The sequence below is a fragment of the Lolium perenne genome, chromosome 2, assembly GCF_019359855.2.
Source record: "Lolium perenne isolate Kyuss_39 chromosome 2, Kyuss_2.0, whole genome shotgun sequence".
Classification (NCBI taxonomy): Eukaryota; Viridiplantae; Streptophyta; class Magnoliopsida; order Poales; family Poaceae; genus Lolium; species Lolium perenne.
This window is the reverse complement of record NC_067245.2, coordinates 207,645,964-207,717,437: the sequence shown is the minus strand read 5'-3', so window position 1 is coordinate 207,717,437 and position 71,474 is coordinate 207,645,964. Positions and strand designations below refer to the sequence as shown.

The 71,474-nt window shown below is 44.1% G+C and overlaps 6 protein-coding genes across 6 annotated transcripts; 3 read left to right on the top strand and 3 right to left on the bottom strand.

Moving 5' to 3' along the window:
- Positions 1-12,872: 12,872 nt before the first annotated feature.
- LOC127334683 (arogenate dehydratase 3-like) lies at positions 12,873-14,386 on the top strand. The gene has a single exon (XM_051361206.2). The coding sequence runs from the start codon at positions 13,034-13,036 to the stop codon at positions 14,297-14,299; it is 1,266 nt and encodes a 421-aa protein (XP_051217166.1). The 5' UTR covers positions 12,873-13,033; the 3' UTR covers positions 14,300-14,386.
- A 33,551-nt stretch (positions 14,387-47,937) lies between these two features.
- LOC127334680 (uncharacterized) lies at positions 47,938-49,599 on the top strand. Its single transcript, XM_051361204.2, has 2 exons — positions 47,938-48,724; positions 49,164-49,599. The coding sequence occupies exons 1-2, from the start codon at positions 48,268-48,270 to the stop codon at positions 49,370-49,372; spliced, it is 666 nt and encodes a 221-aa protein (XP_051217164.1). The 5' UTR covers positions 47,938-48,267; the 3' UTR covers positions 49,373-49,599.
- An 811-nt stretch (positions 49,600-50,410) lies between these two features.
- Positions 50,411-50,974, bottom strand: LOC127330413 (uncharacterized). The gene is made up of 2 exons (XM_051356634.2): positions 50,889-50,974; positions 50,411-50,809 (listed from the first exon to the last, which is right to left on the bottom strand). The coding sequence occupies exons 1-2, from the start codon at positions 50,961-50,963 to the stop codon at positions 50,462-50,464; spliced, it is 423 nt and encodes a 140-aa protein (XP_051212594.1). The 5' UTR covers positions 50,964-50,974; the 3' UTR covers positions 50,411-50,461.
- A 2,736-nt stretch (positions 50,975-53,710) lies between these two features.
- LOC127334679 (uncharacterized) lies at positions 53,711-60,436 on the bottom strand. The gene is made up of 7 exons (XM_051361203.2): positions 59,638-60,436; positions 59,376-59,520; positions 59,242-59,295; positions 59,060-59,151; positions 54,677-54,912; positions 54,312-54,485; positions 53,711-54,221 (listed from the first exon to the last, which is right to left on the bottom strand). The coding sequence occupies exons 1-7, from the start codon at positions 60,300-60,302 to the stop codon at positions 54,124-54,126; spliced, it is 1,464 nt and encodes a 487-aa protein (XP_051217163.1). The 5' UTR covers positions 60,303-60,436; the 3' UTR covers positions 53,711-54,123.
- Positions 60,437-63,857: 3,421 nt separating this feature from the next.
- Positions 63,858-65,368, bottom strand: LOC127334678 (UPF0496 protein At3g19330-like). Its single transcript, XM_051361202.2, has one exon. It carries the CDS (start codon positions 65,218-65,220, stop codon positions 63,970-63,972), a length of 1,251 nt encoding a protein of 416 aa, XP_051217162.1. The 5' UTR covers positions 65,221-65,368; the 3' UTR covers positions 63,858-63,969.
- A 127-nt stretch (positions 65,369-65,495) lies between these two features.
- LOC127334677 (uncharacterized) lies at positions 65,496-69,343 on the top strand. The gene is made up of 10 exons (XM_051361201.2): positions 65,496-65,861; positions 65,959-66,028; positions 66,120-66,244; positions 66,612-66,720; positions 66,786-66,849; positions 66,987-67,042; positions 67,509-67,616; positions 68,093-68,242; positions 68,714-68,884; positions 69,010-69,343. Exons 1-10 carry the CDS (start codon positions 65,593-65,595, stop codon positions 69,238-69,240), a joined length of 1,353 nt encoding a protein of 450 aa, XP_051217161.1. The 5' UTR covers positions 65,496-65,592; the 3' UTR covers positions 69,241-69,343.
- The last annotated feature ends 2,131 nt before the right edge of the window (positions 69,344-71,474 follow it).

Genomic DNA, 71,474 nt, shown 5'->3' with positions numbered 1-71,474 from the left:
TATAAAACTTCCTATAAGTTGCAAGCCTCATGCATCGAATACTAATAGTGCCAGCACCTTGTCCTAATTAGCTCGGATTTCCATGGATTATCATCGCATTACATATGTTTCAACCAAGTTTCACAAAGGGGTACCTCCATGCCACATGTACAAAGGTCTAAGGAGAAAGTTCGCATTGGATTTCTCGCTTTTGATTATTCTCAATTTAGACATCCATACCGGGACAACAGACAAATGGACTACTCTTTAAGCTTAAAGCTTTTGGCAACATAAATTCCTCATAAGAGATTTTTGAGGTTTTAATGTCCATGCTGAAACTTCCACCATGTAAGCATGGCTTTGGTTAGCGGCCTAATGTTCTTCTCTAACAATATGCATACTCTAACCTTTTATCATGGTTATCTCCTTTACTTCAGACAAGACGGACATGCATAGTAACTCACATGATATTTATCAAAAATATGATGATGGTGTCCCCATGTCAGCATGGTTGCCACACAACAAGCAACTTATAAGAACTAAGATACATAAGTGACATATTTCTCACCACAATATTTTTTTAGGATACTTTCCCATGAGCTATGTATTGCAAAAACAAGGAATTATTTTGAAGGTTTTAAAGGTAGCACATGTAAATTTACTTGGAGTGGTGGTGAAATACCACATATAGGTATGTATGGTGGACACTTTTGGCATATTTTGGTTTTTGGTGGTTGGATGCACGAGTAGAGATCATACTCAGTACAGAATGAAGGCTAGCAAAAAGAAAGATAGCGACCAACTAAGAGAGCAATAATGGTCATAATCATGCATAGCGACAAAACTTATTAATTAAAGCATATGGTGATATTAAAAGTCTAAACTAAATGATCAATTCAACCCAATTGAAACATCAGAGGAGATCTTCCATTTGCATCACTATTAATATGAAACCTTTTTACTAGTATCCAACACCAATCAACTTATTTGAAACAACTCTCATTTATAATATTCATTAAATATCAGAGAGCTAATCATATATAACTGAAGCATACTAACAAGCTCTGAACAAAATACGAGTGAAAAACCAGAGCTAAACGCAGTACTAGCAAAAATAAAACGCTCGTTGAACAATAAGAGTGAAAACTAGAGCGTTCATACAATTATAACGGAGCGTGTCTCTCTCCCAAACAAACATGGTATGATGGTGCCCACTTTATTGAAAATAAAATACACAACAGAAAATAAAGACGCTCCAAGAATAACACATAGTATATGAAGCAATAAAAATATAGTGAACAGAAACAGGACCTGATATTTTTATTGATGAAGAAGGGGATGCCTTGGGCATCCCCAAGTTTTGACGCTTGTACTTCTTGAATATATCTTGGGGTGACATGGGCATCCCCAAGCTTGAGCTTTTGTCCATTCTTCATCTCATCTCATCATTCTTCTTTCCTACACTTGAAAACTTCCTTCATACAAAACTCATCACAAATCTCATTAGCAGCGTTAGTGTAATGATAATATTAATCAAATCTACAAAGTTCAGTATGACATATGAAAAGCATTTTAATAAGCATTAGCTACTGTAGCACAATTTCAATAAGGTTCTTTGATCAAGAGAACTCAAAAAGGTGGGCAAAAAGATGCAAATGCAAAACAGTGCAAGAATCTATCAAAACAGAACAGTTCGTAAAAATTGATTTTTGAAAAATAGTTACGCTGCGTAACTCGAAAAACTCTGAACTAATGAAAGTTAGATAAATACCGGGGAAGATGCTCGTAAATTGGCAGCTTAAATTTACGTTCTGGTGATTTTTGGCGATTTTTCTCGTGACGAACCAGAAACAGTAAACAAGATTGCAAATCTCCCAAATACCACTTTCTTACCATTAGAGGCAATTCTTGGCACAAAAACAAAACAAACATGATAAGGAGAGGTCATTACATTAGTAATGACTTCCAAGACTCAACAAAGCAGTAAATAACAGAAATATAAACATATTGGGTTGTCTCCCATAAAGCTCTTTCTTTATAGCCATTTAAGATGGGCATGATTATTTGATGGAGCTCTCAAACCCCCTTTTTTTGTTGTTGTTTTCCAATTATAGGTGAAACTGACAAAGAAACAAGAACCAAATAAAGAACCTAATAAAACTAAATAGGATAAAACCAAAGATAATAAAAGCAACTATATACAATGCTTACATGTGGATGGATAATATTGAGTTTGAAGGAGACAACCTCATGTGGGTTGATGAATAGGGGGATGCCTTGGGCATCCCCAAGCTTAGATATTTGCATCTTCTTGAATATTCTCTTGGGATCCATCTACACATCCCCAAGGTTGAGCTCTTGCATCCTCTTGCTCATCTCATATCACCATATTGATTGGAACTTAAAAACTGCATCCACATAAAGCTTCACAGAACTCATTAGTAGGTTAGTACTCATTAAATAAAATCCACAAGTGTTCAAGTATCCCTAATTTCTATAAAATCTATCAAATATTTAGCCACTGTAATACTGAGGTTTCTTATTATTTCAATCGTACGTCGAAAAAGAAGGAAACTTTTGAATCCTAAGTACAATATTTAAACAAAGAGAATAGAAATATGTCAAAACTGAACACTCTGTAAAGATGTCACTCAATGAGATAGTTACGTAGCTCAAATCGAAAAACTCATGATCAAAAAAAAATTCAGATCAAGATGCCATACTGAGATTTTTCACGAATTTTTGCAGCACAGCACAGGAAATCTGTCTCAACAGAATCAGTCCGTAAAGATTGAATTATTAGATCTGTCTACGTACCTCAAATCAGAAAAGTCAGAACTAACGAAAGTTAGATAGCAAGCACTACTATGCACTCAAGAAATTTCAGATCAAGATCACATTCTGGTGATTTTTAAAATTTTCTACAGTGGAGCACAGAAAATCTGTTTTCTAGGCAGCATAGTGACAAACTTGCATAACAAACTAGGGGTTATCTATACATTCTATTTACAACGGGATATGTACACTATATACACTATTTACAAGTTTTTAATGAAAGGCTTCCATGGAAAGAATTGTTTTGGTTTCGCAGGCATGAACACAAGTGTTCAAGGTCGACCCCCACTTCACCATTACTCATCTTTCCAATCACTTTTCTTTTCTGAAAACATTTTTTATTTTTTTATATAAGAAGTACAACTAATTTTTTTTGTAATTCGCATTCCCTATCCATACAAGAGATAGAGAACAACTAGGTACAGGAAGTAAAACTACTTAGAGATAAAGCAAACAAGTGCACACGAAAATATTCACCTACGCTATGGCTCCCCGGCAACGGCGCCAGAAAAGGTTTTGATAACCCACAAGTATAGGGGATCGCGTGTAGCCTTTTCGATAAGTAAGAGTGTCGAACCCAACGAGGAGCTAATGGTAGGATAAACATTCTCTCAAGTTCTATCACCCACTGATACAACTCTACGCACACTAAGCGTTTGCAATATCTAGGAAATAAAACTAGAGCGATAACGGGTATGAGAGGTGACTTTGCAGAATAATAAAATACACGGAATAAATGTTAGTGCTGCAGCAATAATTCATACGGTGTCGTTTCAACGGATTTAGATGGTGTCCTATTTAAAGTGAATGCAGCTGTCTCTAATGCATAACTCCAAAATGATAATGGTAAATCAGTAAGAGACATCATAGAACGAACCATATCTAAGAGAGTTCGATTACGACGTTCGGACACACCGTTTCGTTGTGGTGTTCCCGGCGGTGTCAATTGTGAAAGTATTCCGCATTTCTTTAAATGCATGCCAAACTCATAACTCAGATATTCACCTCCGCGATCAGATCGTAGAAATTTAATCTTCTTGTTACGTTGATTTTCTACTTCACTTTGGAATTCCTTAAACTTCTCGAAAGTTTCGGATTTATGTTTCATGAAATAGATATACCCATATCTACTCAGATCATCTGTGAAGGTTAGAACATAACGATAACCACCGCGCGAGGCGACACTCATTGGTCCGCATACATCGGTATGTATGATTTCCAATAATTCTGTAGCTCGCTCCATAATACCAGAGAATGGAGTCTTAGTCATTTTTCCCATTAGACATGCTTCGCATCTATCAAGTGACCCAAAGTCAAGTGATTCAAGTAATCCATCGGTATGGAGTTTCTTCATGCGTTTCACTCCAATATGACCAAGACGACAGTGCCACATATAAGTAGAATTATCATTCAATTTAATTCGTTTAGCATCAATGTTATGAACATGTGTATTACTACTATCGAGATCCAATAGAAATAAACCATTCTTTTTAGGTGCTCGACCATAAAAGATACTATTCATAAAAATAGAACAACCATTATTCTCAGACTTGAATGAATAACCGTCTTGCATTAAACAAGATCCAGATATAATGTTCATGCTCAACGCGGGTACAAAATAACAATTATTGAGGTTTAAAACTAATCCCGAAGGTAGATGTAGAGGAAGTGTGCCGACAGCGATCACATCGACTTTGGATCCATTTCCAACGTGCATCGTCACTTCATCCTTTAATAGTCTTCGTTTATTCTTTAGTTCCTGTTTCGAGTGACAAATATGAGCAACCGAACCAGTATCAAATACCCAGGTACTAGTACGAGAACCAGTAAGATAAACATCTATAACATGTATATCAGATATACCTTCTTTCTTCTTCTTGACAAGGCCGCTCTTCAGATCAGCCAAATACTTGGAGCAATTACGGTTCCAGTGTCCCTTCTCCTTGCAGTAATAGCACTCAGCATCAGGCTTAGGGCCAGTCTTAGGTTTCACAGGAGGCGTGGCAGCTTTCTTGCCACCCTTCTTGAATTTGCCTTTAGACTTGCCCTGTTTCTTGAAACTGGTGGTCTTGTTGACCATCAACACTTGGTGCTCTTTCTTGATCTCAATCTCAGCAGCTTTAAGCATGGAGAAGAGTTCAGGTAACTCTTTGTTCATGTTCTGCATATTGTAGTTCATCACAAAGTTCTTTTAACTAGGTGGCAGTGATTGAAGGATACGATTAATCCCCAGTCTGTTAGGAATAACTATTTCCAAGTCACTGAGTTTCTTTGCATGCCCGGTCATAACGAGCATGTGCTCACTAACGGAGCTACCCTCTTCCATCATGCAACTGAAGAAGTGTTTCGATGCTTCATAGCATTCCACGGCCGCATGAGTTTCAAAGATAGTTTTCAACTCATTGATCAACTCATGTGGATCGTGGTGCTCAAAACGTTTTTGAAGATCGGCTTCCAGACTGCATATGATGGCACACTGAACTTGAGAGTACCGAGTTTTCCGAGTCGCGTAAACATTCTTTACTTCATCGGTTTCAGTTTCTGCAGGAGGGTCACCTAGCGGTGCATCAAGCACATATTGCAGGTTTCCACCAGCGAGGAAAATCCTCACATGACGGAACCAGTCGGTGAAGTTGCTACCGTTGCTTTTAAGCTTTTCTTTCTCTAGGAACTGGTTAAAATTGATTGGGGACGCCATATCTACAACATATATTTGCAATAGTTTAGACTAATGTTTATGACAAATTGAGTTCAAATTTTAATTCAACAAAATTAAAAACTAGGTGAACTCCCACTCAAAACAATATCCCTCGAATTGTCTTAGTGATCACATGAACCAAAGCCACCACACTAAGTCCGATCATCACGAGACAAGATGTAACTTCAATGGCGAACACTCAAAGTGTTCATCATATCAATCATATGATTCATGCTCTACCTTTCGGTATCACGTGTTCCGAGACCATGTCTGTACATGCTAGGCTCGTCAAGGCATCCTTAGTATCCGCATGTGCAAAACTGGCTTGCACCCGTTGTATGCACTTGTTGATTCTATCACACCCGATCATCACGAGATGCTTCGAAACGACAAGTCTTGGCAATGGTGCTACTAAGGATGAACACTTTATTATCTTGATATTTTAGTGAGAGGGATCATCTTATAATGCTACCGTCGCGATCTAAGCAAAACAAGATGCATAAAAGGATTAACATCACATGCAGTTCATATGTGATATGATATGGCCCCTTTGTCTTTGCGCCTTTGATCTTCATCTCCAAAGCACGGACATGATATCCATCATCAACGGGCATGATCTCCATCATTGTCGGCGTAGCATCAAGGTCAATGGCGCCGTCTTCATGATTGTTCTCCCATGTAGCAACTATTACAACTTCTTTGAAATACTACTCAACATGAAATTTTAAAGACAACCATAAGGCTCCTGCCGGTTGCCACAATACAATAATGATCATCTCATACATATTCATCATCACATTATGGCCATATCACATCACCAAACCCTGCAAAAACAAGTTAGACGTCTCTAATTTGGTTTGCATATTTTACGTGGTTTAGGGTTTTCGAGTGAGATCTAATCTACCTACGAACATGAACCACAACGGTGATACTAGTGTTGTCAATAGAAGAGTAAATTGAATCTTCACTATAGTAGGAGAGACAGACACCCGCAAAGCCACTTATGCAATACAAGTTGCATGTCGAGCGTGGAGCAAATCTTATGAACGCGGTCATGTAAAGTTAGCCCGAGCCGCTTCATCCCACTATGCCACAAAGATGCAAAGTACTCAAACTAAAGAAAACATAAGCATCAACGCCCACAAAACAATTGTGTTCTACTCGTACAACCATCTATGCATAGACATGGTTCTGATACCACTGTAGGGATTCGTAGCATAGAAAACAAAAATTTTCCTACCGCGAGAACGCAATCCAAGCCAAGATGCAATCTAGAAGACGGTAGCAACGAGGGGATGAATGAGACCAACCCTTGAAGAGTTCCAAAGCCTATGATAGGAGGCTCTCGTTGTTGTAGAAGATGATCACTTGCCGCTTTCAAAAGCGCGCAGAAGATCTTGACGGTGCCACAATCGGGCAGCACCTCCGTACTCGGTCACACGTTCGGTGTTGATGAAGACGACGTCCTTCTCCCCGTTCCAGCGGGCAGCGGAAGTAGTAGCTCCTCCTTGAATCCAGCAGCACGATGGCGTGGTGGCGGTGGCGATGGAGATCTCCGGCGGAGCTTCGCTAAGCGTTGCGGGAGAGGGGGAGGAGTGGGGCGGCTAGGGTTTGGGGAGAGGGGGTGGCCGGCCTCCTTGGGGTGCGGCCAAGGTGGTGGTGTTGTGGTGGCCGGCCCCCTCCCCTTGGCCCCTCATTATATAGGTGGAACCCCCAAGTGTTGGACTACAAGTCTTCGAATAAGACCCCAACCCAAAACCTTCCATGTGTAGGGAAACCTACCCAAGGTGGGACTCCCACCTCAAGTGGGATTCCCACCCTTCCATGAGGGGGGGTGGCCGCCCCCCTTGGTGGAGTCCACTTGGAACTCCACCCCTCTAGGGTTGGCCGGCCATGGGTGGTGGAGTCCATCCGGGACTCCGCCTTCCAAAGTGATTTCTTCCGAACTTTTCTAGAACCTTCTAGAACCTTCCATAAATGCACCGGATCATTTTCGACTTCCTATATATGAATCTTATTCTCCGGACCATTCCGGAACTCCTCGTGATGTTTGGGATCCCATCCGAGACTTCGAACAATACTTCGAACTCCATTCCATATTCAAGTTCTACTAATACGACATCAAACCTTAAGTGTGTCACCCTACGGTTCGCGAACTATGTAGACATGGTTGAGAACTCTCTCCGACCAATAACCAATAGCGGGATCTGGAGATCCATAATGGCTCTCACATATTCAACGATGACTTAGTGATCGAATGAACCATTCACATACGATACCGATTCCCTTTGTCACGCAATATTTTACTTGTCCGAGGTTTGATCATCGGTATCTCTATACCTCGTTCAACCTCGTCTCCTGACAAGTACTCTTTACTCGTACCGTGGTATGTGGTCTCTTATGAACCATTCATATGCTTGCAAGCTATTAGACGACATTCCACCGAGAGGGCCCAGAGTATATCTATCCGTCATCGGGATGGACAAATCCCACTGTTGATCCATATGCCTCAACTCATACTTTCCGGATACTTAATCCCACATTTATAACCACCCATTTACGCAGTGGCGTTTGATGTAATCAAAGTACCTTTCCGGTATAAGTGATTTACATGATCTCATGGTCGAAAGGACTAGGTAACTATGTATCGAAAGCTTATAGCAAATAACTCAATAACGTGATCTTATGCTACGCTTAATTGGGTGTGTCCATTACATCATTCATATAATGACATAACATTGTTATTAATAACATCCAATGTTCATGATCATGAAACTATGATCATCTATTAATCAACAAGCTAGTTAAGAGGCTTACTAGGGACTCATTGTTGTTTACATAACACACATGTATCAATGTTTCGGTTAATACAATTATAGCATGGTATATAAACATTTATCATAAACATAAAGATATATAATAACCACTTTTATTATTGCCTCTTGGGCATATCTCCAACAACTACTACCAGCGAGCTCCAGACCCTCCTACCCAGTTACCCTGGAAGATCCGAAGAAGACATGTTACTTCGACACTTAGACTGTTGATACATGGAAAATGTATTCATAAACTTTGATGATATTGGTATAATATTATGTGACAATTGCATGATATATGATGTTTCGAACATGTTTTACATTGATTTCCAATATTTCTAGAAAGTTCCCATTTATTTGTTATTTACCTTTGAGAGGAAGGAAAAAACTTTTTTATAGTGTTTTTGACTTCTCAAAAGCTATGGAACTTGAAAAGGGCAAGATCAAAGAGCACACTTTGTATTTTTTAGACGGATCCAACAAGACAAAGTAGAGCATGAGGAAGCCAACATACTACAAATGGGGGCCCATGGCATGGCCCTACCCCGGTCGGATCGTTTCATTGATCTCAGACGTCTGATGGTCTTTTCACTTGATTCTTTCGCACACGGATGTGTTTTAACCTAAAACCACGCATGTATACCCCCTTGTATTTTATTTCACGATACAAGGAGGCGGATATCGAAAACAAGGAAACATAGAGTCTGCAGTCCATCGCTGGAGGAAGATTGAAGGGGGGACCTTTGCCGGAATCGCCCTCGGTGCCCTCTCCTCCACCAACGCCTCCACGCCACTCCCCAACATGAGAGGGGAGTAGTTCACTTCCTGGAATTTGGTTTGTGGCAGTATCTTGATCCAATCTCTCAGGGTGCTATCATGTATTAGATCCATATGAGTTGTCCAACAAGATTATGGACATCTTTTAAAACCTGTGGTGGATATTGTGTTATGAGATAGACCGTGAAGTGGATATGCTTATAGATATGTGTTATGTTCTCGTTCTCGTTCTACACTATAATTTATTGTTGCAAGTTGTATGGGATTTAGAGTGACATTGAAACTTTAGGCGGTGGTTGCACTTTATATCTTAATACTCCCTAGCTTGCTTTCTCATGAACGTGGCCCTGGGAACAATCACCGGGTTGCATCTATTTATGGCTCTACCCTTTTATGTAATTCATCTACATTAAGTGTATTGGAATGTTAAGCAGTGAATGTATTAGGTTGTAACGATAATGAGGGATGTAACCTAGTGTCAACAAATGAATAGTGTAAGTGCCATAGCGCCGCATCTCTTGGTACACACACACCTATTGAGAATGGAGAACATACTTGGGGCCAAGTGACAATAATGGCATGCTCATGACAAGAACCCTTTTGGTACTTCCCTTCTCAACTTCATGTTTATGATGGGTTGCCCATATAAATGTTTACCCTTAATTAAAGCATGACAATTGTGTGTGCATGCTCATCTATGATTAACATGGACCACTGCTGAAATAGAGGGAGGGAGAGAGAGAGATAATGATTAAGTGAACCCGGGTCCATTGTAAGCTATTAGAAATACCTTTTAAATTGCTTGCTTGTTGTTTTACTTTCAGTTTTAAAAAACTCATTGCTTGCTTAAAACTTTAAAATAAACCTTCACCCATTGCATGCTTCAATTGTTTACTGCATACATAACTACATATTGAGATGTGCTACATCGTTCGCTTACACTTCAGGGTTATCAACCATCCACAAAGTGTGAATCCCCTAGTTTCCAAACATGTCGTGATATAACTATTGAGCCCACATATTTTCTCCTCAATTAGTTTTTCCATGTCCAATTCTCAATAAGAAGTTTGGACAACCATTAATAATAACTATGTTTTTAGCCCCAGGTCCTGAAACTTGGCCCCCCTCGTCCTTCGGACGACACACAAGGTTCCATTTAGGTAGTCTATATTTTGTTTTCACTATCACCTTCAAGAAGAACCTAGAAAATAAAGACTCAAATCTTCATATTGCTCCTATAAGAACTTATAAGAAATATAGCATATATCAAAACTGCATTGTTGAATACTTAATTGATGATGACATCACGCCCGCCTACACGTAGGAGTTTTCCTATCCAACTGTTAAGCCATTCCTGTAGGCGTTCCTCAAAAAAATTCCACTTGGAACTTGATAGTCTTAATTAGGATTCCAAATAACTAATGTGGAAGTGGTCCTACTCACATAGAAATATTTTGGCATACTAAGAGGCCTCAAGCTTCTCCGAAGCAAGAAAATCGCTCTTGTGGAAATTAATTTCTAGATCCAAATGTTGCTTGAATGCTGAGAGTTTTCAATTTATTTTCTTATCTTCCTCATGGTCATGTTTTATAAAGAGGATCTTGTCATTTGCGACTTTACATATATAGTGAAGAATAGAGAGCCCACCATCCACTATATGTGGAACTGGTCACTCAAATTGGCCCTAGTTTTTTGTGCGCTGAATTATAATGGCAAATACATCAACCACAATATTAAATACCATTGTCATTAGAGGATCTCCTTAATAAAGTTCTTTTTTTATCTGGAAGTAATGAGCCACGTCATCATTGACTTGTATGATTATACTACCTCCATATGCAAAATCATGAATCCAAGCGTGCCACTTTGTAAAGAAGCCCTTCATTTTAATAACTTCTTTAGGAAAATGCCATTTGACTTTGTTATATGCCTTTTCAAAATATATTTCAAAACATCACAGGATTTATTTTTTGGTATAATTTATTGATTGCTTCATGTATGATCAACACACCAACAAGGATGTTTCTTGATTGCATGAAGGTTGTTTATGTTGGTCAAACCACATGGTCAACCACCAAGCTAAGCTTAATAGTCATGACCTTCAAAAATATTTTGAAGATGACATTGGAAAGGTAGATTAGTCGGTATTATGATACCCTTTATTCCTCCTTGGTCTTAGGCAACAACTCCCCAAAGTGTTCAATGTTTAATGAACAAAATAGTTCCAAAAGTCACGAAAAGTCACTTTGGCTCTCGAGCACCAGTACTCTCAACATATTAAAAAAACGAAAATTTATATTTCTAGGCCTGGCTAGTGATATATCCCACTAACGTGCAAAATCTCAATTTCAAATGTTTTGTATTCTGAGCTACACAAAAATAACAAAGCCGGTCTTTTATAGAGAATTAGAATCACTATGCTAAGATCTCACTTTTGTCATTTTTGTATAGCCCAAACTACAAAATAATCAACTGAAAATTCACACGTTTCTGAGATACATTAACTGGCCACATCATGATTTTTCAGAATATTTTTATATTCAAAACTATGATTCCATTTTTTTAAAATAAAAATGTCACTGGTGTCCATGTGCACCAAATCTATGTCCCAATAATCGTCCTTAATCGATTCCCACAATTTTTGGTAGAACTCTTCTAGAAAGCTATTAGGATCGAGGCATTGTTATGCTCCATCCGGAAAACTACCATTCTCAGCCCCCCTCCCGTGAAATCGAAGGGATGGCCTCCTTGAGGGACTCGTCAAGAGTAAAGTTTCTTCTTGCGGCATCCCAAGTAAGTTCTTATAATTGTTTGTTATATAAGCTTTCAGCTAATCATGTCCCTCCATTATCGCCTCATTCCGGTAGAAATTGTAAATGTGAGTATTCCAATCGCGGTTGTTTTTCACTAGCATATTGTATTATTGGCTCCCTAAACCAAGCTTTGGATTTTGATACCACTTGAGCCCATCCTCACATAAAGGTCGTGCAATCTGTTCATTTGACTGGATGTTAAGTTTAAACCCCTGATCATATAGCAGACGTGTTTCCGCAAATTGCTCAAGATCATCAATAATCGCTGAAAATCTTTTTTTTTTGTTTTTCTATAAGACACGGGTGCGAGGCACCCATCCTCTAAGGTGTTGCTGCCATGCCCAATTTTTTATATTCTACCTTTGAACAACACTTCGCCCAACCACCATCCTGCCTCAAACTTCTTTAACCATGTCCTCAAAGCCATCACGGCTTAACCAACCTAATTTTAGTTTGAATTGTGGTTTGTGACAGTGGAGCTTTATGACTCGGTAGTATGTTTGTGTCTTACAAGTATACTCTCTTCTATTTGATGCAATGATGACAAGGATCCTTGTTTTGCACGTTTCGAAAATGTGATGAATTGGACTCATATGCTATCAAACGATGGCTAAAATATAAGTATTAACATAAGTGGTCAAATATAAACTCACCCAGTAATTTAAAGCAGAAACCCTACGTCCCCTAAATTAGAATATCCGACACATAAAGGACAAGTTACTTTGAAGCTCAGTGTGACTTAAGGGGGTATACAGTCCAAAGAACTAATATACCGGAGAAATGTATGCACAAACGTGGGAATTACAACTTGTTCTTCGAACAAAAACGTGGGTCAGGGCTCAATTGTAAATGTTTTGTCCTTCTTCGTGGAAGCCGGTAGCAGGGCACATGCATTGTTCCACGGGGCTAATGGCCCATGAGTCGATTGAATAAGTCGAATAAACAGAGGACGGGAGACCCAATCCAAAAACAGTGCTCCATAAATCCCCTTCCACATCCCACTTCCCCTCTCAGCTTCTCGCTTTGAAGCTGCTTCAGATACCAGTTTAGCAGTTTCAGTTTTCTCGTTACCTGAAAAAGCAACAGAGAAGAAGAGGTAATTGGTGTGGTCAGTCATGGCTGCCATAAGTTTGGTCAAGGCACCCATTGGTCAGGGTCTTAGGCCGGCGAGCCACAATCCGAGGAGGGGCGGTGGCGTGGTCAGGTCCTCTCTGCAGGGCGCCGTCGTTGCAAGCCGGGCGGAGTGGCTCACCAGCTGTGCCGTGCTCTCCAGCAAGGTGGCCGCGCTCGTCTCCCACTCCACCAACAGCCACGTCGCGGTGGCAGCGGCTGCAAACGGGGCGCTGTTGGACTTGCTCCCTGTGAGCAGTACTAATGGCGGCGCAAGGAACCTGCCGGCACCGCTCCGGATCGCGGACCTGTGCCCGGCGCCGATGCACGGTTCAGAGCTGCGTGTGGCGTACCAGGGTGTGCCGGGGGCGTACAGCGAGAAGGCGGCCGGCAAGGCGTACCAGGGCTGCGACGCCGTCCCCTGCGACCAGTTCGACGTGGCGTTCCAGGCCGTGGAGAACTGGATCGCGGACCGCGCCGTGCTCCCCGTGGAGAACTCGCTCGGCGGCAGCATCCACCGGAACTACGACCTCTTGCTCCGTCACCGCCTCCACATCGTCGGCGAGGTGCAGCTCCCCGTGCACCACTGCCTCCTCGCGCTACCGGGCTTGCGCAAGGAGGACATCACCCGCGTCATCAGCCACCCGCAGGCGCTGGCGCAGTGCGAGCACACGCTCACCCGCATGGGCCTCAACGCTGCTCGCGAAGCTTTCGACGACACCGCCGGCGCCGCCGAGTACATCGCCGCCAACGGCCTCCGTGACACGGCCGCCATCGCGTCCTCCCGCGCTGCCGAGCTGTACGGCATGGAGGTGCTCGCCGACGGCATCCAGGACGACTGCGGCAACGTGACGCGGTTCGTGATGCTGGCGAGGGAGCCAATCGTCCCGCGCATGGACCGGCCCTTCAAAACCAGCATCGTGTTCGCCCACGATAAGGAGGGCACCTCCATGCTCTTCAAGGTGCTCTCCGCCTTCGCCTTCCGCGACATCAGCCTCACCAAGATCGAGAGCCGCCCGTACCGGCCGGCCCGCCTTGTCGACGATGCCAGCAGCGGCACGGCCACCAAGACGTTCGACTACATGTTCTACGTGGACTTCCAGGCATCCCTTGCCGACCCGCGCGTGCAAAACGCGCTTGCAGAGGTCCAGGAGTTCACCTCATTCTTAAGGGTGCTGGGGAGCTACCCCATGGACATGACTCCCATGACTGCCGGCTCCTCCACCATTATATCATCTAATTCCTCGCCAGCCCCTTCTTCTTCTTGCTAAGAATTATTGGAGCTAGTGAGGAGTACAATCAGCCTAGTAGCGACGTCGATCGGTTAATATATGGTACTGCCGTCCTGCTCGACGTGCTCGTCGTGCATTGCTGGGAGTGATTCTTCTTTTACGTATCATCACAATACGCTGTAATTAGGAGAGTTGCTTTTCCACGTGGATGCACACCCTCTCTTTCCTCTTTAGTTTGTGGCTTTTCTCGACAATTTATCAGATATGCCTATTTCATAATTTATCAAACCTGCACAGATTTTAAACTAGATGTCCGATTTACAAAACCATTTGAATATCTGAGTTTTTAGTGAAGAGAGCTTCAAAACGAGACTTATATCGAATATATTATGACAATATTTAAAAATCAACTTTGAATCCTAGTGAAACTTGGTACTCCCTCTGGCACTAAATACTTGTTGCGGATTTAAGCAAATTATAGGATAAATATCTATAGGTTCACTGAACCTGCGACAACTATTTAGGGCTAGAGGGAGTGGAACTTTTATGACACCTAGTGAAAATTTATCCTGAAAACAGCTTGTTTCACTATGTTTCAAACTTTATGAATTTTGTGTTTTACCATAATCTTAGCTTATGTTGGACGCGTTTGCTAAATATCAGATATCAAACACTTAAATGTTGCTTCACTAGGTTTCATTATTGTGACATTTCATTAAGTTTTGGAATTCGGGTTTTCAATTTTCAGTGTCGGGTTTTCAATGTTGCCAGCCGTGGCACCACCGCCAACACCTTCGAGGTCATGTTCTACCGGAACTTCCAGGCCTCCCTTGCCGACCCGCGCATGCAAAATCTGCTAGCCGAGGTCCAGGAGTTCACCTGATTCTTAACGGTGCTCGGAAGCTATCCCATGGACATGACACCCATGATAGCCGGCTCCTCCTCCGCAATTACATCTTTTGATTCCTCGCATGCAACACATTCTTCTTGATAAGAATCCCTAGCGCTAGATAGGAACGTAGCAAGGACAATCCGTCGAGTAGGGACGTTGGTTTATTTGTGGTACTATAGTCCTACTCCTCGCAATTTGACAGGATGAGTGCAAGACGTGTAATAGTCGTGACATCTTACGTAGAGTTGTGGCTCATAGCTATGAACTTGTTTCCTTTAATGTATTTTTGTTAAGACTGACGGGTGAGGTGGTTAACTTGAGCTAGAGGCTACCCGCAACCTAGGTTCGAGTCCCATCTTATGCGGAGTTGTGGCTCATAGCTTTTTATATATATAAGAATACGCTTAGATATTATAAACTTGATTTATAGGAAAAACTTGATTAAACTTAATGACATTAGACTTGACATTATAAATTGAAAGAGAGTAGACGGAGCAATAGTGCTAGACTTACGGAAACCTTGTTACGGAATATTTTTACAGGATGAGGTGGAGCAATTGGGTTGGTGCAAATCTTTTCCCTCCAGTGATTGTAGGAGCTGTAATCCCCCCACGTCTGCTTGTAACTAGGATATCGTAGAAACATCCCAACCCATAAGTGTAGCAATGCTCACACACGGAGTCGATGCGATGTCCTTTGTGGAGTACTGCACAACTAAAATGGCTAGGGTTGATGTACTTAGTGTCAGACCGTGACACAAAACATAGGAGGAGCCAATGGCTTACACCGCCAGATAATTCTATCAATGAAATATGGCAGCTCTCATGCCTTATTCGAAGAAAAAAAAGTCATCCTAAAATGAATATATATTGTCATCTCAAGATAAGAGTCTGAGTATGATATATTGATATAGTACTAGTACATATCATTGTTCACAAAAATACCATGGCAGAGATGAAATGCTGGTTGCCCCCTATAGTCACAAATATGAAGCGGCAACCTGAGTGATTGCTTGAAGTTGAAGTACTCCTAGGAATCTTTTTTTACGAGGGAAATGATCCTTTTTTTTTAGAAAGCGAGGGAAATAATCTAGGGAGCTAGAGATGTGGGTGCAACGCAGTGCATGTATGGGCCGCTCGACATTGCCCAGAGCGCTAGCATCACAACACACAACGCATTCAAACAAACAGGGTCTTAACAACAACGGGGCCAAATAGAACAACAGGGTAATTGGACAAACAAGTGTTGAATGATAGTGGGCCTAAAGTGCTAATAATTATATTCGCATTGTCGAAAGACCGGCCCATTGGATAACATAGTCCGGTTCCGCATATGGGCCAAACTTATTTGATGCGTCGGGTAGCAGCATAAAGGAAGATGCTCAATCCCCTCAAAAAAAAAAGGAAGATGCTAAAAAAAACATGAACTCCGCCAGGTGGGCTGGCCAAACTAGGTGTTTTTTTTCTGTTTTCGCTATTTATTTCTATTCAGTTTTAATTTATTTCTATTTTCGTATTTTACATTTCCTGTTTTAGTTTTAATTTTAATTTTAGTTTTCTCTTTCTTTTATTTCTAATTTCATATTTTCCTTATTATTCTTATTTTTCCTATTTTAATAACATAACTTGTCATTTTTGTAGTAGTGATCAGTTTTTTAACCTTGTGAGAAATTATTTTCAACTACGTGAAAATTTTCTCTCATATAAACATTGTTAACTATCCCGAACAATTTTTTCGTGAATTGAACGCACATTTTTGCCTTGTATAATCATTTTTTAAAAACCTTGTCAACACTGTTGTAATAGTATGAAATATTTTTTCTCAACTTTCCAAATATACTTTGTTAGATAACATTTTTAATACTTGCTCTGATTTATATTACTTGACACTAGTATAGATATACCTAAAACTCAAATATATCTAGATACTCTATATTAGAGGCAACTAATATGGATCGAAGGGAGTATATGATTTTTAAAATTCACATATAAAATAAGAATCATGTTATTGGGCCACACTATGCGGCAATGCGGGAAATGCTTCAGGTGTTTTGGTGTCGTTCAGTGCAACAAGAGTCCAATTGGAGCATCCGCTCATGCATATACTTGCAGTGCACGTTGATCACATCTGGCCAGTTTTTTTTCCACGGTGCCGACTTTCCCTAGAGGCACCAGCCAACCCGCATGCCTTATTAATTTTGGGACGTTTCCTTATATTGTTTTTTTACAATATAGCCATAAATCAAAGTTTTAGTCACCAAAATGTCACCGGCCGGCCACCAAGGGCAGCCACGAAAATGCCACCAAGTCCGGCCATCACAATACATCTCACATGCAATGAAATCGATCTTCGAGCCCTATTTCATGCAAGATGTGCTTACGATTTTAATCAAATCATGCATATTGCTGGATCCATGTTTGACATGTCGGTTTGTAATGATATTCATATTTTCGGCCATTTTGTGTAATCCCCATTTGTGTTGCCTCCTCTTCCGTCTTGATTGTTGTGATGTCCGTATTTATCTCACATGTTTCGGCCTCTGGTTCAGCGTTGATTCTTGTTGCTTCCGTGTTGATCGTGTTGGCTTAAACCTTTGCCTCTTTGATCTTAAGCTTCTTGTCTTATACCTCAAAGTAGGTCGACAATCTGTGATCGTTCTTTTTCTACCTTAGCTCATTGCAAGTCGAGGTCAATGGTGAAAGTGCATGGAGCTCCTATATGTGTGGTTTTGGTAATTGATGATAATCACTATGGACTAATATTTGCATTAAGTTATATTTGTAAGAGTTGTCCATAGGCAGTGCTTGAACCATATGTTGGGTTCAAGGTTGCAATAAGAAGAAATTGATGAAGAATATCAAGTGTCAAGTATGTCTTGAAGATGAAGATGAAGTGAGCCCTCAAGTTTAACTTCAAGACATCAACATGATGAAGAATGAAGAAATGAAGTGCAAGTTCAAGATGACCCAACTCAAAGAGATCATATGCTTGAAGCTTGCCATCCATATGGTGATCATGGATATGTGAAGATGCGCCGAAAAAGAAGCTCTCCCATGGTGGATTATGGGGGAGAAATCCATAAGACTTCGTCGAGCAAGCACAATCAAGAAAGGCATTCCATCTTGTTGCGGTCAAAATCATCATCATCGAGCTCAAGTGAAATGCGCAAGGTGAAAGTTTGCTCTTGATAGAGTTTATTTCTTACCGATCTCATGTCTTAGTTAGAGACCGGTTTATAGTTTAGTTGTCATACTATCAAGAGGACTCTCGAGTGTGTAACTCGAATGTATCCTTCGGAGAGCTCAAACCTTTTGCATCCTTGCATCATGTTTCTTGGTTGTTATTGATGGGTTCGATGCATGGAAAACAAAAAAATTCTACCGTGAACATGAAAAAAAAGCAAGATCCAATCTAGGAACAAGCAAGATCTAATCTATGAAGATCAACGCAACGAGATGTATGAGAGACTAACCCTCGAAGATCCAAAGCCTTACGAGATCAGATATCGTTGTTGATGAAGTCGATCGTCCAGTGCTGCAATCCGACAGCACTTCCGTACTCAGTCGTGCGTACGGTGTCGATGAAGTCCGTCCTCTCCCCGTTCCAGCGGGAAGCGGAGGTGTGGTAGATCCCCTCGGAATCCCAGCAGCACGACGGCGTGGTGGTGGTGGTGGAGGAGAAAAGCTGCAGGGCTTCGCCAAGCAGGAGCAGACTAGCGGTGGAGGAGAGAGGGGGCGGCAGACTTTGGTGTGAAGGGGTGGATTCGCCCCTGCCCCTCCCCTATTTATATAGGGGGGATGTCGGTTGGGGTGGCCCCCCTGCGCCCCCATACCATCTAAGGCCGGCGGCCAAGAGGGGGGAGGGGAATTCTTCCCCCCAAGTTGATCCCCCCCTAGGGTTTTGGGGAAACCCTAAGGGTGGCCGGCCTGGGCCTTGAGAGCTTGGTGCGCCTGGCCCATTAGGGCAAGGCAGCACCCCCTCGGTCCATGTTGGCCCTCCTAGGGTCCCCATGGTGGACCCCTAGAACCTTCTAGAACCTTCCCGGTCTTCCACCGGAAAAATCCCGAACTTTTCCAAAACCTAGAAATCAACTTCCCTTATATGAATCTTATTCTCCGGACCATTCCGAACGTCCTCGTGATGTCCTGGATCCCATCCGAGACTCCGAACAAACTTCGGTCTCCATCTCATATTCCAAATCTACTTACACGACATCAAACCTTAAACGCGTCACCCTACGGTTCGTGAACTATGTGGACATGATCGAGACTCCTCTCCGACCAATAACCAATAGCGGGACCTGGAGATCCATAATGGATCCCACACATTAAGCGATAACTTAGTGATCGATTGAACCATTAACATACGATACCGATTCCCTTTGTCACGCGATACTTTACTTGTCCGAGGTTCGATCATCGGTATCTCCATACCTAGTTCAACCTCGTTACCGACAAGTACTCTTTACTCGTACCGTGGTATGTCATCTCTTGTGACCGTGTCACATGCTTGCAAGCTAATTAGACGACATTCCACCAAGAGTGCCCAGAGTATATCTATCCATCATCGGGATGGACAAATCCCACTCTTGATCCATATGCCTCAACTCACACTTTCCGAATACTCAATCCCATCTTCATAACCACCCATTTACGAAATGGCGTTTGATGTAATCAAAGCATCCTTTCGATGTAAGTGATTTACATGATCTCATGGTCGAAGGACTAGGTAACTATGTATCGAAAGCTTATAACAAGATGAACTTAATGACTTGATCTTATACTACGCTCATTTGGGTGTGTGTGTCCATTATATCATTCACCAAATGAAAAAAAAACCTTATTCTTAACAACATCCAATGTTCATGATCACGAAACCATGATCATCTATTAATCAACAAGCTAGTTATACAAGAGGCTTACTAGGGACTCCTTGTTGTTTACATAACACACATGTATCAATGTTTCGGTTAATACAATTATAGCATGGGATGCAAACATTTATCGTAAACACAAAGATATAATAATAACCATTTTACTATTGCCTCTTGGGCATATCTGTTGGAGATATGCCCAAGAGGCAATAATAAAAAGGTTATTATATATCTTTGAGTTTATGATAATGTTTGCATACCATGCTATAATTGTATTAACCGAAACATTGATACATGTGTGTTATGTGAACAACAAGGAGTCCCTAGTAAGCCTCTTGTATAACTAGCTTGTTGATTAATAGATGATCATCGTTTCATGATCATGAACATTGGATGTTATTAATAACAAGGTTATGTCATTATGTGAATGATATAATGGACACACCCAATTAAGCGTAGCATAAGATCACGTCATTAAGTTATTTGCTATAAGCTTTCGATACATAGTTACCTAGTCCTTTCGACCATGAGATCATGTAAATCACTTATACCGGAAGGTACTTTGATTACATCAAACGCCACTGCGTAAATGGGTGGTTATAAAGGTGGGATTAAGTATCCAGAAAGTATGAGTTGAGGCATATGGATCAACAGTGGGATTTGTCCATCCCGATGACGGATAGATATACTCTGGGCCCTCTCGGTGGAATGTCATCTAATTAGCTTGCAAGCATATGAATGGTTCATAAGAGACCACATACCACGGTACGAGTAAAGAGTACTTGTCAGGAAACGAGGTTGAACAAGGTATAGAGATACCGATGATCAAATCTCGGACAAGTAAAATATCGCGTGACAAAGGGAATCGGTATCGTATGTGAATGGTTCAATCGATCACTAAGTTATCGTTGAATATGTGGGAGCCATTATGGATCTCCATATCCCGCTATTGGTTATTGGTTGGAGAGAAGTCTCAACCATGTCTGCATAGTTCGCGAACCGTAGGGTGACACACTTAAGGTTTGATGTCGTTTAAGTAGATATGGAATAAGGAATGAAGTTCAAAGTTTTGTTCGGAGTCTCGGATGGGATCCAAGACATCACGAGGAGTTCCGGAATGGTCTGGAGAATAAGATTCATATATAGGAAGTCACTTTCCAAGTTTGGAAATGATCCGGTATTTTTCTGGAAGGTTCTAGAAGAGTCCGGAAGAAATCACCATGGAAGGTGGAGTCCCAGAGGGACTCCACCCACCTTGGCCGGCCAGCCTAAGGGAGGAGGAGTCCCAGGTGGACTCCTCCCCATGGTGGCCGGCCACCCCACCAAAGGAAAGGGGGGAGTCCCACTCCCCCTAGGTTTGGTCATATGGAAGGTTTTGGAGTTGGGGTCTTATTCGAAGACTTTAGCCAAACCCTTGGGGATCCACCTATATAAAGAGAGGGAGAGAGAGGGGGCAGCCACGTTGTTGGCCGCACCACCAAGGGCAACCCTAGCCGGCCACCCAAAGTGTCCCCTCTCCCAAACCCTAGCATACCTCCCTCCCCATACACCTCCCGTAGCGCTTAGGCGAAGCCCTGCCGGAGATCTCCACCACCACCGAAACCACGCCGTCGTGCTGTCGGGATTCCGAGGAGGATCTACTACTTCCGCTGCCCGCTGGAACGGGGAGAAGGACGTCGTCATCAACACCGAACGTGTGACCGAGTACGGAGGTGCTGCCCGATTGTGGCACCTTCAAGATCTTCTACGCGCTTTTGAAAGCGGCAAGTGATGATCTTCTGCAACAACGAGATCTAATCTCGTAGGCTTTGGAACTCTTCAAGGGTTAGTCTCGTTCATCCTCTCGTTGCTACCGTCTTCTAGATTGCATCTTGACTTGGATTACGTTCTCGCGGTAGGAAATTTTTTGTTTTCTATGCTACGAATCCTTACAGTGGTATCAGAGCCGTGTCTATGCATAGATTGGTTGCACGAGTAGAACACAATTGTATTGTGGGCATTGATGCTTTGTTGTATTTAGTTAGAGTACTTTGCATCTTTGTGGCATGGTGGGATGAAGCGGCTCGGGCTAACTTTACATGACTGCGTTCATGAGACTTGCTCCACGTTCGACATGCAACTTGTATTGCATAAGTGGCTTTGCGGGTGTCTGTCTCTCCCACCATAGTGAAGATTCAATTTACTCTTTCTATTGACAACACTAGTATCACCGTTGTGGTTCATGTTCGTAGGTAGATTGGATCTTGCTCGAAAACCCTAAACCACGTAAAATATGCAAACCAAATTAGAGACGTCTAACTTGTTTTTGCAGGGTTTGGTGATGTGATATGGCCATGATGTGACGATGAATATGTATGAGATGATCATTATTGTATTGTGGCAACCGACATGAGCCTTATGGTTGTCTTTAAATTTCATGTTGAGTAGTATTTCAAAGTAGTTGTAATAGTTGCTACATGAGGTGAACAACCATGAAGATGGCGCCATGGACCTTGACGCTACGCCGACGATGATGGAGATCATGCCCATTGATGATGGAGATCATGTCCGTGCTTTGGAGATGAAGATCGAAGGCGCAAATACTAAAGGGCCATATCATATCACATATGAATTGCATGTGATGTTAATCCTTTATGCATCTTATTTTGCTTAGAACGCGACGGTAGCATTATAAGATGATCCCTCACATTAATATCAAGATAATAAAGTGTTCTCCCCTCGTATGCACCGTTGATATAGTTCGTCGTTTCGAAGCATCTCGTGATGATCGGATGTGATAGACTCAACGTTCACATACAACGGGTGTAAGCCATGTTGCACACGCGGAATACTTGGGTTTGCTTGACGAGCCTAGCATGTACAGACATGGTCTCGGGACAACGGAAACCGAAAGGTTGAACACGAGTCATATGGATGATATGATCAACATGTTGATGTTCACCATTAAAGCTACATCATCTCACGTGATGATCGGTTTTGGTGTAGTGGATGTGGATCGTGTACCACTTAACAACTATGAGGGATGTTGTATTAAGTGGGAGTTCATTAGTAATTAGATTAAAACATGAACTAATTATCATGAACATAGTCTGAGTAGTATTTTGAATTAATTTTGTAGTATTGGCATTCGTTTTTCTACCATGCGCTAGTCTTGTAATTAAGATAGAAATACTGTTAAAATCTGACAAGAAACTTTACGGATTGGTACCGTATTGTTAAAGAATCAAGAAATGATTAAGTCCTATTGCAAACTTTTAGTAAACCTCACATTGTTGATTCAAAGAGCAAAGGTTTCAATTAGTACCTAAAGTCATCTTGTCTCCGTGAAACTTGAAGTTCAAATCCGTTTGAAAAGAAGGAGCTGGAAATTTTGTTTTCAGAAATAAGCAAGGTATGAGATATATGTGATATCTAAGACCTTATTGCAAGATGACAGAATATAATTTAGTGAGACTACATGAACTCATAAGTTTTATGGGAATGTACGAAGGTTGAAGACGCCAGGCGTCCCAATCCTCCAACTAAGTTGGGCACTAACAATATTCGCATATCCATGAAGTGATCGTCCTTAGTATGCACCGTTGCTAAGACTCGTCGTTTCGAAGCATCACGTGATGATCGGGTGCTATAGATTCTACGTGTGCATACAACGGGTGCAAGCCAGATTTGCACATGCGAATACTGAGGTTAAACTTTATGAGCCTAGCATGTACAGACATGGTCTCGGAAAGTCATCATGATATAATGGATAAAATTATGAGTGAAATTGTTCATCATATTACAAAGTTACTAACAGTGAAATCTAGAACACTTGTCATATGATGATCAAACTTCAAAGTAAAAAAAAAACTCAAAGTTATTGGTATTTGACCAATGGACCTAGAAGTTATTGAAGGTGAAGTGTTTTCTGAGAATGAGGAAAGCTAAAAAAAAGAAACTACAAAAGATATTTTGGCAGAAAGAAAGAAAAGACTAGAAAGTCTAGCTCAGGTGTATATAAATGATATACATATTATGGATGTATTCCTTGTTTGGTCACATAAAGAAATTCTTGGGTATTTGTACCAGATTGGTTGGTATGAGATGTCATACAGTACAACGCAATACAAGAATACGATGGCCTAAGTGACTGATAAGGAATATGGTAATAATGCACATCTGGAAAATAATAAAGTGTTATTATGTTTGTCATTGGCATTATAACTAGCCCTTAGAACTTATAATAAAGAACTTAATAATTGTTATTCTGCTATGGTCAAATGAAAACAATGAGTTGTTTAAATTATGACCTTACTCCATGTACGATGGATAAGTTATTATAAATCATAATGGTGAAACACACATACATAACACAGACGCTAATATGCCGTAAGGCAAATGATTTGAATTCCACTTATTTGTGGAACCGCCATTTAGGTCATGTTGGAAAAGAACGCATAAAGAAACTCCATGCAAATGGATTATTGGAGTCATTTGATTTTTGAATCATTTGGCGCTTGCAAATCTCTTCTAAAAGGAATGACTGAAATACCGTTCATAGGCCAAGATTTGAACGGGCAACTAACTTAGTGGAAACATACATGATGATGTATATGGTTCACAAGGCATAGTTGTGTGCGGGAGATTCTTCTACTTCATGAAAACTTCCAACAATGAATTGAGTATATATATGTGGATATATTCGATAAGGAAGAAGTTTGAAACATTTGAATGGATTCAAATAAATTTCAGCATGAAGTGGAAATCGTCGTAATAGAAAAGTCAAATATCTATGATTGGATCATAGTGAAAATATTTGAATTACTAGTTTTAGCGAACATCTAAGAGAGTTATGAAATTGTTCTACAACTCACATTTCTTGGGGTATCATAGTGATGATGGAGTATCCGAGAGATGTATCCAAACCTTGTTGGGTCAATGATGAGACAAAATATTGATGCCATTATATTTTGTGGATTATGCTTTAGAGACTACCACTTTTACACTAAATAGAGCATCATCATGATCCGTTGAAATGACACCATACAAGTTATGGCATGGGTATAAACCCTAATAGTCCTTTCTTTAAATTTTGTTCTAAGAGTTTTCAACCAAAATCGGATGAATGTCTTTGTTGGTTATACCAAAGAATTGATTGGGAATTCTTTCCACTATGAAGTAAAAGACAAAAGTGTTTGTCAATGTTACTTGCTTATTTCCAAGAAATTGTTTTCTAGCGAAGTTTTTGAGTGGGAGGACAATAGAACTTGATAAGGTTTATGAACCTGAGCATAATGATCAGAGTAGCGCAGCATCGGAATTGGTTTCGGAAGCAGCCACGACGATCATGGCTCCCATGACTACAAAGTGTTTTAGCCATGGAGATCAAAGTACCTATTGAACCTTGTAGGTATGATTTGCTTTGTGATCAAATAAATGATTTGTGGACAAAGGATTGATTTTGAACAATGATAAACCAACTACAAACAAAGAAGTTATGATGGGCCCCGACTCCGTTAAAATGGCCATGCGCCATGAAATCCATGATAGATGAATACTTTTTGAAAGTAAATGAATCTATAAAATTGATGGACTTGGATGGAATATCCTTGAAGAGTTGTCTACGATAAGATTAGATCTTCCGTAGCAATGCTTATAGTCTATGAGGATTATTCTAGTAATCGCTACATATTTCTTTTATGAGATATGCTAGTAGGATGGCAAAATACATTACTTAACAGAAGTGTGTAGTAAAGGTGTATACAAGATACAACCAAGAGTTTTGCTAGTTCGTGGAATACTAGATAGGTGTACGAACTTCAATTGGATGAAGTGAGTATCGTGGAGTTGGAATCTTCACCGGATGAAATAGTCAAAGATTTTTTGATTTCATCAGAGACGACGAAGAGGCTTGCATTTGCAAGAAATTAAGTGGGAGCGCTGAGACATATTTATAATACTTATGTATATGACATATAGTTGGTTATAAATGATGTAATTATATACTTGATTAAAAAGGTTTCATTGAGAATTAATTTCAATGAAAGGATATGGACTGAAACAAATTTAGTGTCAAGATCTATGAAGATAGATTGAAATACATTATAAGTTTAAGTCAAAGTACATAGAATGGATATTAAAGTAGTTTAATATAGAAATATTAAGAAAATGTTCTTATCATGTGAAGTTTTAACAAGACTTGAGTGTATCTTACACTCAATGAGTAAAAACACATGAGTGATTATAGATCACGAATAATATGTACACAATCAGATGTCCTGTGCTCTTAAAAGTGTTATGAGCATGTACCAGAATGATTCATGTGATGATCATTGAAAAATGGTAAGAATATTCTTGAGTACTTAAGAAGAACCAAGGATATATATATATATATATATATAGTTTTGTATGGAGAAATGACAAACAAATCGCTGTAAGGTGTTGCACCGATATTTGTTTTGTCACATATGAAAATAAAATTTCAATCTCAAATTAGACTAAATGTTGTTTAATAGGTAGCACAATGAGCTAGAAGTTGTCTATGCTAGATTTAGAAGAGTTCTAAATATTGTGACGGATTCTACAAATGAAGGCAGAGTATGTCATTGTTTTGAAAATGACTGATGATGTTAAGTCAAGAGGTTCTTTGAGAACTTGGTGTAGTTCCGATAGTGTCAGAACTTTGAAGCTATATTGTGTATGACAATATTAGTGACATATTTCAGACCGCGGAATTAAGGTTCCACCAGAAGACCAAACATATTTAATGCCGACTCATTTGGAAAATGAGTGATGCGTTGAGATGCAAATGAATTGAAAAATACATACGTTTCTGAGCATGTCAGATCCGTTGACTAAAACTTCTCCCGTGAGCAAAGCATGATAAAGCACCGGAAGGCCAAGGTGTTATATCTTTACAAATGTAAACTAGATTATTGACTCTAGTGCAAGTGGGAGACTGTTGGAGATATGCCCAAGAGGCAATAGTAAAAAGGTTATTATATATCTTTGAGTTTATGATAATGTTTACATACCATGCTATAATTGTATTAACCGAAACATTGATACATGTGTGTTATGTGAACAACAAGGAGTCCCTAGTAAGCCTCTTGTATAACTAGCTTGTTGATTAATAGATGATCATCGTTTCATGATCATGAACATTGGATGTTATTAATAACAAGGTTATGTCATTATGTGAATGATATAATGGACACACCCAATTAAGCGTAGCATAAGATCACGTCATTAAGTTATTTGCTATAAGCTTTCGATACATAGTTACCTAGTCCTTTCGACCATGAGATCATGTAAATCACTTATACCGGAAGGTACTTTGATTACATCAAACGCCACTGCGTAAATGGGTGGTTATAAAGGTGGGATTAAGTATCCGGAAAGTATGAGTTGAGGCATATGGATCAACAGTGGGATTTGTCCATCCCGATGATGGATAGATATACTCTGGGCCCTCTCGGTGGAATGTCGTCTAATTAGCTTGCAAGCATATGAATGGTTCATAAGAGACCACATACCACGCAGATTTAGTAAAGAGTACTTGTCAGGAAACGAGGTTGAACAAGGTATAGAGATACCGATGATCAAATCTCGGACAAGTAAAATATCGCGTGACAAAGGGAATCGGTATCGTATGTGAATGGTTCAATCGATCACTAAGTTATTGTTGAATATGTGGGAGCCATTATGGATCTCCAGATCCCGCTATTGGTTATTGGTTGGAGAGAAGTCTCAACCATGTCTGCATAGTTCGCGAACCGTAGGGTGACACACTTAAGGTTTGATGTCGTTTAAGTAGATATGGAATAAGGAATGGAGTTCGAAGTTTTGTTCGGAGTCTCGGATGGGATCCAAGACATCACGTGGAGTTCCGGAATGGTCTGGAGAATAAGATTCATATATAGGAAGTCACTTTCCAAGTTTGGAAATGATCCGGTATTTTTCTGGAAGGTTCTAGAAGAGTCCGGAAGAAATCACCATGGAAGGTGGAGTCCCAGAGGGACTCCACCCACCTTGGCCGGCCAGCCTAAGGGAGGAGGATTCCCAGGTGGACTCCTCCCCATGGTGGCCGGCCACCCCACCAAAGTAAAGGGGGGAGTCCCACTCCCCCTAGGTTTGGTCATATGGAAGGTTTTGGAGTTGGGGTCTTATTCGAAGACTTTAGCCAAACCCTTGGGGATCCACCTATATAAAGAGAGGGAGAGAGAGGGGGCAGCCACGTTGTTGGCCGCACCACCAAGGGCAACCCTAGCCGGCCACCCAAAGTGTCCCCTCTCCCAAACCCTAGCATACCTCCCTCCCCATACACCTCCCGTAGCGCTTAGGTGAAGCCCTGCCGGAGATCTCCACCACCACCGAAACCACGCCGTCGTGCTGTCGGGATTCCGAGGAGGATCTACTACTTTCGCTGCCCGCTGGAACGGGGAGAAGGACGTCGTCATCAACACCGAACGTGTGACCGAGTACGGAGGTGCTGCCCGATTGTGGCACCTTCAAGATCTTCTACGCGCTTTTGAAAGCGGCAAGTGATGATCTTCTGCAACAACGAGATCTAATCTCGTAGGCTTTGGAACTCTTCAAGGGTTAGTATCGTTCATCCTCTCGTTGCTACCGTCTTCTAGATTGCATCTTGACTTGGATTGCGTTCTCGCGGTAGGAAATTTTTTGTTTTCTATGCTACGAATCCTTACAATATCTCCAACAGTCTCCCACTTGCACTAGAGTCAATAATCTAGATTACATGGTAAGGTACCTAACACCCATGGCATTCTGGTGTAGGTCATGCTTTTCCCTAGGGAGAGCTTTAGTCAACGGATCTACCACATTCAGATATGTGTGTACTTTGAAAATCTTTACATCACCATCTTCGACATGCATACTCGCGAATCACATGAAAACGTAGCTTGATATGCTTCAGCTTCTTGTGTGACCCCGACTCTTGTGCATTGGCAATGGCACCCATGTTGTCACAATAAATGACTAGGGTCCAATGCACTCGGAACCACACCAAGCTCAGTAATGAACCTCTTCATCCATATTGCTTCCGATGAAGACTCCGAAGCAGCTATGTATTCAGATTCAGTTGAAGATTTCGCCACCGTGCATTCCTTGGCACTCATCCAGCTTACTGCAGCACCATTCAATATAAACACGTACCCAGACTGAGACTTAGAGTCATCTGGATCAGTGTTCCAACTAGCATCGGTGAAACTGGTTACAACGAGCTCTTGGTCACCTCCATAACAAAGAAACATATCCTTAGTACTTTTCAAGTACTTCAAGATATTCTTGACCGCTGTCCAGTGTTCCACTCCTGGATCACTCTGATATCTGCTGGTCAAACTAACAGCTTGTGTGATATCCGGTCTAGTACACAGCATGGCATACATGATAGAGCCTACTGCCGAGGCATAGGGGATCTTGCTCATCCTCTCTCTTTCTTCTGCCATAGCCGGACCTTGAGTTTTACTCAAGACCTTACCTGGCAACATAGGCAAGAACCCTTTCTTGCTTTCATCCATTCTAAACTTCTTTAGAATCTTGTCCAGGTATGTACTTTGTGAAGGCGCTATTAGGCGTCTTGATCTATCTCTATAAATATTGATGCCTAAAATATATGTTGCTTTGCCAAGGTCTTTCATTGAAAAACACTTATTCAAATAACCTTTAATACTGCTTAGAAGTTATATATCATTCCCAATCAACAATATGTTATCTACATATAATATCAGGAATGCTACAGAACTCCCACTCACTTTCTTGTAAATACACGCCTCACCATGAGTCTGTATAAACCCAAAGTCTTTGATCACCTTATCAAAACGTCGGTTCCAACTCCGGGATGCTTGATTCAGTCCATAAATGGAACGCCGAAGTTTGCATACCTTGTCAGCATTTTTAGGATTGACAAAACATTTGGGTTGTACCATATACAACTCTTCCTCAATGTCACCATTAAGGAACACCATTTTGAAATCCATCTGTCAAATCTCGTAATCAAAAAATGCAGCTATTGCTAACAAAATCCTCACAAACTTTAGCTCTGCTACGGGTGAGAAAGTCTCATCGTAGTCAACTCCTTGAATTTGTCGGAACCCTTTCGCGACAAGTCAAGCTTTATAGACAGTAATATTACCATCAGCATATGTTTTTCTTTTGAAGATCCATTTATTCTTGACAGCCTTGCGGCTATCAGGTAAGTCTATCAAAGTCCATACTTGGTTATCATACATGGATCCCATTTCGAATTTCATGGCATCTTGCCATTTGTTTGAGTCTGGGCTCATCATTGCTTCCTCATACGTCGCAGGGTCTTCATCATTATCATCCACAATCATGACATTTAGGCAGGGGTCATACCAATCAGGAGTGGTACGAGCCCTCATCGATCTGCGAGGTTCAGTAGCTTCTTCGTTCGAAGTTTCATGATCATCATCATTTGCTTCCTCTCTTATCGGTGCAGGCGGCACAGAAACATTTTCCGGTGCTGCGCTACTCTGATCTTCGAGAGAACGTTCAATAATCTCGTCGAGTTCTACTTTTCTTGCAGTCACTTCTTTAGTGAGAAACTCCTTCTCAAGAAAGGATCCGTTCTTAGAAACAAAAACTTTGCCTTCGGATTTGTGATAGAAGGTATACCCAATTGTTTCTTTAGGTTATCCTATGAAGATGCATTTCTCCACTTTGGGCTCTAGCTTGTCAGGTTGTAACTTCTTTACATAAGCTTCGCAGCCCCAAAATTTAAGGAACGACAGCTTAGGTTTCTTACCAAACCATAATTCATACGGTGTCGTTTCAACGGATTTAAATGGTGCCCTATTTAAAGTGAATGCGGTTGTCTCTAATGCGTAACCCCAAAACGATAACGACAAATTGGTAAGAGACATCATAGATCGAACTATATCTAAGAGAGTTCGATTACGATGTTCGGACACACCATTGCGTTGTGGTGTTCCCGGCGGTGTCAACTGTGAAAGTATTCCACATTTATTTAAATGCATGCCAAACTCATAACTTAGATGTTCACCTCCGCGATCAGAACGCAGAAACTTAATCTTCTTATTTCGTTGATTTTCTACTTCACATTGGAATTCCTTCAACTTCTCGAAAGTTTCAGACTTATGTTTCATAACATATCTACTCAGATCATCCGTGAAGGTTAGAACATAATGATAACCACCGCCCGATGCTACACTCATTGGTCCGCACACATCGGTATGTATGATTTCCAATAAGTCTGTAGCTCGTTCCATTGTACCATAGAATGGAGTCTTAGTCATTTTTCCCATTAGACATGCTTCGCATCTATCAAGTGACTCAAAGTCAAGTGATTCAAGTAGTCCATCGGAATGGAGTTTCTTCATGCGCTTCACTCCAATATGACCAAGATGACAGTGCCACATATAAGTAGAATTATCATTCAATTTAATTCGTTTAGCATCAATGTTATGAACATGTGTATCACTACTATCGAGATTTAACAAGTATAAATCTTTCATCTTAGGCGCATGACCATAAAAGATATTATTCATATAAATAGAACAACCATTATTCTCTGACTTAAACGAATAACCGACTTGCATTAAACAAGATCCAGATATAATGTTCATGCTCAACGCAAGCACCAAATAACAATTATTCAGATTTAAAACTAATCCCGAAGGTAGATGTAGAGGGAGCGTGCCGACGGCGATCACATCGATCTTGGATCCATTTCCAACGTGCATCGTCACCTCGTCCCTTGCTAGTCTCCGTTTATTCAGTAGTTCCTGTTTCGAGTTACAAATGTGAGCAACTAAACCAGTATCAAATATCCAGGCACTACTACGATTACCAGTACGATAGACATAAATAACATGTATATCAAATATACCTTTCTTCTTGACGTGGCCGCTCTTCAGATCAGCCAGGTACTTGGGGCAATTGTGCTTCCAGTGCCCTTCTTCCTTGCAGTAAAAGCACACAGTATCAGGCTTAGGGCCAGCCTTGGGCTTCTTAGGAGGCACAACAGCTTTCTTGCCACCCTTCTTGAAGTTTCCCTTGTTGTTAGGCTTGCCCTGTTTCTTGAAACTGGTGGTCTTGTTGACCATCAACACTTGGTGCTCTTTCTGTATCTCCACCTCAGCAGATTTCAGCATGGAGAAGAGTTCAGGTAACTCTTTGTTCAAGTTCTGCATGTTGTAGTTCATAACGAAGTTCTTGTAACTAGGTGAAAGTGATTGGAGGACACGATGAATACCCAACTGGTTAGGAACCACAATTCCCAAGTCATTGAGGTTCTTCACGTGCCAGACATCTTGAGCACATGCTCGCTAACAGAGCTGCCCTTTTCATCATGCAGCCAAAGAAATGTTTCGAGGCTTCATAGCTTTCCCCGGCCGCATGAGTTTCAAAGATAGCTTTGAGCTCACGGACTATCTCACAGGGGTCGTGGGTTTCAAACCTCTTTTGAAGCTCTGCCTCTAGGCCGTACAGGATGGCGCAATGAACTTGGGAGTAATGAATTTTCCGAGTCTAGTAAAAAAAAATCACCTCATCGGGAGTAGTTTCTGCAGGTGGGGAACCTAGCGGTACATCAAGCACATATTGCACATTTCCGGCAGTGAGGACAATCCTCACATAACAGAATCAATGAGCGAAGTTGCTTCCATTGTTCTTAAGCTTTTCTTTTTCTAGGAACTGATTAAAATTGATGGTGGGGGCCGCCATGATCTACAACATATTTGCAAAGAGTTTATACTAAGTTTATGATAAATTGAGTTCATTTTAATTCTTAAATTAACTAGGTGAACTCCCACTCAAAACAACATCCCTCACATTGTCTTAGTGATTACACGAACAAAATCCACTACACCAAGTCCGATCTTCACGAGAAAAGATGTAGTTTCAAAGGCAAACACTCAAAGTGTTCATCATATCATTCATATGACTCATGCTCTACCTTTCGGTATCCCGTGTTCCGAGACCATGTATGTACATGCTAGGCTCGTCAAGGCTACCTTAGTATCCACGTGTGCAAATCTGGCTTGCACCCGTTGTATGCACATGTAGAATCTATCACATCTGATCATCACGTGATTCTTCGAAACGACAAGTCTTAGCAACGGTGCATACTAAGGATGAACACTTTATTATCTTGATATTTAGTGAGAGGGATCATCTTATAATGCTACCGTCGTGATCTAAGCAAAATAAGATGCATAAAGGATTAACATCATATGCAATTCATAATGTGTGATATGATATGGCCTTGCTTCTTGTGCTTTTGATCTCCATCTCCAAAGCTCGGACATGATCTCTATTATCACCATCATGGCGTCAAGGTCAGTGGCGCCGCTTCATGGTTGTCCATCACTTATAGCTACTATAACAACTACTTGAAATAAAGCTATTACATGATGAATAGACACGCATGTCTTAACAAATTTAAAGACAACCATTAGGCTCCTATCGGTTGCCATAATACAATAATGAACATCTCATACATCAAATATAATCATCGTCACATCATGGCCATATCACATCACCAAACCCTGCAAAAACAAGTTAGACGCCTCTAATTTGGTTTGCATATTTTACGTGGTTTAGGGTTTTCGAGTAAGATCCAATCTACCTACAAACATGAACCACAACGGTGATACTAGTGTTGTCAATAGAAAGAGTAGATTGAATCTTAACTATGGCGAGAGAGACATACACCCACAAAGCCACTTATGCAATACAGGTTGCATGTCAAGCGTGGAGCAAGTCTCATGAGACACGGTCATGTAAAGTTAGCCCGGGCCACTTCATCCCACCATCCCGCAAGATGAAAAGTACACTAACTAAAAACAACAAAAGCATCAACGCCCACAAATCTATTGTGTTCTACTCGTGCAGCAGATCTATGCATAGACACGGCTCTGATACCACTGATGGGTTCGATGCATGGAAAACAAAAATTGTCTACTGTGAACATGAACAAAAACCAAGATCCAATCTAGGAATAAGAAAGATCTAATCTATGAAGATCAACACAACGAGATGTATGAGAGACTAACCCTCGGAGATCCAAAGCCTTACGAGATCAGATCTCGTTGTTGATGAAGTCGATCGTTCGGTGCTGCAATCTGGCAACACGACGGCGTGGTGGTGGTTGTGACAGTGTCGATGAAGTCCATCCTCTCCCTATTCTAGCGGGCAGCGGAGGTGTGGTAGATCCCCTCGGAATCCTAGTAGCACGACGGCATGGTGGTGGTGGTAGAGGAGAAAAGCTGCAGGGCTTCGCCAAGCCGGAGCAGACTAGCGGTGGAGGAGAGAGGGGGCGACAGACTTTAGTGTGAAGGGGTGGCTCCGCCCCCTGCCCCTCCCCTCTATATATAGGGCGGAGGTCGGTTGGGGTGGCCCCCCTGCGCCCCCATCCCATCTAGGGCCGGCGGCCAAGAGGGGGGAGGGGAATTCTTCCCCCCAAAGTTGATCCCCCCTAGGGTTTTGGGGAAACCCTAAGGGGGCCGGCCTGGGCCTTGAGGGCTTGGTGCGCCTGGCCCATTAGGGCAAGGCAGCACCCCCTCGGCCCATGCTGGCCCTCCTAGGGTCGTGGGCCCCATGGTGGACCCCCGGAACTTTCTAGAACCTTCCCGGTCTTCCACCGGAAAAATCCCGAACTTTTCCGAAACCTAGAAATCAACTTCCCTTATATGAATCTTATTCTCCAGACCATTCCGAACCTCCTCGTGATGTCCTGGATCCCATTCGATACTCCGAACAAACTTTGGTCTCCATCTCATATTCCAAATCTACTTACACGACATCGAACCTTAAGCGCGTCACCCTACGGTTCGTGAACTATGCGGACATGATCGAGACTCATCTCCGACCAATAACCAATAGCGGGACCTGGAGATCCATAATGGATCCCACACATTAAGCGATAACTTAGTGATCGATTGAACCATTAACATACGATACCGATTCCCTTTGTCACGCGATACTTTACTTGTCTGAGGTTCGATCATCGGTATCTCCATACCTAGTTCAACCTCGTTACCGACAAGTACTCTTTACTCGTACCGTGGTATGTCATCTCTTGTGACCGTGTCACATGCTTGCAAGCTAATTAGACGACATTCCACCAAGAGTGCCCAGAGTATATCTATCCGTCATCGGGATGGACAAATCCCACTCTTGATCCATATGCCTCAACTCACACTTTCTGAATACTCAATCCCATCTTTATAACCACCCATTTACGAAATGGCGTTTGATGTAATCAAATCATCCTTTCAGTGTAAGTGATTTACATGATCTCATGGTCGAAGGACTAGGTAACTATGTATCGAAAGCTTATAACAAGATGAACTTAATGACTTGATCTTATGCTACACTCATTTGGGTGTGTGTCCATTATATCATTCACCAAATGAAAAAAAAAACTTATTCTTAACAACATCCAATGTTCATGATCACGAAACCATGATCATCTATTAATCAACAAGCTAGTTATACAAGAGGCTTACTAGGGACTCCTTGTTGTTTACATAACACACATGTATCAATGTTTCGGTTAATACAATTATAGCATGGGATGCAAACATTTATCGTAAACACAAAGATATAATAATAACCATTTTATTATTGCCTCTTGGGCATATCTCCAACAGTCTCCCACTTGCACTAGAGTCAATAATCTAGATTACATGGTAAGGTACCTAACACCCATGGCATTCTGGTGTAGGTCATGCTTTTCCCTAGGGAGAGCTTTAGTCAACGGATCTACCACATTCAGATATGTGTGTACTTTGAAAATCTTTACGTCACCATCTTCGACATGCATACTCGTGAATCACATGAAAACGTAGCTTGATATGCTTCGGCTTCTTGTGTGACCCCGACTCTTGTGCATTGGCAATGGCACCCATGTTGTCACAATAAATGACTAGGGTCCAATGCACTAGGAACCACACCAAGCTCAGTAATGAACCTCTTCATCCATATTGCTTCCGATGAAGCCTCTGAAGCAGCTATGTATTCAGATTCAGTTGAAGATTTCGCCACCGTGCATTGCTTGGCACTCATCCAGCTTACTGCAGCACCATTCAATATAAACCCATACCCAGACTGAGACTTAGAGTCATCCGGATCAGTGTTCCAACTAGTATCGGTGTAACTGGTTACAACGAGCTCTTGGTCACCTCCATAACAAAGAAACATATCCTTAGTACTTTTCAAGTACTTCAGGATATTCTTGACCGTTGTCCAGTGTTCCACTCCTGGATCACTCTGATATCTGTTGGTCAAACTAATATCAAGTGCGATATCCGATCTAGTACACAGCTTGGCATACATGATAGAGCCTACTGCCGAGGCATAGGGGATCTTGCTCATCCTCTCTCTTTCTTCTGCCATAGCCGGACCTTGAGTTTTACTCAAGACCTTACCTGGCAACATAGGCAAGAACCCTTTATTGCTTTCATCCATTCTAAACTTCTTTAGAATCTTGTCCAGGTGTGTTACCCACAAGTACTCTCTACTCGTACCGTGGTATGTCATCTCTTGTGACCGTGTCACATGCTTGCAAGCTAATTAGACGACATTCCACCGAGAGGGCCCAGAGTATATCTATCCGTCATCGGGATGGACAAATCCCACTCTTGATCCATATGCCTCAACTCACACTTTTCGAATACTCAATCCCATCTTTATAACCACCCATTTACGCAATGGCGTTTGATGTAATCAAAGCATCCTTTCGGTGTAAGTGATTTACATGATCTCATGGTCGAAGGACTAGGTAACTATGTATCGAAATCTTATAGCAAGATGAACTTAATGACTTGATCTTATCCTACGCTCATTTGGGTGTGTGTATATTATATCATTCACCCAATGACATGACCTTGTTATTAACAACATCCAATGTTCATGATCACGAAACTATGATCATCTATTAATCAACAAGCTAGTTATACAAGAGGCTTACTAGGGGCTCCTTTTGTTTACATAACACACATGTATCAATGTTTTGGTTAATACAATTATAGCATGGGATGCAAACATTTATCATCAGCACAAATATATAATAATAACCATTTTATTATTGCCTCTTGGGCATATCTCCAACAGTTATTTGGATCTTACCCATGTGATGTTTTAGAGCTTGTAGTTATTTCCATGTCAAGCCCTAGATCATCGAAAACAGATTTCGCATGATTTACTTGTTGCGTTTTGGATATTGGAGTTTTTCCCGGTTCCTCGTATTGAGAGGTTTCACTCTAAAATTCATAGAAAATCATCCCCCACTTGTTTCGATATTTTCGTGGGGGTAGATCTTGTCGTCCTTTTTCCAACAAAAATGGTTTTGTCTCAATCGGAGTCTTGATGCTCAAGTTTTGTTCGTTCTTGTTTTACTATCTTTGCTAGTTTTTCTTGGGGGCGGGGGAGGGGGATAATCTGGGGCCAGTTAAGGACTTAGCGGGCGGGCTTACAGTACCCCCCCCCCCCCCGGATATTTGGCCCAAATTTCACCTCGAAGGAAATCCCTTAGTGGAACCGTGACCTAGGCCTTCGTGGCGAAGGTAACCGGAGAATAAGGTGAGGCCTTTGCGGCGCTCGGTGTGTGGTGTGACTACCGCATCTTGGAGTGAGGCCTTTGTGGCGTTGGTCTGCATCGAGCAACCACACCTCAAGGTGAGGACTCTTGTGGCGTTCGGGAGCACTAAGCCACCGCTGCTCTCCAATGGATATTAGCACTCGCAAGAGTGTGAACTTCGGGATAAATCATCGGCTCCTGCATGTCTCGGTTATCTCTATAACTGAGCTCTTTTCTTATGCACTTTACTTTGTGATAGCCTTCGTGCTTGAAGTTATATATATCTTGATATCTCATAGTTGCTTATCTTGCTTAGCATGAGTTGTTGGTGCACATAGGAGAACCATAATATATAGGTTTTGGTCTTGATAAAGTAAATATTAGTTTTATTCCTCATTTGTTAAGTCCATCTAGGCGATATCTTTGTCCTTTCAATTGGTATCAGATTGAGGCACTTGGCAATCGATACATGCAACATGCAAGATTATGAATTAGCCAACATTTTCTATTGTAGACGTGAACATGTACGTACGCCCCCACGAGAGGCGATCTCAAGGTGACTAGGGCTCCTAGCCACCTCTTGTCGGTACCGCCGGTCTGCCCGCGGCCTTCGCGCCATGGAGGCGGGATGGATCTCGGGGCCCGTCGACAGGAGGGCTCCGTTCCCCTAGGTTTTACGTTTTTAGTTTGACGAGACAACCCTCAGGTGGTGGTGGCGGCGTCTTCTCCAATAAATTCTCCCCGCCTTCAGCCCCATGTCAACGCCGACGTCGAGAAGCTTGTGGGAGTGGTGTTGTCCTCGAGGATTTCTTCTGGCTGGGGGGGATCTTCGGATCTTCATGGAGCGTCATCAGCGGTTAGTCCTTGTTCTTCGTATCCAGGAATGATGTGGTCTTCTTGACCCGTTCAGTGACTTCCCATTCGCAACCAACAACGTCAGGCCGTCTCAGGGAGGAGTGGTAGCGGCAGCACACCGTCTACACGGTCTAGACGTTGAAGACAAACGACATCTCAAAAATTTCGTTGTAATTTTCATTTTTGTTGAGGTGCTTTGTATTGTTTGATGTTTCTCTTAATGTCAGGGTTCTATTCGCAAAAAACATGCAAGATTATGTCTATGTCCTTGTAGGCGTTACTTTATTTTTTTCCCAGGTAGGGCGTTGTGTGGCCGCGTTGGGTTCCTATTCTTGTTTGCCTTATAAATCATAAAAATCATCACCCTTGTTGCTTCGATCACCGCCCTTGGACGCCACCTCTTCATGCTCGCTACTATTCCAAAGATTTTACATTTTGAGAAATCTTGGGTCTTTGTAAATCAATGCACCAACTTCAAAGTTTTACCCTTATTATATTGTTGTTTTGGTACATCTTTACCATATCTTCCACCTAGCTACCACCTAGCTACGTCGTGTTGGGGCACACGGAGAAGATGATAGGCAACCTCACAACCCCAGTAAGCCTGTGTGAATGTAAACTTCGAGGATAGCTTTGACTAATAGATATGCAACGGAACTAAAGCACTCGCACAAGTAACACAAGGATTTACGTGGAAAACTACCTTAATGTGAGGAGGGAAAAACCACGGGTGTGGACCAGTGGCGGACCTAGGACAAAAAGTAACCGGGCACCATATGTATAGGAAACCATGAACGTATCATCTTGTATAATCGATTAATGTGTTATCTAATATGTAGAAGACATATAGTATTTTCTCATAAATACTTCCTTCAAATATCCAATAGTAGCACGACACATAATATGACAACAACTTTGTTTCTCAAAAGTTCATCACTAATGTGAAAAATATTTATAGACAAAAAAAGTTTCAGATATGCCAATGCACTTCATAATCTTCCATATAATTGTTATTACATGTCAAGCGAAAACACATGATTAGCCAAATAAAATCTAATGGAAGTGGTAAACATACAAAAGAATAGGAGAGATGCTTCCTTGTATCGAACATCAGTTTAGCTACATCGGTTATACTATCCAAGCTAGAAAACCTTGCATCATGGAGTAAATTATCGATGTATAAGACAAGTTCATGCTCAAGGGTTACCATATCTTTGTGATTAAATTCATCAGGATAAAACTTAGTTAAATACACCAATTTATCCTTGTAAAAACGACAAAATAAATCACTTGGGCTCAAAGGAGACATAAATAGCGGCAACTCTGAATTTACCTCATTGAATCGGCCATTGAACTCTTGTTGTAATAAATCCAAAATAGTAAGAAACAATCTACACAATAGTGATGCTCGTTCTTAATCCCGGTCTTCTATCGTGGCTTCTTTTGGTTCACATAAACATCTTCCATGTTCACTACTGAAATGTCATACTTCTCACAAAAAGAATGTACCTTCTTCATTAGAGAATCAAACCCGTCATTGGGGTGATAATCTGCATTCTCTTTCTTTTAGCTGGATCACGAGAAAGCTTGTTTAAATCAACCATTTGAGGCACAGAAGAATTATATCTCTGTAGAAGCTTTGCTGCTGCTATATTTCCATTTAAACTCAATGAACTGTCGGTGGTGTTGTTGACATTTGCAGGGCCTGGACATCTCCTCGTCGCAGCACATCCGTCAGACAATGTGTTATAGATTCAGGTTAGAGCTATTGTGTACTTCTGTGCATGTAGTTACGAAGTTTAGTGTACATTCTAGGAAATAAGATGAAAATTTGGTTAAAGGTATTTAATTATGGCTTTATTGTTGGGGCCTGACCCGATGGATGTAGTGTACCACATGACCTCTTTGATTTCACCCAAACAATCACCAATCCAAGGTCAAGCCCCATACTTCATTTTTTTGCACTTTGCACAAAGGTATCCATACAATAATACTTAATCATGACCGTAGAAGTAAATAGGAAGAAGACATGCATATTATCATTTGATTGTGGTACAATAATCTGAAGTTCCATATGGTTCTGTTGTAGTATTGGAGATATATTTGAATAAGGAATTGAGGATTTATCTCTTTGTGTGATCAGTTCCCTTTGATATTGTTCTAGTGCTAAAAAATGATTTATGCACTGCAGATGAGGAGATGTACCTTGTTTTGGTTGTTTCTATGCTTGTCGATTGATATAACATTACTCCTACTAAATATTGTGTTTCACTGATACAACTATGAATATTGTGTTTCACTGGTACCTTAATGCTCAGTTGAAAATGCTGAAATTCAGGTGATTGGTAATTGTGGTCCTTTTAAAGGACCCTCTTGCTAACATAGTGTAGTCTAATGGTCATCTTGTTTGCCTAAATAGTAAACCTTAGGCAGTGTGCAGCTAGCATGTAATCTCATAGCTATGCTAAGTACAACTCCCGTTAAAAATAAAAACAAGGCATGGTGTCTGGTTTTGAAGTCCATCACTTCCAGCCTTTGCATTTCATTTAGGCAGTCATGCAACAAAGCATTTATACACATAAAAAAAGACCAATAACACCTCCAGCCTCTGCATTTTTTCTTCAGAATATAGCTTGTACTATTTGTGTTGCATATGAATACTACAACCTGGAAAACTCTTCAGGATCTCCTCCTCGCGTCGCCCCCTCCTGGCGACCGGGGAGGTGAAACCCTAAAGCGCGCCGCCGCCGCCCCACTCCCCTCCTCTCTCCCGTCTCCGCCGCTCCCAGAGGCGCTGCCGGGCTAAGCCCGCAACGCCGGTGAATGGGGGGGGGGGGGGGGTGGGGATCTGAGCTCTCGGCTCCCCCCGCGGTGGCTAGGTGGAGGATCTCCGCGGTGGGCTCGCCATGACCTTGGAGGCGGCGCGACGGGCTCTCCTCTCCAACGGCCGGCCTCTGGCTCGGCGGATGGCGCGGAAGAGCTGGTCCAGCGGCTCCCTCGGTGGGGGCTCGGGATTGCGAGGCGGCGGCCTTGCTCGGTGAGCCGCCACCGGCTTCGACGACGAGCGGTGGGCGCGGATGCGGTCCGGCATCTCGGCCGCGTGGGCGGCGAGGTTCCGGCGGACGGCGGTCGTGGCGCGGGGCTGCTCCGGTGGCTGGCGGCGCCAGATCTGAAGTATCCCCTCAACTGGACTTAGGCGCTTCCCACCATGCTGGATCTGGAACTCGTGGGCCTTGTGTTGCCGGTTTCATGGCTGGAGGTGGTGCTGATGGCTGGAAGTGGAGTCCGGGAGAAATCCCTTTGCCGGTCTCGGCTGCGACGGTGGCGACGCCCGAGTGGCGCCGTTTTCCTCCTTGGTGGCGACGTCGAGGTACTCCCTTCCCTTCACCCCACCTCTGTTGCGCTCCCGGGGTGAAAACCCTAACTTTGTTGGGCGGCGGCGGCTCCACGGGCGTCGTGTCCTCCTTGGAGGCGCTGTTGTTGGGACCTTTTGGAGTGTGCGGATGCTGCCTTCGTGCAGTTGGGTGGTGGCGGTGTTGCTCCGCGACACTGTTCTTCTACATCAACGACCAAGTCCACGGCTTCGGCTCTACGTGGGGGAACCCTTGGCGGGCGACATGGCTTCGCAAGGTGAGCTCGGGCGGCGAGTATTGGGGCTCTGTTCTTGCCCTAGGTTTAGGCTTGGTTCCTGCTATGTGCTCTGCTCAAGGGGAGCGTTTCCATTGCCGGCGGTTCGGCGTCCTTTCGAGCCAGGACGAGGGGGTAGGGACCCTCTCCGGCAATGGAGGAGTACTGCCATGCGTCAGATAGATCAGGGGGCAGGCGGGTCTCCGCTGCTTCGCTTTCGATGCTTCTACCTCGCTTCACCTCCGTCGCTCACGGGTGCTTCATTCTCGCTATTGAGGACATCAAGGACTTCAGCCGGGTTTCTTGTTTTTGTGTTTGCTGCATTTTTGGATGTTGTAAGCTGTTCTCAGCATTCTTGTATCATCAGCCGTTTGTGCTTTATTAATTTAAAGCTGGGCACTTGGTGCCTTATGTTTAAAAAAAATACTACAACCTGCTATTCCTCACTGTATATGTGTGCTTATTATGACAAGTTCTCTTTTCAATAGTCATTTCTTCTATATTTTATGGTTGCACAATAATTGTTGAACCAAGATCTGATTGTCTACTTGTATCTTCTTGTTATTTTAAAAGAAGAGAAAAACCCCAATTTAATCTATGAAGTTTCCCCGGATGTGCGTTTTGGTTACGAACTTGCAAATCGTGAATCTTGGATCACGAAATTGCCCCGCGAGAGTGTTTTCGTCACTCCGTCACAGCGACCGCCAGTTTGCTGATGTGGCCAATTGTTTTTTTGCAAATTGGCAACTAAAATTTAGTTTTTTCTAATTTTCTAGTCCTTTGTTTGACCTTTTTAGGGGGCAATTTATAAAACAGAAATTGGCCGCGTCAGAAAACTAACAATGGTCGTGACGGTATGATCAAAAAGCTCGCATAGGACAACTTCTTGACCAGAATTCACTATTTGCAAGTTCATGACCAAAGCGCACATCTGGAGCAATTTCATAGACCAAATTGAAGATTTTCTCTTAAAATAAATGCATGTAGCCAGATAATCATCCTATGAATTGTAATACTAGTATATAGAGCATGTGCCTCCACTTAATATATAATCATCATACAAATTGTCATACTGCTATAGTGCAATTATTGTTTTCCATGTATTTGTATTTAATTAGAAGCAAAAAAAAAAACGTCTTGGTGCATGTGTGGATGCGTAGTACCAGCTTGCTATTTTGGTATATTCCAAAATACATAGTCCTAAACAATTTCTACAGATTTCATTTGATTTTTTTGGTGGTCACTTTCTTTGCAATAGTTAGAGAGTCACAAGTTTCGAGGCCGATCCAGAAATCTACTTTTTTTTTGTAGATATATATTGTTGTGTCGTGTGGGTCTCTTTTCAATTTTATAGACTGCTGTGTTGTTTGCTGTGTAGTTTCATATCATGTGTATATAAAGGGAAATTATGGTGTGTTCTAACTTAGTATATCTGTAATGTATGTTTCTGATTATGCAGGTTTCTCCAATTATTTCCAAAAACTATCAACTAGCAGCTATCTTAACGTATGTAAGCTTTAACTACCCACATCCTATGCAATACTATTTGTTATGCAGGTTTCTCTATAGTCTTCTCATGGAAATGTTTTTTGTCTGGTGATGTTAGGGGCTTCGGGGCGATAGGGGTGTCGTCGTTCATGGTGGCGGGCGATGGGTGATGGCAGGAGCGCCGTTTGCGGTGCTGGAGGATAGGGGTGCCCCGAGGGAGGGCTCGAGGATAGGTGCTCGGGAGGGAGGCTAGAGGATAGGGGTGACGCCGTCCCTCACGCGTCCGGTCACGGCAAAGGTGGCGGTCGTGAGTTTTTTCTTTTGTCAGTTGGGATCGCAAACAATTTTATCCATCAATGGGCTACGTTTAGGTTTTCTTGGTTGTGTGTATTGTAGGTCTATAACACATGGTTTTTCTTTAGTAATAGTTGTTGGGAAAACCTCCATCGCACAAACCATGTGTGAACCTAAGGCTGACCGCGCGCACACCCATCGATAGCGATATGAAGGTTTTTCATGTGTGACTGGCCCTTTTCATTGTACGTGATGGACCGATCTGTCCTGGTGCGGCTTAGCAAAAGCTTGACCAGATGAGCGTAGCGAGCGAGTGGCAAACCAAACGTGTCTTTGCCAAAAGCCGAGCAGCATGTGGCATTGGGGATGGTGGTGTCAGATGCGTTTGCATGCATGGAACTGCGAAGCGACGAAAGAGCCAATGAAGCCCGCGCGAGAACACTGGCGGAGCTATGAAGGATTCAGGATTTCAGGGGAGAGGATGATGATCTATGATGCGCGCCTCGTCCTGCGGTCCTGCCGGTAGTGTCAAGGCTAAAATACTTAAGCTACCTACTAGGCACTGCTCAATGATTCCTCGTTTTAAATTCTCACATAGCGACGCTTCCTGCCTGAGTGCGCGCCGATCAAGCAGCCGGCCATCCACGCCAAGCCAAGCCATCCAAATATCATACCGCGCCTGGAGACTGGAGAGTGGAGGCCACGATGATCAAACAGTGAAAAGACCATCTCCACATGACGTCGATCCAAACCGTCAATCAGAGACGGCTAACTGGAGCCGTCGACTGCTAATCGAACGGGTGCAACGGACCCGGCCCCCTCCCCTCGCCGCCGCGAGCGACACAAGTTGCCGGCCAATTAGCCAGCGTCGATGCGGTCGGCGCATTATTGCCACGGCCGTCGACGTCACCGGTCACCAGACACCAGGCCATCCAGCCCGCCCGCCCGACCGCCCCCAGTAGCGAGCTCCACCGCGTGCGTCCCTTCGCTTTCCGGCGCCGCCCCGCCGCGACCGGTTCCTAACCCCGGAACAGTCCGATCCATTCCAGAGAGCTCCAAACATCCAATTATCCTGCGCTTAACCACCATGGGGAAAATAGTTATTAGGAGCACCGCATCGATCAAATGAATCGGTCCTTGTTTATTCTCGGAAGATGCTTGCGTGAATAGACAGGGCAGGGAATCCGGCCGTCGTGCGAGCTCACTCAATCCGGTCGCCGTCGCCGTGTTGCTTTCGCGGGCGTGCAGCACGCTGCGGTTTCCTCTCCTAGCCTCCTGCACACGCGCGCGGCGTCCATCGCACGAAGCTGCCAAACTAGCAAAACACAATTTTACGGCTTGTGTTCACTTGTCCTCTTTATTATCTTTAAAGAAAATGCCACACTTGCCTCTTTCGTTTTTATTTTAAGACGTGTACGTATAAAGAACCGCTTTGTGCACCATCCTTCTTTCTGCAAAATTACATGTGTACGCGGTATTTCCACGTGTATATGTTTAAATTCTTGCACAAAAACTGTTTTTCTTTTGCGCAAAAGTTCAGAGCTGTACATTGTTCGTAAATGCAACACCATTTTGCAACATTTTCTGGTGAACCTGTAAAAACCTGCAAAGTGTAGCAAAAAAAATGATACTATGACATTTTAAACACATAGTAGTGCAGCAGGAAGCAACAACGTATGCAACAAATGTCCATTTATACACTTACATCAAAACATGAAAAAGGCGTATGACCATTTGCAACATAAAAGAAATGAGCTCATCGAACATATGTGTCAGACGCATCGAATGTCGCGTGAAAATCTATGAAGCATTAGGGAAAACTATTTGTAGTATATATACACCCTATAAATCATTGCAGCAATACACTTGTGAGTCCACAACAAAAAAAAGTAGTCATGTAGCATTTTGAAACATCTTTCGCAACATGAAAATTTCCCAATATAACTTATATCCACCATAACCGAGCTCGTCCGTCCATGACCTTATGAGCGACGAATCGGACTTGCCAGGGTCCCTTTCGGGTTCGATCGGGTGTCATCGACACAAAATTCCGCTAGTGGGTATTCTCTTCTCTGATACAATAACATGCATGGCGGTCGTCATTTTTCTCACCTACACCCTAGGCAACAACAACAATAAATATGTAAACTAGACGAGAAAGGAGGCAATGACCGGCCGAGGAGCAGCATAGGTAGGGGGATCGGAGGAGCTGCTACCAACAGAGGGAACAGATGTACACTAGTGGGTAGAGGGCGAGAGCAGTAGCGAAGGTGTGGCATTTGTGCGGTGCACCACCGGTTGACAGAGGATGTCTAAGGAGCAGTGGCGGCGCAGGAGTTGCGCAGTGGGGCACCGGCTGTCGGAAGGCATGGCAAGGGGTAGTACGACGTGCTAGAGAAGAAAAAGCTAGGTTAAAATGTTGCATGTAGATAAGAAAGATAGGTCACCAAGGGGTCTGATGCTTTAGCCGGTGAAATAATATAATTTTTAATTTAATATTGTAGTAATGAATGACAAGTCCATCTTTTCATTTTCATTGCTGCATTATTTAGAATATTGTAGTTAGGAGCGATGTGTCGGATGAATCGGTCCTTGTTTATTCTCGGAAGTTGCTTGCGTGAATAGACAGGGTCAGGAATCCCGCCGTCGTCCGAGTTCACTCAATCCGATCACCATCGGCGTGTTGCTTTCGCGAGCGTGCAGCACACCGCGGTTCCACAAGCGGCGTCGATCGCACGAAGCTGCCAAACTAGCAAAACACATTTTTTAAGAGATTGCATTCACTTGACCTCTTTTAAAGAAAAGCCACACTTGCTTCTTTCCTTTTTATTTTAAGACGTGCACGTATAAAGAACCGCTTTGTGCACACCCTTCTTTCTGCAAAATTACATGTGTACAGTGTATTTCCACGTGCATATGTTAAATTCTTGCACATAAACGGTTTTTCTTTTCCGCAAAAGTTCCTAGATGTACATTTTTAGTAAAGGCAACATCATTTTGCAACATATTCCGGTGAATCTGTAAAAAATTGCAAAGTGTAGCAAAAAATGCTATAACATTTTAAACACGGTAGTGCAGCAGAAAGCAACAAGGTGTGCAACAAATCCCCATTTATTTGCAGCAAAACACGGAAAGATGCGTCTCCATTTGCAACATAACAAATGAGCTCATCCAACATATGTGCAAACGCATCCAACATCTCGTAAAAATCTCTGATGCATCAGGGAAATCTATTTGTAGTATACGCCCCATAAATCATTGCAGCAATATGCTTGTGGTTCGAAATGCCTTTTGCAACATGAGAAATTCCCCAAAGTAACTAATATCTACCATCACCTAGCTTGCCCGTCCTCGACCTCGCCCACGATGAATCGGACTTTACAATGGTCCTTAACGACCAGATCAGGTGTCACCGGCACAAAATCCCACTCAGGGGCATTCTCTTCTCTGATCGAGCAACATGCAGGGCAACCATCATCTCTCAGACCTACACCCTAGGCAACAACAAATAGGTGAACTAGACGAGGAATGAGGCGATGGTCGACTGAGGAGTAACATAGGCTGCACAATCGAAGGAGCGGCTGCCGGTGCAGATCGCAGAGGTACACTAATGGGTGGAGGGCCAGAGGAGCAACGACGGTGTGGGATTTGTGCGGTGCACAACCGGTTAATGGAGGGCGTCCGAAGGAGCAGCAATGGCGCGGGAGTTGCCAAGTGGAGCACCGGCTGACGGAGGGCGCATAGCGTCACCCGGAATAGTCACTGGCAAAGCTCGAAGAGACGAGGAGTAGCACAACGCGCGAGGAAAGAAAAAGGCAGGTAGAAACGGGAGGGGTTGGTGATTTAGCCGGTTGAATAATATAGTTTTTCATTTAATATTGTAGTAATGAATGACAACTCTATCTTTTCATTTTCATTGCTGCATTATTTAGAATATTGTCAATTTAAAAGGGCCGCTGGTGGTGACCGTCAATCAATCAATAGATAAAAGAGAATTTCACTTGTGGGCGAGAGAGGTGCTCGATACTCCAATTATTGACACGCAAATGGTTAGAATGGTTCCATGTGGTACTTATATATATCTTCCGTGCCGTTCTCGCCTTTTCTCCGGTACAAGTCACTGGCCACTTGGTTCTTCTCGCTTTGATTGTGCTTCTCACCTTCGATTTGGAGGTTCGGTTCTAGCTTTAATTGCGGCTCTAGTCAGCCTTCGCCTCGCCCCGCCCTTATATGGCCGTAGGATCAGCTGTAGCTGCACACGGCATGCTCTGCCCTGCAACGGCAACCTCGCCGTCCGGCGCACGTGCACCCTGCCGCCGGCAACGGTGATCCGCTCTCTCGCCGTCTGATCGCCCGGAGGTCGGGAGCTGCTCTGCTGCAGTTGCTGCCGATCGTCCACCACAACAGCGCTCAGGATGCCTCCTCATGTGTCTTCCTTCGAGAAGGGCTGCTCCGGCGACCGGCAGAGGCACGAGGCAGGTCTTGGACGGGAGCTGCTGCGAGGCCCGGGGCAGCGGTCGGCGTCGTTCCACGGGCGCGGTCCGGAGCAGCGGCACCAGCTGCCCAAGCAGAGGCCCAAGACGCAGCCGGACCTGCTCGCCGGCATGAGGGGCAGGAGCTTCCGCGCCGCGGACACCGTGCCGGAGCCGGCCGCGGCGGCGGCGGCCCGGAAGACGCCGAGCAAGGTGCTGGTGAGCGTGGCCGTGCTGCGGAGCATGTGGCCGCTGCACGTGATGGCGCCGGCGGAGTGGAGCGTGGCGGACCTCGTGGCCGCCGCCGTTCGGCTCTACGTCAAGGAAGGCAGGCGGCCCCTGCTGCCGTCGGCCGACCCGGCGGTCTTCGGCCTGCACTACTCCCAGTTCTGCTTGGAGAGTATGTTTCTTGCACCTGGAGACACTACTCTCTTTACTTTCTTCCAAATTTTTGATTTTTCAGTGGTCTTTCTTCCAAAATTGAACCACGGATTTTTCAAACTGGACATGGTCAAACCCAAATACTGCCCAAGCTGGTGATATGAACTCGATTTTCAGAAAAGCTGTATCTATATTGATCAGACCATTTCGTCAGAACTCCCCAACCAATACCCTTCCGGGCCCATGCGTCAATGAGTCCTTTTTCTGTCTCTTAAACGTTATAATCCCCATTAACAGTGTCAAGTCGATCTCAACAGCCATTGAACCTTTTCTAATTAAACAGTACTATTAGCACAGGGCGAAATTAATGAGCATTAGTATTGGTCTGTAAGTTGTAACCTTTCACTGATCATGGACTCCAGGGTAAAAAAAAAACTGATCATGGACTAATTGCTCAGGTCTGGACCCAAGGGAGAAGGTGATGGAGCTAGGGTCCCGGAGCTTCTTCCTGTGCCCCAGGTCTTCGTCGGAAAGTGCCATCGCCGCCTCATCTTCTTCTTGCTCGTCCGCCGGAGCAAGCAGGGCCGGCGGCGACATCCAGACCCCAACGGCAGCAGGCGAGCCACCAGCTTGGCTGCGTTACATGCCATTCTGGCCAACCATGTAGCAAGCTGCCATTGCCCACCTTCGTCCATTTCTCGGAGTGGTCTGGCACGTCGAGAGCTTCAGAGGATAAGACCGTTGGCGTGTTGGTACTCGGGTAATCTCATTGTTTAGGCGTGAACACCTGATCCGCTCGGGCACGCCAGATCTAGATACTTTAAAATGGCTGGGTGATTAGGATAGTTCGTTCCAAGACTGTGTCCAGGAAGTTGAAGATTGCTTCGGGCAACAGATAGCTTGTGTATACTATTGAATTTTGTAGTAGTATCTAATTATGGATGCATGTAGGGGAGATTGACTGGGCTTGTATGGATCATATATGCAAGTGGCCAAGTTGGAAAGGGAAACAGGAAACTACGTGGATTCACTGAATATATCGGCGATTTGCACAAAAATAATCCAAAAGTGAAAAAAAGCACAGACTAACTCTCCGGCGAAACTATTTCACCAATCTAACCCTTTTGTGTGGCGCCCCTCCCACGGGCGCCACACATGCCCATGTGGCTCCCCTCCTGCCGGCGCCACTGACCCAGCCGACGTGGCCCCCTCGTCGCTGAGCTGGTGCGCCGATCCGACATGGCAACATGTGTGGTGCCCCTCCCAACGGCGCCACACATGCACTTGTAATTGCCCAAATCATACTGTGAGACAAATCCTCTGGGGCTTAGCCGTTTTGCGAGGCTCGATGTGTGGCGCCGATGCCACGGGCGCCACACATAGAGGCTCGCGAAAACGGCTAAGGACTTATCGTCGGAGCCCCTGGATGTTTTCGACCCAATAGTTCATATAAGTTGGCATGTGTGGCGCCGATGCCAAGGGCGCCACACTAGCATTTGTGGCGCCAGTGGGAAGGGCGCCACACATTGACTTGTGTTAAAAACATGAAAAATCCTACCAAACTCCAACAGTTACGAGTACAACATTGGACACAACAAGTAGCAATTTCATGACATACATATATAACACTTCATAGGTCACATTGTAGCACGTAGATTCAAACAACAAGTAGCATTACAGACCATGGTTCGACATGACATAGGGTTCACAAATCGATACTTATGAATATAGAGTTCACAACAACACGTAGCACATCCTAGTAGCGTCCTCGACGTGCCGTCCTCGCGGGCTGCTTCCGGACGGCCATCCTCTTCGTCCGCTGCCGTGGCTGTTGTTGCTGCTGCTCCTGCTCCTCCTGCTCCTCCTCCTCCTCCTCATCTGAAGAGAACGGCTCGTCGTTCCTCATCCTCGACAAAGCTGATCTCCGCGGCGGCCCGTCATCCTCCTCAGTGACAACCTTCTTTCCTCGGTTGACATAATCTTCCGGAGTGTACCGGTTTGGAGCCTTGCCCCTTGGCTTGAACTGGTAAGCTGACCGTGGGGCTTGCTTGGAGGTATGCTTTGGAAGTATGCCTTGACTCAGAATTAGCTCGTCCTCAGGAATCTTCATAAACATGAACACATGAGATTACAAAAGTTGAAATTAGTAAGAACATGTTTGACAGCAACAAAATAGTCCATACCTCCCGCTCTTCTGAAGAGGAAGATGTAGCGATTTCGCCTTCCCGGCAACCTAGCAAGCTGGCTAACCGCCGCATCTTTCGTGCAGTGTTCTGCGTCATGCCGTTAATCAATGAATTTAGAACATGCCAGTAGAATCAATGAAAACTAGGATTGCAAAAGAGTGATCGGTTACCTGCTCAGCGGTAAGAGTGTCCAACTCCGCAGTGTACTGCCTGTACATGACCATTGGATCGCTCGTCATCTCCGAGACATTGTCCCAAAGGTATGCCCAAGTGGGCTCCCGATCAGGAAAGTGAGGGTGATGAGGCCATGGCCTCTCGGTGAGTGTCCTAGGCCGCCCAACTGATAGGCGGTCCCAGCTCCATACGGAAAGTAGGAGCATGCATCCACCAATACCGCCGCTCCCAGTCCTGCGACAAGCTTCGTCCAACTGCGCACATAAGACATTTGGTTAGTACTTTGTCTAGCACACTACTATAGGAAAATAGTACATAGAGCAAATCATCACCTGCCGGTAGAGGTAGGCAATTGCCGCTTTTCCCCAACTCCACCGGTTATCCAACACCGTAAGCGCCTTGACCAACACCAATGGGCCGACTTCCCCCACTGTCAGGAAAGAGAGTCCTCGAAATCATGTACCATAAGTACACGCGGGCGTACGTCCTCCGAGTGTCCTCGTCGGCCTCTTCCGGGCATTCTCCAAAGTTAGTCCTGATCCATTCGAAAGACGCGCCGGCGGGAGCTCTCTTCTTTGGTTCTGTTGGCAGCGGAGGAGCCCTGCCAATAAGGTCCTCCATCTGTCTCCGCCACCCATCAGAAGCTGTGTTCATACACAGTGACTCGCCCTGAATAGGTAGTCCAAGGATCATGGAAACATCCTGGAGAGTAGGGGCCATCTCGCCGGCCCTCAAGTGGAAGGTGTGAGTCTCCGGCCTCCACCGGTCGACAAGGGCGGTGAGTGCCGAGGGGTTCATGTGTGGCCCCCCACGGCTTACAAGGGCTATGAACGGGAGAAGACCGGTAGGCCGGATGAACTCCGTGTACCTCTCGTCATACGGTATATCCGCTGTGCCATGGTAACGAATCTTCAAAGGGTGAAGATCCGTTCCCCTCTCCGTCATATGAACAGCCCGGTGCACCCTGTCGTACTCTTCATCCAGAAGCCACACCATCCTACATGTTTACACAACCATATTATGAGTCATTCCACTAACAAAAATGAGCAACACATACATGAGAGTTCATATCCAAATACATGAGAGTTCCATACATACACACATACATTCATATCTAGGGTTCCAACAAATATTTGGTTCAAATATGAGTTATTCCATCACAAATAATAGACATTTCAAGACATACATACATAGAATTTGAACACATACATAGCCATTTTATATCTACATAGCCAAATCTAGGGTTCATATCCAAATCCACCAACATATCCAAATCTAGGGTTCATATCCAAATCCACTAACATATCTAGGGTTCCTACACATCATTCAACACTTACATAGCCATTTCAACACATACATAGCCATTTCAACACATACATGTAAAATTTCATATCTAGGGTTCCAACAAATCTAGGGTTCATATCCAAATCCACCAACATATCCAAATCTTGCTAGGTTCAGAGCCAAATGCACTAACATATCAATGGTTCATATCTAAATCCACCAACATGAATTTCCATGTCTAGGGTTCATACCCAAATCTACCAAATCCACCAACAATAGTGGACGAATCAGAGGGAATCGAAGGGGAATACCTTGAGGAATGGAGGAGGAAGGACTTGCCCGGATAGATCTGACGATTCCTTGGTCGATTTGGTGGGGGGGGGGGGGGGGGGCGAAGGGGAGGCGGGCGGCGGCGGCGGTTGGAGCAGAGAAAGAAAGGAGAGAAGGAAGAGAAAGAGAGGGTCGGGATGGGCGCGGGCGCCACACTTAAGTGGATGTGTGGCGCCCGTGGCATCGGCGCCACACATCGAGCCTCGCAAAACGGCTAAGTCCCAGAGGATTTGTCTCACAGTATGGTTTGGGCAATTACAAGTGCATGTGTGGCGCCGTTGGGTGGGGCGCCACACATGCTGCCACGTCGGATCGGCGCACCAGCTCAGCGGCGAGGGGGCCACGTCGGCTGGGACAGTGGCGCCGGCAGGAGGGGAGCCACATGGGCATGTGTGGCGCCCGTGGGAGAGGCGCCACACAAAAGGGTTAGATTGGTGAAATAGTTTCGCCGGAGGGTCATTCTGTGCTTTTCTTTCGCTTTTAGGTTATTTTTGTGTAAATCGCCCACACGAGAAGAGGTGTACCGACATGGACTGCAGATACCACCCAGCACGTTCTTCCGGACCAGAATCTGCAGTCAACTACAGAACACTGGACAGCTAACAAAAGATTAAACAACAGCTGAAATCATCTCCCCCAAAATTCATTTATGAATTTCAGCTATACCGCATTATGGTTCGAGTAGTTTAGAATGCCAGGTTGGAGCTATGTAGATAGATATGTAATGAACGACACACTGCCACAGGCCACATCAACATCAATAAATTGAATTCAGTAAAAGGCATTAGTATTTATTAAAAACCAATGATGCTTCAGCTCTCAGCATGACACAGTCCACAGTACTGCATCATCGGCTAGCTAGCTGGTAATATTAGATGTGAAAAAGACATTTTTCCACAGCCGGATTTTGCATCTATACAATAGCTGATGTCTTTTTCTCAGAAGAAAATGGATACCCATGTTGCTTCCCTGAAGGCAACATCGCAAGAGCACACTTGCTGGGCAGTCATCACTCAATCAGAGCAATAAAAGAGGCAAAATATCTTTTTTTCCAATACAACCACTACAGCTCAAACAACATTGTTACAAGTTACAACACTACAGGTCAAACAACATTGTTACAAGTTACAACACTACATGCTGGTGATCTGGCATGGGTCCGCACGCAGGCATAAATACTTACTTCACCCGAGGCTCCTGAACTAAACTAGCGACCGCAGTACAAACAGATACTACTAATAAATAAACTTCTCATGGCAGAGCCGCTACAACAGATATTACACAGCAAGAAGCACCTCGTTCAAATCGAGGTGCGAGTCTCCTCGCTGAGGGAGTCACCCTCATTCTCCCATCCACACAAATCCATGCAATCGGTAAAGATGCATGCTGCCCTGGGAGAGCAGGAATGCCCCAAAGGTACAACAAAGCTAATCCGCCTCGTAAGTTAAGTGATCCTTCCTGATTGGTCAACTAATGTACCTACTTGATCACCACAAATAGCTTTGGAGATGTTACCAGGCTCTAATATGTTAAAGATGACAACTGCAAGAAATGAACAAACAAAAATCATCTCATGTACACTGCCCGAGAAGGCGCCGACACAACTTTGTCATGATGAATGGAGAAACTAACCAGGAATATTGTTCTCCTCGCAACATGTGACTGCCGTCATATCCATCTTGCTGGTCCCTCTTGCTGCTAACTCCCTAAATGAGATGTGCTCAAATAGTGGACTGCTGTTACTCCTAGGAGCACAACCATATTCAGCATCTCCAGCGACACCTTTAAGGACAACATCTGCATTGACTGGTTGACAACACATCTGGTTAGATTAACTCTCCATAACAGCTAATATTCTGTTTCTCATAGAAAAAAAAGGAAAAAGATACACATATAAGGAAGTAAAGATGCAAGTGCAAGCTAAATATCGAACAAGAGCTAAGAACAAGCCTTTAGAAAGAACAGGCAGGGGGTTAGGAGAGGATTCACTGACATACTTTCAGAAGCTCTCAGTGCAGCAGCTGTATCTGTTGTGAAAAGTGGATTTCCTATACCAGCACCAATTCCACCAAAGATAACAACTCTTCCTTTTTCAAGATGGCGTATGGCGCGCCGCCTTATGTACGGTTCGGCAACCTCTTGCATCATCAGTGCAGTTTGGACTCGTGTGTCCACACCTATCTTTTCTAGTGAAGCTTGGAGCAATACGGCATTCATCACTGCTGCCATCATTCTGAATTTTTTAAAGAGCAGTATTAGTACATACATATGTAGCAAACATCATGATACATTCTTAATAGCACAGAAGGATAGCTAGGATCCACAGGAAACATGTAACTCAGGCCTTATGCTAAGCAGGAGAAAACTCATGTTTTCTGGCTGAAGATGTTAAAGAATAAGATGAAGAAATGTGAAACTGAGCTCTATTGGTCGTTATTAATTACTCCCTCCGTTCCGAAAAGATTGTTGCCAGCTAATACAGAGATTCAACTTATTCCAACTGACGGCCGAGACAAAAATTCTGGAACAGAGGTAGTAAGAAATTACAGATGTCAATGCTTAATTGCCTGCTGAAACACACAAATACAAACCAAGCTAACAACACTGAAACAATATGAGGGTTGAAATGAAGAAGATCGAACAATATCCTGTTCTGTACTTACCACAGCCTACAGCTAAGGATTGTACCTAGTAAAGATCAAAGAATACATTGCTCACGACCAACGACACATGAAATTACCCAACTTAAAAACCAAGGGGATAAAAGGTTTAACAAAGCCTGGTAGCTTGCTCGGGATCACCTGGCACAAAGGGCTGTCTAGTTGTATAATAAGTGAATTATACAAATAAGTTTACAGGCAATACTAAAATAAAATTTTAACTAAAACAAGCACTCGAAGGTTTTAAGCTTGGTGAGTCACACCACTGACACTAGATTCCAGCTATTTCTCTAATCATGTGTGGCTGCAGTGAAATCTATGACTTTAGTTGTACTGGCACTCCGATCTCTCCCATGCTATTCGTGGCTTTGCATGGACGTTCTGATAGCTGCAGTCACAGAGGAAGCGCATCGACAGATTTTCGAGAATCTTGCAGGTATCTCGCCCTTGCAAAGAATCTCTTTGTATGCTGATGATGTAGTGGTTTTCGTTACCCCTGGAGCATGAGCTAAGGGCAATCAAGGAGATATTCAGAATCTTTGGAGAAGCATCAGGGTTGCATGTCAATTACAGTAAGACGACGGCGACTCTCATCAGAGGAAGTGAGGAGGATCCCACTATGGTCAGTACAGTTCTTGGATGCGCCATTGCAGATTTTCCAATCAAATACCTCGAGCTGCAGCTTGCGATCCGGCCTCTGACTAAGGACCAGCGGCAACCAGTATTAGATAGAGCCCTCAATTTCTTGCCGGCCTGGCAGCGAGGATTGATTGCTAGAGCTGGGCACCTCATCCTGATCAACTGAGTGATCATGGCAAGGCCGATCCACCAACTTCTGGTTCCTAACGTCCCGGTCTGGATGTTGGAGGAAATTGTGAAGGCAATCAGAGCTTTCTTTTGGACTGGTAAAAAGCAGGTTCGTGGGGATCAGTGTTTAGTGTCCTGGGATGCAATCTGTCAGCCTAAGTGCTTCGGTGGTCTCAGAGTAAAGGATTTGCACCTGCTAGGGTTAGCCCTCAGAGCCCGCTGGGACTGGCTCAAGCGAACAGACCCGTCTAGACCGTGGCAAGGTCTTCCATCCTTGCAAGACGAAAATGCCACTGCCATATTTCAAGGGCTGTTCAAGGTTCAGATAGGGAATGGTAGAGATGCCTTTTTTGGAGTGAAAAATGGATCGAGGGTCTCACTGCAGCTGACATTGCCCCAGCTGTAGTCGCTGCTGTCCCAACTCGAAGAAAGAATGCCCGACGTCGCTTTGAGGCGTTACAGGAGAACCGCTGGGTACTGGAAATTACACAACCTCTTACTGACGAAGGATGCCGGCAGTGTGTCTCGCTGTGGCTGCGAATTCAGAGAATTCAACGGAACGAGGAGGATCACAACAAATTTGGGTGGATCGGTGCTGCCTCGGGCATATACTCTGCTAAGGAGACATACAATATGCTCTGCCAAGGCCGGATCAAATCATGCATTGTAGATCCTATCTGGCGGTTGAACGCGACTCCAAAGTGTAATTTTTTTATTTGGCTGGCGGTAAGATACCGACTTTGGACCTCGGGCAGACAAGCACGACATGGACTTGAGGACCAACCTAAACCTTGCTATACGTGCTTACAGGACGAGGATAATGTTGATCACATTCTAATACAGTGTGTTTATGCTAGGGAGGTCTGGTTTGGCTGTCTCCAACAGGCAAACTTGCAACTCCAGGAGCCTGCGATGGATAGCCAATCGGACCCTTGGTGGCTGACAGCAAGGGCGAGGGTTAGAAAGGCAGATAGGAGGTGCTTTAATACTATGGTCGTTCTTACGGCCTGGATGCTATGGAAGCAACGGAACTCAAGAGTCTTCAACAACATCAGCCATCAATGCAATACTGGACAGCTTGTGCAATGGATCAAGGAGGAGTTGTGCCTTTGGGAGTTGGCACATGCCGGAGGGAGTGCACCTGCGTTGCAAGAGTAGGCTTAGGCTCCTGTGGGGTGTGCGTGTGTGTGGAGTAAAACTGGTTAGTCTTGATGTTTGCATCTTGGCCTAGCTATTATTGTAAATTGTTTGCTATCCTTCTATAAAAATATGGCCCTTGGCATGCTCTCGAAAAAAAAAGTTGTCCTGGCACTTGCAATACAACAGCACAGATACCTGGTCACAAATTATGATACACAAAAACGAGCATGTGAAGAACAGTGTAACCAACGACGCATAATTACCCAACTTAAAAAACAAGGGGATAAAAGGTTTAACAAAGCCTGGCAGCTTGCTCTGGAGCACGTACCACAAAGAACTGTCTAGTTGTATAATAAGTGAATTTTATAAATACGTTTAAAGGTAATACTAAAATAAAATTTTACTAAAACAAGCACTCGGAGTTCTTAAGCTTGGTGAGTCACTCCACTGGCACTAGATTCCGGCTATTCCTCTAATCATTTGTGGCTTCAGTGAAATCTATGAATTTATAGTTAATTAGTTATACTGACAATTGCAGTACAACAACATAGATACCTGGTCACAAATTTATGATACACATAAACAAGCATGTGAAGAACAGTTCCAAAGGAGTATTATTGCTCAGGACCATGGATTTCGAGTAGAAAGACTAGTCGAGACTAGTCAACGACTAGTCTACGAGTCGCATTTGCAAGGTCGACTCGGCCTGTCGACTCGACTCATTTGATGAGTCGATCGACTAGTCTTGACTAGTCTCGACTAGTCCAGGTTTGTGAGTCGGTCGACTTAAAAAATGACCCCACATGTTATAATTTTTTCCATTCTTTCCTCCCATTCCCATTTTCCCCCGTGTTTCCCCATGAAACCAAGATCGAGAGACAGTTTCCCCTGCTCAACCCCAAAAGCCAAAACACATCTTGGTGTTCTCTCCCTTGGCCGCCGCCTCTGCAAGAACCTGCCGGCCATTGGAAGGAATTGCCCAGGTTTTCCCCCACTCCCCTGTCCCCAACCTGTAGGCTGCTGGTTCATGGACAAGAGGAAGGCCTTGGCCATTGGAAGGAATTGCCCAGGTTTTTCCCCTGTCCCCAGCCTCATATTCTATGATTTTATCCTAAATTATATATTTTTATTAAACATGAGTCTTGCTGAGTCGAGACTAGTCTAGACTAGTCTACGAGTCGCTGGCCCAGAACGACCGGTCGACTCGTCGACTCGCAAACCATGCTCAGGACCAACGGCGCTCGAAATTACCGAACTTTAAAAACCAAGGGGATAAGAGGTTTAGCAAAGCCTGGCAGCTTGCTCGGGAGCACCTACCACAAAGGACTGTCTACTTGTATAATAAGTGAATTTTATAAATAAGTTTAAAGGTAATACTAAAATAAAATTTTACATAAAACAAGCACTCGGAGTTCTTAAGCTTGGTGAGTCACTCCACTGACACTAGATTCCGGCTATTCCTCTAATCATTTGTGGCTTCAGTGAAATCTATCTATGAATTTATAGTTATACTGGCACTTGCAATACAACAACATAGATTCCTGGTCACAAATTTATGATACACAAAAAGGGCATGTGAATAACAGTTCCAAAGCAGTATTATTGACATGGTCAGTCTTGAACCAATATGAGCACTGGAATAAAATCAACATGAAAAGCTCTGGATGTATACTACTCCATTGAGTAAAATATAAAGAGCGGTTCCTTAGTATGCGAGCAGAACATGTTCGGTTTTGAGAAAGATAACAATGAAAGTGGTTCCGAGACAGTTACCCAATCGGATGTGTTGAAGCCCTATCAGTGCCTGTGGCAGCAACCCAAGTGTCAGAGCAGAATACATTTCGACCCCCGATGACAATAGCCACCTTATATTGGCCAAAAAATGCAAAATTAGCTTGACGTGTATCCTTCATACTAAACATATGGATGTGTAGAGGAGATGTATTCACGTTTACCTCAATGCCATGGCGGCATGCCACTTGAACTTCTCTGGCAATTAGCATGATCACCTAGCAACAGCAGAAAGCTCTGCGTGAGAAAAATCAGGGCAGCAATAAACAAGATGAGTGCATATCTGACAAATTACTACCTTTGGGTCAACATTATGAGGAGCTTCTCCAGCCAACGCAGTGCCCCCAATCTTGAGAAGCACCCTTTTCCATTTCGGATTTGGGGGAGGGGTTGATCTGGAACAGGGAGCCATGGTAGGGGCGCCAGTGCCGGAAGAAGGGTGCCTGCGACAGTAAACATTAGCTCGTCTCTACACTCTCGACCATTAGATCCCCAAAATATCAACAAAGAAAATAGATCCCCAAATCAATCACAGCAAAGATGATGTAGAAATGAGCCACCTTTTGCTGGCGTGCTGCTGCTGCTGCCGGGGCTTCTCGTCGTTGCTGGCCGCCGCCGGCTTGGGGGTGCCGGGCGACGAGGAGTTGCCAATAATGTGCTCCATCTGCTTGTACCAGGGCCAATGGCTTACCGAGGATGAGCCGGAGATGCGCTGGCACTCCACCTTGTAGCGCTTCTTGAGGTTGTCGATCTTGTTCTTGCACTGCTCCACGCTCTTGCCCCCGCCGGCCTTGCCCTGGCCGTCGGTGACGGCGGCGGCGACGTCCTCCCAGTCCCGGCCCCGGAGGTTGCCCCGGTTGAGCTGCTCGAAGCGGTCGGTGTAGGCGTCGAGGAGGCTGCTGATGGCGCCGTCCGTCCACTCCTCCCGGTCCTTCCGGTAGTCCGAGGAGCCGCCTCGGCCCTTCCTCCCGCCGCCGCCGCTGATGTAGGAGCAGTACTCGCCCCCATCGCTGAACTCCTCCGCGCGGTCCCTCCGGCGCTTGGAGTGGTTGGCCGCCTTCCCGCGGTCGGAGCTGTGGTTGCCCTCCTCCTGGGCCGGCGCCACGCCGGAGCCCGCGGCCGCGGCGGCGTCGACGAAGCAGAAGGCTTGCGGCGGGGCCGGCTGGGCGGAAGGCTGGGGAGCGGGGTCACGGAGGAGGGCGAAGTCGTCGCCGCAAGAGGCCATGGGATGGCGGCGTTAGGGCTGCGCCGCGGGCTCCGCTCCCGGCCACGGCGGCGGCGTTAGGGTGACGACGTTACCGCCGGTCGCTGGCCGCTGGGCGCCGGGGATGCGCAGGTTATGGTGATCGGATCCGTTACGGTTCGCTCACGGCTCCGTCACCTGGGCGAGTCACACGTTGCAGCGGAGTGGGTCCCGCCTGTGACCGGATTCCCTGAAACAAGTGAGCGGGCCCACTGGTCGGTCCAATGGGATGGCTGTGAGTGGCAGCCGGACTCAAGTACTGTGTCAGGCCCCGTCTGAAGTTTGAAATTTCAGCTGTCCGAGAAGAGACTGCAACCTTTTTTAAAAGTTTCCCCGTCCTTAACTAGACTAGATTTAGGATTTTTTTTGAAAAAATAAAGGGCTGCAGCCCAATCTTTTTCAGAAATTTTGAACATTTTTATATGATTTTAGGAAATTTTTTTAGAAAATAAAGGAGCCAGTCTAGACTGCAATTTACAATCAAGATGTACTCCCTTCTTTCTAAAAAATAAGACGTATTTTGACTGTCTAAAATGATGTTTTGACGAATAGGCTCACTAATATGTAGTTTATGTTACACATAATAGATCACCATAATTTTTTGTTCAGAAGTTACATTTGTATGATTATGATTTTTTTTATCATCATTAACTAGACTAGAAACTGTATGACGGGAACTTGGAAATCAGAATTCACCTTTTATTTTGAGATGGATGTACTCCTTTGATCCAGGATTTTGATTCACAATATTCTCATAACGAACTGGTACAGAAGAGATGAGTGGAGTGGCATGCTCTTTTGAGTACTAGCGGAGTAAATCAAAATATTGCTCCAAAATAAAGAGCAAAGGAATCTTTAGAAAAAAGTTACAAAAACTCCAATCATAGAATAAAACGATCAAGCTATGAAAAAATAATGAGGGTTAAATTCCTAAAAAAATCGTAGTGTAAATTTTGTTTGAATCAAAGGAGCCTCAGTATTGGTTTTACATAATTCTTTTGTGGATTAAATTTGGAGTAGGATCTTTTGTGGAATTTAAGAATATTTTTTCATAGCTTGATCAAAGAATCTTCTTTATACTAAAGATACCTTTGCACTCTACTTTGGATAAATATTTACATTTACTCTTAATATTTACATTTACTCTTATATTTGAGATAGTTGAAATACTATTATTCCTATTGTTTTGGGACAGAGGAAGTACTAAAGATTCAAACCAGTACTAAGGCTCGTTTGATTCAAAAGATCTTATATTTTGGGACCAAGGAAGTAGTAAACAACATTAGCCTAGGGGAGTGTCCCCCGCAAGTACACCTCGGCAAAGTTCAGGCCTGGTCGGGCTTTGGGCCGGGCCTAAAAAGCTTGCTTGTAAAAAGTCAGGCATGAGCCCAGCTCGGCCCGATTGTCGGGCCTGCAATTTCGTATCAAACCTGGCCCGAATGAGCAAAAAACCCGGCCTGAACCAGCTAAAACGTCCAAAATTAAAAGCCCAAACCCAGGCCGAAGTGCAAGTCCGACCCCGGCCTGACCATGCTAAAACGTCAAAAGATTTAAAGCCCGAACCCAACCCGACGTTCGGGCCCAAATACAAGGCCCAAACCCGGGATTTTCGGACCAGGCTGCCCGGGCCAGGCTGCCCGTGCCCAGTTGTACCCGCAAGTACAAAGTGTGATAGACGGGAACATTGCCTCCACTGTACACATAGTATTATGAAAATCACAGCTTCAGATGTATTACTGTTGTTTCAAAGGCCGTGCTTTACAATTAAATCCTTCAAATCATGATTCGGGGCCATATCAGCGAAGTCTTTCAAATTGTTTCTAGAATCAGGTGTGCCTGAGAAAGAAACATACAATAGGATAATACATGTGTAAAAAAAAAGTAATCACCAAACTTGGACCAAACCGGCACTTTCCCCCTCCTCAGATCTCGTCCATCCACAGTAACCTTGAGGGCTCTCCGCCGTTGACCGGGCCGCCGAGCGCCGCTCCGCCGGAATAGCCGGTCGGAGTTGGTGTTGGATGGGCGCCGGAGTAGTATAGGAGTAGGTCTTCTAGGTCTTCTTTGAGTTGTTCGGCTCTATGCCGTGTTTTGGGCGTATGCCCGGTAGTGGACGTGGTGGCCTGGATCTCCGCCACATCCATGGCCTTGTAGGGCTGCTGCTGCTTTTGCTTTGTCTCCGATGGACGGAGCAGAGCGGGAGGAGGAGCAGAGCCACCTTCTCCAATAAGGTGGTGGCGGCGGATCTCTGCTGGTGGCTTCGGGGCCAAGAAGAAGTTGTTCTCCCGGCCGGTCGTGGAGGCGAGGAGGAGAGCGGAGTTCTCTTGGTGAGATGGCGTGTTGACCTTCTCCTGGCCGGCCTTGGAGGCGAGGGGGAGTTGGTCTGCTACTGGTGGCTCGTTTCTCCGACGAGATCCAGGTTAGTCTAGGTGTGTGGCCGGATAGAGTTGATCTGCCTCCTCTCTCCTTCGCTGTCTTGCCATGGAGGTGCTGAGAGAGAAGGAGTTGGAGCGGTGATCTCTGGACGACGCATGCTCCTGCCTACGGGGTGCTACTTCATCGAGCTCATCCACGCGCGAGCCACCATGGCTCCTGCGATCTTCTGCCGGCAAGGCGGCGATTCTTCAACCTCCTCTGCGGAGGCCTTCCTCGACGCGGCTGCTGGAGCTCGGCGCCTTCTCTTCATCAAGTGGTGCGTCCCCGGTGATCTGAAGGTGGCCAGCGGCTTCGTCTTCTCGTCGGAAATGGAGCTGTCGAGCACTCTGCTCCGGATCCTCGGCGGCGACTCCTTGAGGACGCCGGCGATTGGTGGCGGCGGCACCCAGGGACCCGATTGCGTTTTCATCTTTAGTCCTAGGGTGTTTTTTGTTAATCTAGGGGGCCTTTCTTCAAATATTTGGTTTCCCAGGGCGAGAGATGTACAAGATCCTCTTTGTAACTTTCACCTGCCACGTATGGAATGAAATGTTCTCTGGGGCCTTCAAAAAAAAAAAACTTGGACCAAACCTTTCTCGATCAAATCAATCTTTGTAAGAATGACCTTACACAAGATAGAATACTAAACAACCCGAAATATTCCATAGTATAAACTTGCCAGCAATATCGATGTTGAATATATGTTTTAACATCCAGATGCAGACTGAATACCAATAAAATAATTAAAGTATTTTGTGGCAGCGGCCAATATTGACACACAACACACTGATCCTTGTGTACCTTTCACTGGGATGTGCAAGCAACCATTCTACTTCAATTTTGGTCTGAGAAGGATGTCAAGTATTGGGCAAAATAAAACTTCCCGAAGTTTTTCAGAAGCAATTGTCTTGTAACACCATGATTCTCTAACAGCAGGAGTTCAACTTTATAGATTACAACACTGGAATGAGCACAATCAATTCTGAACCATATGACTGTATTATCCCAATATAGTAATTATTTTTGAAGTAAAATAGATGGGAGTGTTGAACTAAGTAATGATGAAAAAGACACCTACGAACACAGTGTCAAGCAATAGACAGCGAAAGCATAAAACCGTGCTTGAAACAAGAAAACTTGTGCAGACATGCTGCAGTATATTTCATTGGCGCCTTACAAAGCGGATCGCCAAATCCTTGAAAATGAGTACTCTAGTAAATCATGAGTTCATCGTTCATGACAGAGGCAGCTCAGCGTAGGGATCAGACTGGGCATTGAGGTGGTGCACAAGGAACAACCTTGCACGGTTGACGGCCGCGAAGTAGAGACAGATGTGCTCCTCAAGGTCAGCAAGCTGGCGCAGCAGGCTGGGATGGTTCTTCCGGAGCTGCCGCACCACCTCCTCGATGGTGTGGTGCTGCGCTCTCCCGCGCTCGAGCCCCAGCTGGACCAAGACCTTGTCGCTCTCGACGGTGGCGTGGAGCCTGCCCACCAGCCGCTCAATGGTGTCGACGTCGTTGTTGAGCACGTAGGCGCCCCTGGCCGCCGCGTCGAGCCGGTCCATGTGCTGCTGCAGGCGCCTCATCCAAGCGGGCGCTGAGCAGCAGGAAGAGCCGCGCGACGCTGCGCAGGCAGGCGCCGCGGCCAGCAACGCGGTAATGGCGTGGGTGGCGATCACCAGGCCGGTAATGGCAGCGGCGGTTGCACAGGCGATGAGGCAGACGCCAGACCCGCGCGTCGCGCACCGCAATAGGCGGCGTCTTCGTCGGGCCTTGAGGAGGCGGTGGTCGAGGTGGTTTTTGAGGCCAGCAAAGCTTCGGTGCATGCTCTGGAAGTCTGATGTGGGGGGCAGGAACGGGTTGGGCATTCCGTCGAACAGGAGGAAGGCGTCGAACGCGCAGTCGCAGTGCGGCGCGGCGAGCGGGCGCGCGTGCGGGATGAGCGCGAGGACGTCGGCGATGGGCCCGTAGAGCGCCCGCGCGCGGCGCAGCGCCCGGCGGAGCGAGAGGCAGAGCAGGGACGCGTGGTGCGTGCTGCGGAGGTAGTCCGCGGCGAGGCGGGTGAGCTCCGTGTCGGGGGCGTCCCGCAGCGCGCGCGCCACCGCCGCGTCGTCCGGGCGGAGCACGCCGGCCAGGGTGCTCCTGTCCTCCTCGTCCTCGTCGTCGGCGTCGTTGCCGCCGTCCACCCGTTGCCCGTCGACGGTGACGTGGATCTTGGCCCAGATCTCGTTGTAGGAGGTGGTCTGGATGGCGAGCGTGTACTCCTGGCTGAGGTTGATGGTCGGGCCCGAGACGGAGCGGCTCCGCCGCCACGCCCTCGCCATCGCCGCCGCTGCCCCGCCGTTCCTCCTCGCGCCGCTGCCGCTACTCGAGCTCGTGCTCGCATTCGCGCTGCTGGTGTTAGCGTCCGTGTTCGTGCACGCAGCCTCCTCCTCCTCCTCCTCGCCGTCGTCTTCCTCCCGGTCCCGGCGCTCCCCCGGCCGCATCGCTGACGCTGATCTACTCTCGCGAGTGTGCCGCGAGCGCAAGCAACGAGCGGGAGCGAAGTTATAAAGCGTGTGGGGGCCGGAGTAGCCGACCGAGCCCGTAGTGTACTGGAGTAGCGTGGTGTGCGGCGTAAGCCAACGCTGACTTTCTTGTTGACCAATCGAACGGCCCGCGTCTGGTCACCTGCGAGATCGGCGGCTGTCGGTCGGGCGTCGCCGGCTGCTACGGGGCATGCGTGCGCCGCGTGATAGCCGCGCACTCACTCTAGCGGTAGTTGAAGCGGGGACGGCACACCAAGTCGTACAGATTACTACAGCAGCTGTGTCTGAAACTCTGTATCTGGGAGAACCGGGGAAGACGAAGCGCGAGAGATGATAAGGGTGGCGTCTCCGCGGCCTCCGTCCGCCGTGCAGCAGCTACGGGGCTGCAGCGCCTCCTCATCCTCCGCTTGCCCCTCCTCCAGGGGGTCCGGGAGCAGAGTTGCGGCGACAAATCGGAGCAGGAGGAGAAGGAGCGTTATCTCCTGCTGCTCGTCCGAGGACAAGGAAGGGGCCCGCGGCGCGGCGCCTCCGCCTCCGACTCCGGCTCCCGCGGCCGCACCTTCAGACGGATCGATTCAGCTCTACTCCCAGATCGAGAGGTAGGCGATGCACAGTTCCGCGGTTCCCGTCTGATCCCCGCGCGCGTTCTCTCAGTCTAACCACTTGCTGCGGCGGCGGCGGCCGGCCGGCGTGCAGGGTGATCACGGAGGCGGCGAAGCAGTCCAGCCAGGGCTGGGATTCGACCGGAGATTGGACCGAAATCGAGGTGCGTCTCCGCAGCTCTGTCCTACTAAATTACGATTCTCTTCTATTAACTCCTAGCTAGTTGGATTGATCCCTATTGCTTGTCATGGCAGGGTGCGTGGGTGCTGAGGCCCAAGTCCTCGGACCCCTCCTTCGTTGTCCATTTCATCGGTGGGATTTTCGTTGGAGCCGCGCCGCAGGTCACCTACCGCTTCTTCCTCGAGCGTCTCGCGGAAAAGTAGGTTGATCAGCAAATATCTAATGAACCAAATCTACTCTGTCGATCATATGCTTACTCCGTTGAGCGAATGAACTAGCGAGATGCTTAGTTTGTTAGTTGGTAGAGCGACATTTGATCTGTAGATACTCAGTTATCATGTGGTTCCAAGCAACATTATGTATTTCATTTTCGAAGAATTCAATGATACGGCAATATTATAGCGAACTGTATAGTTGCCTGATCTCATGAAGTAACTCCCAACCATTTCCTACCACTAGCCCTTGGTATTCTACAGCAGAGTTTTGATTTGATTTGTTGCATACCTACTTTCTCTTGGTTTCCTACTTCTACAAATGCTGATATATCATATCATATTCAAATTCAGGGGAGCTTTGGTGATTGCTACACCATATGCTAGCGGTTTTGATCATTTCTACATCGCAGACGATGTTCAGTTTAAGTTTGACAGGTGCTTGAGAAACTTGGTTGAACCTGTAAGTAGTACACTCCAGCTGTTAACTCTGGTTTTGGTCCACCATACTAAGTATGCATTTTTCAGGTAAATGACCTTCCTACTTTTGGTGTCGGACACTCTTTGGGTTCTCTCATCCATCTTCTGATTGGTAAGATTTTTGTTGGGAGTGAACTTCAGTTAAATTTTTTATTGTCAAAGAAGTAAAACTTAATTAACCTTAATTATATTTTTAGTTGTTAAATTATTTGTATATTACTATGTGGCTTACGGTAATTGCTGTACCAGGATCAAGATATGCTGTGCAGCGAAGTGGAAACGTACTGATGGCCTTCAATAACAAGGTGTGTTTCTGTGTGTGTGTTTGGTTTGTAACCAAAACCCACCCTTATCTGAGTTGCATGAATAAAGCAAATACGATACTAGTATACTACCCTTTCTTCCAAATGAAATATCATGTTTAGAGTGTAGGTCCATACTGATGCTCAACCTGAAACCCCATTTTTTGCAGTAGCTTGAAACTTTTCATAAATTAAGCAGATATTCAGCTTTCATTACTTTACTTATCAATATTTCCCTGTCTATTTTATATTCGGTAGTCATTTGTCAAATGATACAAATGGCTGTGTGTAACCTACTTTTGGAAAATAAAATAAGATAAAATGGCCACTTACCTTCTGACGACATCTCTTTTTCATACAGCGAATGTGGCGACAAGTATCTTTGTACTCCTCTAACTGTCATAATTTGCAGTCTTCTACTCAAAAGTACAGAAAAACTATCTGTAATTTCTCTATTTTTCCTTTGCAGGAGGCAAGCCTCGCGATTCCATTGTTTTCGCCTGTAATTGTTCCCATGGCACAGAGTTTTGGTCCGATACTATCCCAGTTGACATCGTCTCCGACAGTTCGTTTTGGGGTACGATGTGTTTCTCTGTTTTCTATGTCAAAACATTTAATGTTTAAGGCATTACATGCATTGATGCTATTTTATATCCGTGCATACATCGTCAATTGTCACTTAGGAAACACTGGGTTGTTTCGAAGATGCACACTTCTTAGGTCATTATGGCTTGATTCACTTTTGGGTTAGTTGTTAACTGAGCAATACAGTTTTACTTTATACCCCCAAACTAGTAGAATAATGAGTTGTTAACTGGGTTATGGCTTTCTGTATTTCTTCATTTCCTTTTTGGTTTTGCAACTATCTTACATTTAGCTACATTACTATGAAGGGTAATCTCAGTTACTATGGCTGAAAGTACCAGAACATCATTTTGCTTACGTTGGAAGTTTCGTCAATTAGCAAGGAATGTTGGATAGTATAGTAATCATCATGGATTATTTGAGATATTAAACCTGTAAGCTAAGGTCATTATAATTATTGCACAACAGGCTGAAGCAGCTATTAAGCAACTTGAGAATCTAGGCCCTCCTGTTGTTAAGCAACTTCTTCCCTTACTTCAACAACTTCCTCCACTGTATATGGACTTAGTAGATGGCCGGGAAGACTTCATTCCAAAACCAGAAGAGACGCGTCGGCTGGTATGTTCACACTCTTGTCTCGTAGCATTTGAGCTGTTTGCATTACATATATGTAAACTATTGTAACAGTGAACAGTATAAATTAATTTCCTTCTAATATGATACCTTTATTAACTTTCCGCTTGATAGAACTAAGTAAATTAAATCACATGGGGATAAAATTTACAAATGTTGTTATCTTAGAAGTAAATATGTTGTTTTGTTTAAGAATTGTCTGCATCACATATATGTTAACTATTGTAGTAGTGAAAAGTAGAATTATTAGATCAAACATCAAATTGCTATTATCCTAACAGTAAGCATGAATTTAGATGGTCCAATACATAATATCCAGAAGTTTTAGATGGATTTTATTTATTTTTTGTGGTCTGAAATGTGAACTTTGTTTGAAACTACTACACGTAGTTACGTATCTGTGAAGTCGTTATATGACCGCTATATACTTGCTGATTCATCACTTCTTTTGGGCAGATAAAATCCTACTATGGAATTTCTCGGAACCTCCTAATAAAGTTTAAAGATGATCAAATTGATGAAACCTCTATCCTTGCACAAATACTAAGCTCTGAAGCTGCAATTAGCTCACTGCTTGATATGTCGATTCGGTCACTTCCTGGGGATCATGCCCTGCCATTACAACAGGTGTTTTTTCAGCAGATTCCCATATTTAGATCTCCTGGCAAAGTCATTACTTACTAGAGTAAAGACTTCATAATCGTGGCACTTGTTTCAGAAAAGTAATGACGTAATGTGCGTTGTTTCTTCAGGTACTACCTGATGTTCCACCAGGAATGGCTGATGCAGTGAACCGTGGAGGTGAACTCCTTGCAAATCTAACAGCAGGCACGCCATGGGAAGCTGTTGCTAAAGAGGTAGGTACCACTTTTGGCACTGACTCCGGCATTCTGCGGACACAGGTCCCCGAGGATGTCAATGCGCTTGTCGATGTAATTGTTTCATGGATAGCTTCAAATTCTGGCCCAAAGCTACTTCGTTGATGACCACCCACAATGTTTATTGGAATGTAAATACCAGTGAACAACATCAGGATGTACTGAGGAATTGTGAGTAATGGAAATTATAGATCACTCGTCAGGGCTACATTTTAGTTGTCTAGATCCAGTGTCCAGAGAAATCAAATGCGTGGAGTTATGCAGGACTATATTAACTGTCAAGAAAAAAATGGCAGGTCATAATTAAAATGATGCATTATGCTCACACTCTACTGCTAATTGTTAGAAAAAAATCCTGTCCACGAATATATAATTTAAATTGTAAATATGTAACTGAATACACTTAGCATGAAGTGTAGTCGCTACCTTTTGTCTAATTTGTTTGGTAGCAACTGCATTATCCTTTTGTGCCCAGGATATACCGGCTGAGGTGCGTATTATCTGTCGTTCTAATTGTTAGTGCGTGTGATTTGTTTTGTTTCGAGGGTGCATTAAGTTTTGTTAACCTACTGATGATTGGAAAGAAATTCCGCGTGCATCACTATGTTACCTCATGGAGAGTAAGGCTACGTGGAGCGCTGGTTCACAAGTCACCTTACCCCACTTTCAAAGGAAAAAATGCTCACTTCAGTCCTGAATTCCCAGATCTTCTATTTTCTGTAAGTAGTACTGGTAAACGATATATTATTATAAGATCCTTAATGAACTATCGTAGAATGTTCTGTGTCTGCGTTCTCAATTTGAAGATGAATATAATCAGAGACTTTGTTGCCTGCAGTAAGTTTTGAGTGTGCATTACTCGGAGGATTTTTGTTGCAACATTTACATGCCCAATTAGACTGACGAAACCTGTATTGTATCAGATTTGTTGATGATCCAATGTTACTTCTGATAACCATTACTTAAGTAGTTTCGTAGATCTCACATAAAAGTGACACCGTAGTTAATGGTCACGTGTTAGATAGCAGTTAGATTTCCAAATTGACCGCCATTTAGTAATGGAGGGTTATTATTTTGTTTGGAAAATTCTGGTACTTCTTTAGTGACAACAATGATGACATCTTGGCCTGTAATTTTTTTTTAGTTGTGCGCTTCTTCTCAAGAGTTGCGCATTTCAATATGAACTTGGTAATTTTGAGTTTACGTGAACCCCAGAGACTCAAGAATATGCAAATATATTTCAGATGAAATTTCCGCAGGTCGTTGTGCCCGTAGCTTCTTCTTAATAAAATGCCGCAGGGTCCCTCTCTATTGGTCTCGTTTTTTTTTTTAATATTTCAGACGAAATCCTTATTCAATTAACAATAGATAAGGCAAGCTTGTGCATTGTAAAAAAAATATAGAGCTGCTATAATTACAATGAGACTATTTGAACTGGTGATATCAAGTGGGAACCCTAACTTAGGGTGGAACTAATCATAGCAAAGTCCTTCTGCTTAGGCACCAAGTAAAACTAGAAAAAAAATCAAAATCTTAGATGTATTTCCAGTTTAAGCTACCTACTTGTAAAGGTTCATGTTGCTAATTAAGTATATCTTCTATGGCTAGACTGTAGAGTATAATAAGAAAAATTCTGAATAATAATACTCCCTTCCTCCCGAAAAATATGTCTCAACTTGGTCCAGATTTGCATGTACCTACACACTAAAACACATCTCCATACATATCTAGAGTTCTAGACAAAGTTGAGACATCCTTTTTGTGACCGAGGAAGTAAGAAAAATTAAATGGTCCAATTAATTTTTCTTACTATTATTCAGAATTTTCTTAATATTACTGTAGTGTATAGTCACTTCATTGGCAGACAAAGAGTTTGTCTTAAGAAGCTAAACATTTGAGACAAGAACCTCAAAGTCGTTACCATGTTCCATAGAAAGGTCACCCTGACATGCCTAGAATATTCACAAAAGTGAAAATGCTTATACAATTTACCTGCCTTTTGTTTACTCTATTTTCAAAATAAGGGTTCTTGTATATGGTTCAATGCTTTTGTGCTATTTGTGTTGAACACTTTTGTAACCCTGGTACTCCTATTTTGGACTCCCCAGTTCATCCCTTTGTACCAATACTATTACTACTTGAAGTATGAAGATAGGGTATATCTTCTGTTAGATGAAACCAAATATGTTTATTCAGTTATTTCATTGGCTATTTGGTTAAAATATACTTGTGATATTTCCTTCTTACCGTGAAGGAGAAACTATTGGTTGAACTGGCTTTTAACTCAACATTTCTCAGTGCACAAACATGAGCAAGTGGGTAGCCATATTTTCTCCTGT

Coding starts and splice junctions, on each gene's coding strand:
- LOC127334679 (XM_051361203.2), bottom strand. CDS start 60,302: ATGGCCTCTTGCGGCGACGACTTCGCCCTCCTCCGTGACCCCGCTCCC. Junction 54,913..59,059: donor GCTTCAACACATCCGATTGG/GTAACTGTCTCG, acceptor TAAAAAATTCAG/AATGATGGCAGCAGTGATGA. Junction 54,486..54,676: donor TGCACTGAGAGCTTCTGAAA/GTATGTCAGTGA, acceptor GTTGTCAACCAG/TCAATGCAGATGTTGTCCTT.
- LOC127334677 (XM_051361201.2), top strand. CDS start 65,593: ATGATAAGGGTGGCGTCTCCGCGGCCTCCGTCCGCCGTGCAGCAGCTA. Junction 65,862..65,958: donor CTCTACTCCCAGATCGAGAG/GTAGGCGATGCA, acceptor GCCGGCGTGCAG/GGTGATCACGGAGGCGGCGA. Junction 66,850..66,986: donor TCTCATCCATCTTCTGATTG/GTAAGATTTTTG, acceptor TTGCTGTACCAG/GATCAAGATATGCTGTGCAG.
- LOC127330413 (XM_051356634.2), bottom strand. CDS start 50,963: ATGCGGCGGTTAGCCAGCTTGCTAGGTTGCCGGGAAGGCGAAATCGCT. Junction 50,810..50,888: donor CCTCTTCAGAAGAGCGGGAG/GTATGGACTATT, acceptor ATGTTTATGAAG/ATTCCTGAGGACGAGCTAAT.
- LOC127334683 (XM_051361206.2), top strand. CDS start 13,034: ATGGCTGCCATAAGTTTGGTCAAGGCACCCATTGGTCAGGGTCTTAGG.
- LOC127334680 (XM_051361204.2), top strand. CDS start 48,268: ATGCCTCCTCATGTGTCTTCCTTCGAGAAGGGCTGCTCCGGCGACCGG. Junction 48,725..49,163: donor CTCCCAGTTCTGCTTGGAGA/GTATGTTTCTTG, acceptor CTAATTGCTCAG/GTCTGGACCCAAGGGAGAAG.
- LOC127334678 (XM_051361202.2), bottom strand. CDS start 65,220: ATGCGGCCGGGGGAGCGCCGGGACCGGGAGGAAGACGACGGCGAGGAG.